Below are 60,948 nucleotides of genomic sequence, written 5' to 3' on the forward strand. Positions count from 1 at the left end.
GTTCTCTATATGTTTTGGCTATTAACCCATTATCAGATACACTGTTTCAATCTCCTTACTGGCGATTGGTCTATTCAAATTCTCTATTTAATCTTGATTCAGTTTTGGAAGGTTGTATGATTTAAGAATTTATTCATTTCTTCCAAGTTATCCAATTTTTTGGCAAATACCTTCTCCTAATTGTTAGGTTGTCTTTTCATTTTGTTGACGGTTTCGTTTGCTATGAAGAAGCTTTTTAGTTTGATGTGGTCTATTTGTTTATTTTTTTTCTATTGTTTGCCTTGCCTGATCAGACATGGTACTTGAAAATATGCTGCTAAGACTGATGTCAAAGAGCATACTGCCTGTCTTTTCTTCGAGAATTTTTATGGTTTCAGGTCTTACATTCAAGTCTTTAATCCATTTTGAGTTAATTTTTGTTTATGCTGTAAGATGGTCTACTTTCATCCTCTTGCATGTGGCTGTCCAGTTTTCCAAACATCACTTATTGAAGAGATTTTCTTTTCTCCATTATAGATTTCTGGCTCTCTTATTGAAAATTAGTTGTCCATAGGTGTGTGGGTTTATTTCTCGGCTCTCAATTCTGTTCCATTGATTTGTGTGTCTGTTTTTCTGCCAATAACATGCTGTTTTGATTACTATAGCTATGTAGCATATTTTGAAATCAGGGAATGTTATACCTCCAGCTTTGTTCTTTTTTCTCAGGATTTCTTTGGCTATTCAGGATCTTTCGTTGTTCCACATAAATTTTAGGATTCTTTGTTCTATTTTCATGAAGAATGTCATTAGGATTCTGATTGGGATTGCATTGAATCTGTAGATTGTTTTACACAATATGGGCATTTTAACTATGTTAATTCTTCCAATCCAAGAGCATGGAGTATCTTTCCATTTCTTCGTGTCTTCTTCAATATATTTCAGCAATGTTTTATAGTTTTCAGAGTACAAGTCTTTCACTTCTTTGGTTAAATTTATTCCTAGGTATTTTATTCTTTTTTTATTTTTTATTTTGCAATTGTTTATGGGATTGCATTCTTATTTTCTCTTTCTGCTACTTTGTTGTTAGCATATTGAAATGTAACTGAATTTTGTATGCTTATTTTGTCTCCTACGACTTTACCATATGCATTTACTATTTCTAAAAGTTTTTTGGTGGATTCTTTAGGGTTTTCTACATATAAAATCATGTCATCTGCAAATAGTGACAGTTTCACTTCTTCTTTTCCAATTTGAATCTCTTTTATTTCTTTTTCTTGCTTAATTGCTCTGGCTAGGACTTCCAACACTATGTTAAATAAGAGTGGCAAAAGTGGGATTCCCTGTCTGGTTCCTGTTCTTAGAGGAACAGCTTTCAGTTTTTCTCCATTGAGAGTGATATTAGCTGTGGGTTTGTCATATATGTCTTTTATTATTTTGAGGTACTTTAATTCTATACTCATTTTATGCAGAGCTTTTATCAAAAATGGATGCTGTATGTTGTCAAATGTTTTCTCTGCATCTATTGAATTGATCATGTGATTTTTATTCTTCATTTTGTTAATGTGGTGTATCATGTTGATTGATATGTGGATGTTGAACCATCCCTGCATCCCTGGAATAAATCCCACTTGATCATGGCGTATGGGATTTTAATGTATTATTGGATTCTATTTGCTAATATTTTGTTGAGGACTTTTGCATCAATGTTCAGCAGTGATATTGGCCTGTAATTTTCTTTTTTTGTGTTGTCCTTGTCTAGTTTTGATATCATGGTAATGTTGGCTTCATGGAATGAGTTAGGAAGCTCATCTTTAATTTTTTGAGGAGTTTGAGAAGGATAGGTATTAAGTCTTGTTTGACTGTTTGGTAGATTTCACCAGGGAAGCTGTCTGGTCCTGGACTTTTATTTTTCTGGGAGGTTTTTGATTACTGTTTCGATCTCCTTACTGGTGATTATTCAAATTCTCTATTTTTTCTTGATGCCATTTTGGAAGGTTGTATGATTCTAAGAGTTTATCCATTTCTTCTATATTATCCAGTTTGTTGGCCTATAGCTTTTCCTAGTATTCTCTTGTACTCTTTTGTATTTCTGAGCTGTCTATTGTAATTTCTCCTCTTTCATTTCTGATTTCATTTATTTGAGACTTCTCTGTTTTTCTTGGTGAGTCTAGCTAAATGTTTGCCAATTTTGTTTATCTTTTCAAAGAACCAGATCTTCGTGTCATTGATTTTTTTTCGACTTCTTTTTTAGTCTCTATTTTATTTATTTCTCCTCTGATTTTTATTATTTCCTTTCTCCTACTGATTTTGGGTTTTGTCTTTCCTTTCTTCTTTTTCTGGCTCCTTTAGGTGCACTGTTAGATTGTTTATTTGAGATTTTTCTTATTTGTTGAGGTAGACCTGTATTCCTGTAAACATCCTTCTTAGAACTGCTTTCACCATATCCCACAAAGTTTTGCTTGTCGTAGTTTCACTTTCATTTGTCTCCAGGTATTTTTTGATTTCTCCTTCCATTTCTTCATTGACCCAATCATTGTTAAGTAGTATTTGTTAAACTCCACATATTTGTGGCTTTTCCAATTTTCTTCCTATAGTTGATTTCTAGCTTCATACTGTTGTGGTCAGAAAAAAATGCTTGGTATTATTTCAATCTTCTTAAATTCATTGAGACTTGTTTTGTCACCTAATATGTAATCTATCCTGGAGAGTGTTCCATGTGCATTCGAAAATAACATGAATTCTGGAGTTTTGGGATGGAATGTTCTGTATATATGTACTAAATCCATCTGGTCTAACATGTCATTTATGGCCAATGTTTCCTATTGATGTTTTGTTTGGATGATCTATCCATTGGTGTAAGTGGAAAGTTAAAGTCTCCTACTATTATTTTCTTACTGTCTATTTCTCCTTTTATGTCTGTTAATAATTGCTTTGTATATTTAGGTGCTCCCATGTTGGATGGATAGATATTTACAAGTGTTATATCCTCTTGTTGGACTGTTCTCTTTATCATTACGTAGTACCCTTCTTTGTCTCTTGTTACAGTTTTTGTTTCAAAGTCTATTTTGTCTGATATAAGTATTGCTACCCCAGCTTTCTTTTCATTGCCATTTGCATGGAGTATCTTTTTCCACCCCTTCACTTTCAGTTTGTGAGTGCCTTTAGGTCCGAAGTGTGTCTCTTGCATACAGCATATGTATGGGTCTTGTTTTTTTTATCCAATTGGCCACCCTATGTCTTTTGATTGGAGCAATTAGTCCATTGACATTTAAAGTAGCTATTGATAAGTATGTACTCATTGCCATTTTGTTACTTTTTTTCTAGATGGTTTAGTAATTTGTCTCTGTTCCATTCTTCTTCTCTTGCTCTCTTCCCTTATGGTTGGATGGCTTTCTTTGATATTATGTTTGGATTCCTTTCTCTTACTTTTTTGTGTATTTATTATAGGTTTCTGGTTTGTGGTTACCATTAGGTTCATATATAATAACCTACTCTATAGCAATCTGTATTAAGTTGATGGTCTCTTAAGTTCGACCACTTGCTAAAAGTTCTACTCTTTTACTCCCCTCCCCCCACATTTTACGTTTTTTATATCATATTTAACCTCTTTTTTTGTGCATCTGTATCCAATATCCTCCTATCATGGAAATAGATAATTTTAGTACTTTTGTCTTTTGACTTTCATATTAGCTTCATAGGTGGTTGATCTGCTACCTTTACTGTATATTTGCCTTTACCAGCAATCTTATTGTTTTCTAAAAATAATTTCCTTCTTCCTGTTTGTGGTCTTTTCTTTTCCACTTAAATAAGTCCCTTTAGCATTTCTTGTAAGGCTGCCATCTTCCCAGCGGTCAAGTCTGGTCATTTCATGGTTCTGGCCATCAAGATTAGGAGAGTGAGAACTAAAATCCACACGGCAATTCTGAGCAGAGCACAACTGGGAGTCAAACTAAACTGGGACTTTGCAGAGCCCTGGGGCGATGAGGTGCTTGCATATATAGAGTAGCATTTGGCGCTCTGCATAGTAAACACCCCACTCATGAGTTCGTACCTTTCAACCGGCAAGTGTTTGTGGTGGGTCTGCAATTTTAAATGTTTGGACCTAAGGCCATTGTTACTTTCAACCTTTGTCCTGGAAGATTGCAGGAACCCAGAGGGCCATCAGGTCACTGATTCTCTGGCTGGACCTTGGGCTGACCACCAGGCCACGTCTCACTATGGAGTGAAGATCAAGAGATGAAGGTCCCAGAAGAAGAACAGCCACGGGGCCTGGCAGTCACCCCAGTGGCGGGGGAGGCGTCAGTGGCCCACGGAAGGGGGAGTCTTGTGGGGAGGAGCCCGCGTGGACAGGAGGGGAGCTGCGGAGAGCGGCCCTCACACAGAGGTGGTGAGAGGCCCCTGGCATCTGTACATGTGACACTGTGAACCGAGTTTATTAACATCGTCAGCCACCGTGCCTCCGCGTGTCCCCACCGTGGGCCCATCAGTGTTCCGGGAAGGATTCCGTCTACCTGGCAGTGTGTGTCAACAGGTGTGAGCCTGAAAATTACACTTTTCAAAAAAGGAAATGAGCGACAGAATCTGGGATCTGGGAATTGTTTATCCCGTTTTGTTTTTCCGCTTGGACACTCCCTCAAAAGCATTGCAATTTGAGGGTGACTGCGTTAGAGACACTATGAGTGATTAATTTTCATCCCAAAATCTCTAGAGGATTCCTCTACCTAACTGTAGTTTCAAGTCGAAGATCAGTGACATTTTGGGAGTTTTTAATCTCTTTCCGTTTTAAAGATAAACTTGATTTATTCAATTTCTAGAGTTTCCTCCTTCTACGACTGTCTTTCTGCATTCTGAGTATAAAATGATGGTGATACTATGTTGGAAGCATCAAAGTTGTTTTATTTATTTTTTTATTTTTAGCCTTTGTTGGAAATCTGAAATTTTAATAAAAAATTCAGTATTGTGATGCACAATTTCTTGTTTTTGAACATTTTTCTGTAAACAGGAATCAGGATTTAGGCGGTGGGGGTCAGCGGAGTAGGATTTCTGATCTATGTAAAGGAAAATGATGGATTACTTACATGACAAAGTTTTAAAGACTGTAATGCACCCCAATTTCCCCTTTACTGTTTGCTGAAAAAAATCAGTCTTTGACTCCCTTCCTTACCTACTCCTGGCCTGTGAGAAGCTTCCTCCATATTCAGGTCATCTTCTTCTCCTCCTTCCCCTCCTCCTCCTTTTCTTCTGCCTCTTCCTTTTCCTTTCCCTCCTCTTTCTCCTCCTCCTCCTCCTCCTCCTCCTTTTTCTCCTTCTTCAGCGAAGAAGCTGGAGGAAAGTGGGCTGGGCTGAGAAGACACACAAAGCAAGGACTGCAGAAGAATTTTGTCAGAGACCTTGGAGGAGAGGAAGTAAAGAGAAGTTATGTGCTATGAAAGCAGCAATGGAAAAGCAAAGGAGAGATTTGAATCGTTATGGTTTGGCCTATAGCCCTTTCAGAGTGTTTAAGTAATACAAATAAAGGAATTTAGCTTTTATTTTCAATTACAGGTTGGTTCCTGGAGAGTATTCTTCGAGCTCACATCATCCTAAAGCTCAGCTCAAGGGGTCTTGTCTCCCTTGGGTTGTCCTTGGCTGTGGTAAAGAGTAATGTCCACATGTTTCTCGTGAAACTAAATCTTGGAATCTCAACAACAAATCTCTCTTCCATAGGATTCATTGTGGAGGGCAAGAGACTTTGAAAAGTATGTGATGGACATAAAGTCAAATGAACAGAACCTATATGTACAATATAACAAATGGTTATAATACACACACCTGTGTAGCCTACACACAGATGAAGTAAGATAGTATTAGTTCTTTAATCTATTCCTCTCATGCGTTATAATTATGACCCTCTCAGGTCAAAATCTTCTGCCTCATCCCACACTCTCACTTAATTCTTCTTTTTTTTGCCCATCTATAATGTTCTTTCATTGAGGTTTCATTTTTAATGTCCCTTATTGGTGATTAATTTGAGCACCATTACATGTTTGCTAGCCACTTGGATTTTCTCATATAAGATTTTTCCCCCAAGACCTTGGTGATTTTTCTATAGGGCTGTCTTTTTCTTCTTCTTTTTTTTTTTTTTATAAGAATTCATTAAATGTCTTCAGTACCAGCTGATTACGCCAACTACAAATACGTTCACCCAAATTGTGACTCTTTTTTACTCCTTATTCTGTGTTTTGATGAACAGAGATTCTTGAGGAAGTCAAATTGATCAGTCTCTTCATTAAGAATTAGTGTTTTGGTCTTATTATTAAAATTTCTGGTTACTCTTGAGACCATGGAAATACCCTGCTATATGATACTGACTAAAATCACTTTAGGTTTCATCTCACATTTAGGTGCTAATCCACTTTGAAATGATTTTGGTTATGGTGAGGGTAGGGATCATATTTCATTCTGCCCTTCCCCTCCCCAGTATATGTGATCGAATTATACGCTACAATTGTTCAATGTTTACAATGTTTTTAATAACCTTTGTTTTTTGATTCCTCAATGTAGCTCGCTTTTTCTGATTTTTAAATTTTTGTGTATACCGAGTAAACTCAATTCTCTTAATAATTCTAGTAATTTACCCTTCATATATGTAAGTAATTATAGTGTTCATTTTTCATTTTCACTTCTTAAACTGTTTCTTTGTTTTTCTTGCCTTCGCTCACTAGCTAAGCTCTCCATCACAGTGTTGCAGAGAAGTGGTCACAGGAGGCCCATCTGCCTGATTCCTGATGGTTTCTGATTGGTAAGGTTGGAGGGGGAAGTCAGTGTTTTATCACCAACTATAACGTTTGCTGAAGGTTTTTTGTTTGTTTTTGTTTTGCAAGCTACCCTTTAGCAGATTAGGGCTGTTCTCTTCTATTCCTATTATGCTAAGAAGTTTTTTAAAATCATAAGTTGATGGTGAATTTTTTCAAACACCTTTCTGTTTTAATGATTATGATTTTCCTCCTTTAAGATGTTAATGTGTTAAGGGTTCATTAACAACCAGCCCTAATTTTCATAATTTGCATTTAAAGCTGCATATTGTCCTCTAAAGGATTTAGAGGTTTAGCTTGTCGAGGTAAATAATCAATAACCAACCTATAGATGAGAAAAATGGAGGGATATTTACTGAGCTGAGGATTAATCCAGAAGCTGTCTCTTCAACAGGGAAGAAAGCACTCCGGAGAAGCATGATTTACAACATGGCTATATACCATTTCAGAACAAAGAACATACATCAAGTGTGACGGGAATACAATTTTTTCCCCAAAGGCACAAGGAGATGTTTTGTCGAAGTTTCGCACATACAGAGAAGGTCAGCTTGTCCTTAGTTCTCTGGGAAGAAACGCTTATATTCAAAGAAGTATTGGTATCAGCATCAGAGAGACAGCGAGACATTACATCCCTGTCTTGAAAGAGCGCATTTTTTGCTTTGGGAAAATGTTTGAAGCAGAGGTACAGTGCATGTCTGTTGTGCCATAACCCAGGCTGCTCTGGGAAAAACAAATTTTAGCCTGAATCAGATTTAAGCCAGAATGGCTTCCCCATTTCCCTCAATATGTGAAAACTTATTATTATTCTCATTTTTTTCATCAAGCTGCATCTTGTGCAGTATATGGGGTATTTTAAGTTTTGTTTGATTCAGAATATTTTCTAATTTCCATTTTCATGTCTGCTTTGATACAAAGATTGATAGAAATATTTCTAAAATTCCAGTTACATGAGATTTCATTCTTATGTTTTATAATTGAATTCTAGATGCTAATTACTGATCAAGCTTAGAAAAAAACCTCTTAATTTATGTTGAAACAGATTGTATTCTCTTAGTGTGAAAACTACTTACTTTTGAAAATCTTTGTAATCGCTTGGGTGATAAGGATGAGTTTAGAATTCCTAGACTTCTTGGAGTGACACAACAGAGAAACGAAGTATGCTGAGACCCTCTGTTGGAGCTTGCCCACTAGCCTGCTGGAACCAGGTTGTGTTCTGCATCTCCAACATATCCATGCTTCATCCACTAGATCTCTCTGAAAAGCAGCCTCTTGATGGCACACCACCCACAAGCCAGAGGTCTGAGTACAAAAAAATGTTACCCCATCGACTCAGTTTGACAATGGAAGGAAAAAAGATCCACAAACCTTGCACATGGGCTAAAAGACACTGGGCAAGGGATTCTGAGATTCTTTGTACAATGGATAGGCCTATGGGGGAGGGAGGATGTGGGATTCTCCTCTTGACTCCACATAATCCTTGCCTAATGGAAGAAGTCATCTCCAGAAGAGGGCCAGAGTGGGGCACAATGCAGATCTCTTTTTCCCTGGCTCCACGCACAATATTGGGTAGACCAGCATGTGAACAATGGAAGCACTAACATTTCGCAAGCAACGTTGTTGTTGCTGACCATTTTATTAGGAAGTTGCGACCTAAGAACAGAAGAAAACAAAGAAAATAGAATAGAGAGAAAAAAATATCTCAGTTTCAGCTAATCTAGGATATCATGCCAATTGTCCAGAGTCTTTAAACTGAGATGGTAACAAGCTAAGGAAATTTGCTTTTGAGGGTTTGATTGTTGGCAAAGTTTTGTTAGCAGTATTTAACATTGATAGGTTGGCTACAGGGTGGATAAGAGGACAGTCTCTATCCTACAGAATTGCCAAGGACATATGTGTAATATACCTCTGCCATACAGAATATTCTCTGCAGTACTATTTTTAATAATAAAATAGCCCAATCAATTTATTACTCAAAGATTACATATTAAGTGTATATTAACGTAGTCAGACCAAAAAATGCAATCATTTAAAAAGAAAGAGACAATCTTGATGATTCAGATGATGTTACTGATAAAACTAATAGGAGATCACAATTATTGAGCATTTGTGGCACCCTTACATACATTTCCTTATTTGAAGTTCAGCACAACCATTGAAATGTGTAATCTGTGGTGGCGAGTGAGAGGTTCTGTGGCACAGAAGGAAGATTGCCACTCCAGGAATACCAGGATAGAAGACCAGGAGAAGGACGAGAAGGAGGACTAAGAAGAAGGAAAAGGGGGAGAGCCAGCCTGGTGAGGTGTCCAAAGCAGCTGGGTAACCCTGGCTGAGAGAGGGCGGTCTTGCTCCACAAGCCTCTCTGCAACCACAGACATTGGGGTGGCCTTCTTGGAAGACTCACCCTCTTTCCCTTTGTCTCAAATAAGATGCTGATCAACTTCCTAGATCATTTCTCCTCTCTCCAAGGCCCTCCTAGGGAAGGATGGGCTGATGGAAGCATCGCTCCAAAGTGGTCCAGTGCAGAGAGTCCGGGCTTCTGCTGGAGCATTTCTCGGGTGTCTCTTCTGGGTAAGAGTGGAACTTACAAGATATTCCTGCTGGTCCCTGAGGAGTAGTGGGAGAGATGCCAACTTGGCCAGCTGCATGGGCCTCGTGCAACACAGGCCCCTGAAAGAGGGGTGAGGATTCCAGCCCCCTAAGCCAGGCCCCTAGATGGGCTGAGGCAAGAGAACCAGCTAGGGAACCAGTTGCCTCCTGCCTCCACAGGTTCTCTCGCCTCCTGTTGCTCTAGAATGTGGATCCAACTCCCTCCCCCAGCACTGGAGAGACAGGTCAGTCATTTTTGTGGGGTAGGGTTCCTCACTGTCCCTGAGAACATACCCGAGATGGAAGAGAAGGAAGGAGAGGGGAAGTCAGGTGAGAGGCGAGAAGCAGCTGGCTAGTGCAGGGAGGGAGAGGGCACACTGGACCCGGGAGCTTCCATGAGAAGCCAGGTGTTGGGCCTCCTTTTTCCAGCAAGGGGTGCCTCCTTCCATCCTGTCCCCAAAGGGACTGTGGAGATGCCTTTTTGTCCCATGGGAAGGATTTCTTTCCTTTCTCTTGTTGGTGTCTGCCAGCCAGCCTGCAGGATCTTCCCTGCCCGACACCAATAGGCCCAGAGGGCAAAGAGCCCCACTCACTGGTGTGAATGCTGCGCAGATACGGAGGGCCAGGACTTTTTGCCAAGAACCAAACTTAACATCTAAAACACATCTCGTAGCTATTCGTGAGGCTTAATAGGACTACCAAGGAAGCCTTCTCCATATCCCGAGGAGAGTTGCAAAGGACACGCAAGTCTGTCATGAGCCAGGGCAAGTGAGGGAAGAGCATGAACACCATTCCCCACTAACACAAATTCTTTAGTTGAGTTTCCCTCGTGTGTGGTAAGCGCAGGGGTCAACGGAGAAGCCTCACCCAGAGTAACCCACCACTGGCAATCAACGTATCTCCCCTGCCAGGTAATTGGGAGCGCATGCCCTGCAGGCAAAGTGTATCTGGCTGTCCCTCCACCATTCCCACACCCGCCCGCCCGCCCGCGCCCTCGCTGTTCCTCCAAACGAATCTCCGCAGAGGAATTCAAGCGACGGCCCGCTGCCACCCCACCCCCCAGAACCCACGATCGGGGGCCACCTGACTGACCACCTTCAGCAGGGGCTCCAGACCGACTAACCAATCGACCAGCAGCCACTGCGCTGTGTCGTCTACATACTCTGCCTGCTGCCTCTGTCGCTCGGTCCACATCACCTCCCCAGGCTCTCGCTCTCCTCATGCCTTACAGTGGACACGTTTATCCCAACAGGCTTTCGGAGTGAGTGTCGAAGGGAAAAGGGAAAATGCGTTCAGTGCCTGGTAGAGTCCACACAGTTTAAACGCAATAGCCGTTATAGAAATTGTGGTACCGTTGTTTTGATATTCTGGCGCTGATTTTTACTCCTGCGTTCTGCTTATGGCAGCAGTAAGAGTTTGCCATTTGTGTTTACTTCACGTGCTGCCTTTGTTGGGTCAGTCAATATCAGCTCCCTACACGCTTAATCTACAAACAGGACAGCCCTCGAGGACCTGACCCCACCGTTCACCTTCCCCTCAACCTCCGCGGGCATCGTCTCGGGCACCTCTTTCGTCCAAAGGCCTCAGAAGCATTTTATCTGCGAACTGGGTTGAGGAGTACCATTTGCAGGGCCCGCACCAACAGGCAGCCTGTGCTTGGCCTCATCTGGGTCACAGAGAGCTCATCCAGGGCCGCGGCGCCTCGGCTGCAGCCCCACAGGGCTTTGAAGGTCTGCAGGGCTGTGTAAACCTGAGCAAGATGCTTAGCAGTCCTGTGAAGGCGCTTCTGCGCGTGGCTGACTTGGAGACAAGCAAGAGCGGTGTGCCCTGAGAAGCGGCCCGCCCTTGTTTTCCTTCCTCTGCGGGAGTTGAATACTCGGTGCAAGGAGCAGAGGGCACGAGGCTTCAGCAGAGGAAAGGGAGGTTCGTGTGTGCGGACAGAGGGTGCAAAAGGACTCCCTAACTGGGAATCGAGCCCGGGCCGCGGCGGTGAGAGCGCTGAATCCTAGCCACTAAACCACCAGGGAACTGGTGGCTGGTGTTTCTTTTCCTTGCTTGCGACCAGAGGGACGTTCGCTCTGTGCTCTGGGCCTCTGGGAGGGGGTCACGTGTCTTAAACCAGGAATCCTTTAGTAGGGCCCTTCTCTTCCTGCTTTCTCTGGAAAAGGGAGCCCGCAGGCGACGCACCGAGGGTCCCCGAGGCCTGCCAGGGCCACGCGTGCCGGAGCGAGTCGCCTTGTCCAGGCGGCACCTCTGAACTGCCCTGGAAACGCGCCTCTGCGAGGCGCCCACGTGAGGAGAGAAGGTCTTGGGGGCTGGGGAGTGGCCGGGGTAGGCGGGAGGAGGTGGGAGGGGAGGCGCCCAGGATGATAAGGGGCTCAGCACCGAGACCTCGGCATCTCGGCTCTCCAAAAGCACTCAGGTGGATGCAGGAATGGAGGCAGATGGCTGGAGGAGAAAAGCTTTCTAGCAAGTCTCCTTTCAAGGCGGCCCTGACCTGCATTCCGGATCTTCCCTCTACAGCCCCCTGCACCTGCCGTTTTGCCGCCTTAGTCGATGCCAACTCCATCCTTCCATATGCCCAGGCCAAAAGACTAGGCTATCTACGGAGATTTCCTCAGACCCCACATCCAGTTAGTCAGGAATTCGTGTTTTCTCGTCTGTCAGGTGTGTGGGACGTTGATTTCCGTGGGGTTTTCTCAACCTCGGCCGTGTTGATAGGATCGCATCATTTTTTGCAGGGGACAGCTCCGCCCGTGGATTGCAGGATGTTTAGTGACCTCCCTGGCCTTTGATGATTAGAAGGCAGGGGGAAAACCCTCCTTCTCTCCTTCCCCCAGGCGTGACAATCAAGTGTTTCCAGACAAGGCCTAGTGTCACACTAGGGGGCTGGGGGCCCAAATGCCCCAGATAGAGAACCAGCGATCTGCACAGTCTCTCCTGTTCCTGGTCTCTGAACTTGTGCAGGCGACTCTCCTGATCAGGGTGCAGGGGCCGATTCAACATGGCTTCCGTGGCACAGTTGGACCTTAGGAATTGAGACTTTCATCTCGAGATTATGGGGTTTTCTGCTGTTAGGCCTTTTCTTTGGTCTGTCCTGGAAATCAGCGTCTTTTGAGCCTGTGCAGGAGGGCGAGTCAGGCAGAGTGCTGGGTTCACTCTGTGAGGTTCCTTTTGCTCCTTCTGGAACTTCACACCTCTTTGGGTTCAGCCTACAGAGAAGCTTTGAGTCCACTTTGTTTGGCTGCCCCACCCCCCGCCCCCCAGCCGGCATGCCCCAGGAGCAGGTACCTGGTGCATGAACAAGAATGTGGTTTGATTATAGCACCCGACCTCCACCCCTGCAGGCAGCTTTTTGGGCTCTTCCTGGTAGCACCTGCTGCCCAGAGTTACGAAGTTATGTCTGGCAGACAACCAGGCCCTGAGGGACACTTAGGAGAAACCGGCTGCCTGCTTCAGTTCTGTAGAGGGAGCCAGACAGGGTCCTGAAAGGACAGAAAGGCGGTGGAACCTCTCTTATTGCAGGCAGAAGAGAGACCAAAGGGAAGAGAAGAAAAGTCCTATGAGGTTTGAGGGTCTACAGTTAGTATGAAGTTGACCTCCTCTAGAACTGCCATCTCCCCTGTCTGGTGAAGGTGAGTAGAGTCTGGTCTCCAGTTTGCCAAAGTGTAAGTGAATACAAGTGAGGCCATTTTGTTACGCTAAATGGCCCCAGTCCCTCCTCTCTGTGACTACTCGCTGGCTGCTCTGCAGTACTCTAAAAAATTCACATGTTCTCCTGATTTATGGCCTCTGCTTACATATGTACTCCCTGAAAGCTTGATAAATTAAAACTTTGTTCTATGAGTCTCTCTCCAGGAACAGGAGATCGTTCTGGACTTACAAATAAATAAAGCTAATAGAACACCCAACTTCATCAATGCTAAAAGAACTCCTCTAAGGCATATAACAGTAAAAATGGTAAAAGTTAATGATAAAGAAAAAATATTAGGAGCAGCAAGGCAGAAGAAAATAAACTCCAAAGGAGATTCTATCAGGCTTTCAGCAGACTTTTCGGCAAATCCACTAGAAGAGAATGGAATGATACATTCAAAACACTGAAAGACAAAAACTCTCATCCAAGAATAGTCTATCTGGTGAAACATTCCTTCAGATATGATGGAGAAATAAAAGCTTCCCAAGATAAACAAAAGCTGAAGGAGTTCATTGCCACTAGACCTCCCCAAAAAGAAATAATTAAAGATGCCCTCACGCTGGCAACAAAAAGGCAAAAGTTTACAAATCTCTCAGCCAGGGGATAAATAGGTAGACATGATCTGAAACCTGCAGCTCTCTACCAGAATAGGGAGACAAAGACTCAATTACAACTTAAAAAGAGAAAGGGAAAGAATGCATCAAAAGTGATGATAAATGATTCAACTTAGCCACAAACTCACAAAATTAAAAATAGAACAATATGTAACAGCAATTACTCAGAAGGGGAGAGGAAAGAGAAGGAACCTGCTTAGGTTAATGGAGATAAGAGGCTATCAGAAAATGGACTATCTCATCTCCAATATCTTTCATACAATCCTCATGGTAACCACTAAACAAAAAATTAAAGCAGAGCCACAATTCACAAAAAGAGAGAAAACAGAGAAATCCCTCTCAGAAAACCACAAAAATTAAATGGCAGTCAGAAATACAAAGGAAGAGAAACAATGGAAACATAGAACAACCAGAAAACAAGAGATAAAATGGCTGTATTAAGTCCTCATATATCAATAACCACTCTAAATGTAAATGGAATGAATTCTCCAATCAAAAGACGCAGAGTGGCTGGATGGGTTAAAAAACAAGACGCAACAATATGCTGCTGCCAGGAAATGCACCTCAGCTCCATAGACAAACATAGGTTTAGAGTGAGGGATGGAAGACAATACTCCAAGCTAATGGCCAAAAAAAGAAAGCAGGTGTTGCCATACTTTTATCAGACAAAGCAGACTTCAAGTTAAAAAAGACAATGAGAGACAAAGAGGGGCAGTATATAATGATAAAAGGGACATTCCACCAAGAGGCAATAACACTTGTTAATATATATGCACCTAACACAGGGGCACCAAAGTACACAAAGCAATTATTAACAGACCTAAAGGGAGAAATTAATAGCAACACAATAATAGTAGGGGATCTCGACACTACACTTACATCATTGGATAGATCATCCAGACAAAAAGTCAACAAGGAAATAGTAGACTTAAATGAAACACTTGACCAGATGGACTTAATAGATATACGTAGAGCATTCCATCCAAAAACAGGAGAATATACATTCTTCTCAAGGGCACATGCATCATTCTCAAAGATAGAGCATATGTTGGGAAACAAGGCAAGCCTCAATAAATTTAAGAAGATTGAAATCACCCCAAACATCTTTTCTGAACACAATGCTATGAAGCTAGAAATTAACCAAAAGAACAAAACTTGGAAAGTCAGAAATATGTGCAGACTAAACAACACGCTATTTAACAACCATTTGATCACTGAAGAAATCAAAGGGGAAATTTAAAAATACCTGGAGACAAACAAAAATGAAAACACAAAATACCAGCTCTTATGGGATGCAGCAAGAGCAGTCATAGGGAAATTCATAGTAATATAGGCCCACATCAACAAGCAAAAAAAAAAAAAAAAAATCTCAAACAAGTAATCTTAAAATGCACCTAACTAAGAAAAAAAAGAGAGAAGGCTTAAATAAATAAAATTAGAAATGGAAGAGGAGAAATTGCAACAGATACTGCAGAAGTACAAAAGATTGTAAGAGAATACTATGAAAAACTATATGCTCACAAATTTGATAACCTAGAAGAAATGGATGAATTCCTAGCCTCATACAACCTCCCAAAACTGGATCAAGAAGAAATAGAGAATCTGAATAGAACAATCACCAGTACAGAGATTGAAACAGTAATCAAAAACCTCCCAAAAAACAAAAGTCCAGGACCAGATGGCTTCTCTGGAGAATTCTACAAAACATTCAAAGAAGATTTAGTACATATCCTTCTCAAACTATTCCGAAAAATTGAAGAACATGGAACGCTTCCTAACACATTCTATGAGGCCAACATTACCCTGATATCAAAACTAGACAAGGACAACACAAAGAAGGAAAACTGCAGGCCAGTATCAGTAATGAACTTAGACGTGAAAATCCTCAACAAAATATCGGCAAAGTGAATACAGCAACACATTAAAAGGAGAGTATATCATGATCAAGTGGGAATTATTCCAGGGACGCAGGGATGGTTCCATATCCCCAAATCAATCGATGTGATACACCACATTAACACAATGAGGAATAAAAAAATCACATGATCATCTCAATAGATGCAGAGAAAGCATTTGACAAGATCCAACATCCAGTTATGATAAAAACTCTCAATAAAATGGGTATAGAAGAAAAGTACCTCAACATAATAAAGGCCATATATGACAAACCCACAGCCAACACCATACTTAATGGTGAAAAACTGAAAGCCATACTTCTGAGAACAGGAACAAGACAAGGGTGCCCACTCTCACCATTCCTATTCAATATAGTACTGGAGGTATTTGCCAGAGCAATTAGGCAAGAAAAAAAATAAAAGGAATTCAAATTGGGAAGAAAGAAGTGAAACTTTCGCTATTTGCAGATGACATGGTTCTCTATATAAAAAAAAAAAACCCTAAAGAATCCACCAGAAAACTATAGAAAAAATCAACAACTACAGCAAAGTTGCAGAGTACAAAATCAATTTAAAAAAATCAGTTGCATTCCTATACGCTAACAATGAACTAGCAGAAAGAGAAATCAAGAACACAATTCCTTTCACAATCACAACAAAAAGAATAAAACACCTAGGAATAAACTTAACCAAAGAGGTGAAAGACCTGTAGACTAAAAACTATGAGACGTTATTGAAAGAAATTGGAGAAGACATAAAGAAATGGAAAGATATTCCATGTTCATGGGTCAGAAGAGTAAACACAGTTAAATTGTCCATACTACCTAAAGCAATCTACAGATTCAATGCAATCTCAATCAAAATCCCAATGACATTCTTCATGGAAATAGAACAAAGAACCCAAATATTTATATGGAACAACAAAAGACCCTGAATAGCTAAAGCAATCCTGAGAAAAAGAACAAAGCTTGAGGCATCACAATCTCTGACTTCAAAAGACACTACAAAGCTATAGTAATCAAAACAGCATGGTACTGGCACAAAAAAAGACAAACAGATCAATAAATCAGAATTGAAACCCCAGAAATAAAAGCACACATCTGGGGGCCGGCCTGATGGCCCAGAATTTAAGTTCACATGTTCCACTTCAGCAGCCCAGCGTTCGCCAGTTTGGATCCTGGGTGCAGACCTATGCACTGCTTATCAAGCCATGCTGTGGCAGGCGTCCCACATATAAAGTAGAGGAAGATGGGCACAGATATTAGCTCAGGGCCAATCTTCCTAATAAACAAATAAATAAAAACCACACATCTATAGACAGTCTTTGGCAAAGGAGCCAGGAACATACAATGGAGAAAGAAAAGTCTCTTCAATAAACTGCATTGGGAAAACTGCATTGGGAAAGCTACATGCAAAAGAATAAAAGTAGACCATTATCTTGCACCATATGTAAAAAATTAACTCTTAATGGATTAAAGATTTGAATGTAAGACCCGAAACCATAAAACTCCTAGAAGAAAATATAGGCAGTACACTCTTTGACATTATCTTAGCCACATCTTTTTGATACCATGTCTACTTAGGCAAGGGAAACAAAAGAAAAAGTAAACAAATGGGACTCCATCAGACTAAAAATCTTCTGCAAAACAAAGGAAACCATGAACAAAATGGAAAGACAACCTACCAACTGGGAGAAAATATTTGCAAATCATTTATCAGATAAGGGGTTGATCTCCAAAATATAGAAAGAATTCATACAACTCAACAACAACAACAAAAAACAATCCAATCAAAAAATGGACCTGAACAGACATTTTTCCAAAAAAGATATACAGATGGCCAACAGACACATGAAATGATGCTCTACATCACATATTATTAGGGAAATGCAAATCAAAACTACAATGAGATATCACCTTACACCAGTCAGAATGGCTGTAATCAACAAGACAAAAAACAACAAATGTTGGAGAGGTTGTGGAGAAAAGGGAACCCTCATACACTGCCGGTAGGAATGTAAACTGGTTCAGCCAACAGGGAAAACAATTATGGAGATTTCTCAAAAAATTAAAAATGGAAATACCATACGATCCAGCTATCCCACTACTGGGTATTTATCCAAAGAACATAAAGTCAATGATCAAAAGAGATTTATGCACCCCTATGTTCATTGCAGCATTATTCACAATAGCCAAGATGTGGAAGCAACCCAGGTACCCATCAAGGGATGAATGGATAAAGAAGACGTGGTATATATGTACAATGGAATACTACTCAGCCATAAAAAAGACAAAATCATCCCATTTGCAGCAACATGGATGGAACTTGAGGGTACGATGTTTCTTGAAATGAACGAGAGAGAAAAAGACAAATACTGCATGATTTCACTCATATGTGGAAGATAACAAATACATGGATAAAGAGAATAGATTAGTGGTTACCAGAGGGGAAGGGGGTTTGGGGGGGTGAGTGAAAGGGATAAAGGGGCACATATGTATGGTGACGGGTAAAAATTAGACTACTGGGGGTGAGCACGATGAAGTGTATTCAGGAATTGATAAATAATAATGTACACGCGAAATTACACAATGTTAGAAACCATTATAATCCCAATAAAATTACTTGGAAAAAAAATATTGATTGAAACCTTAACATGACCGTGTGATGGAGAATCTATGTTTTTTTTTTTTTTTTTTTGAGTAAGATTAGCCCTGAGCTAACATCTGCTGCCAATCCTTCTCTTTTTGCTGAGGAAGACTGGCCCTGAGCTAACATCTGTGCCCATCTTCCTCTACTTTATATGTGGGACACCTACCACAGCATAGCTTGCCAAGCGGTGCCGTGTCCACACCCGGGATCCCAACCTGAGAATCCTGAGCTGCCAAAGCAGAACGTGCGCACTTAACCACTGGGCCACCAGACTGGCCCCTAGAGAATCTATGTCACACCAAAAGAAACTACAACTATTTCAAATACTTAGTATGGGCATGCAATATAATTAATTAATAGTAACTCATCTCTCAAAAAGTGTATCTACCAATAAAGAGTTAGTTATTTACTGGGAAAAAAATCGGTTTTCTGGTTCCTGCCTATTTTTCCCCTCTCTGTATTTCTGCCTCTTCCTCCTCTTCTTTCATATGCAGAAAAAGTCAGCTCTCCCTCAGCCTCCAATTTTCAACATAGCACCTAAAGATCAGTGTAGCAAGTTAGGGACCCTCCTTGGGACTCTATGACAAAAAGAGTATGAAGTGGAGTTCTCTGGTTGGGCCAATCTGGCAGATGAAAATGTTGAGATGGTGCCAAAAGTGCAGAAACAGCAGAACTGAAACCACTGGATCACTGAAATAGTCATAAGTAAAAGTTTATTGTGCCCAATTTAGGAATTGGGAGCGCTCAAACCAAATGTGGAATGAGGCTCAGAGTCATATTGTTATAAAGCAGCTCACAGAGTGAGGAGGCAGTGGCTGTTTATTCCTCACAGGGATTGGTTATAACACTCGAGTTTTACTGGTGATAGGGACCTGGTTAAAATCGCTTACCTCATGCCACTTTTGGGGAACAGTTTAAGTCTCATTGTGATTTTCAGAGCTGCTGACAAGCAGTGGCTCTAGTTAAGTCCACTTGTTTTGCAAAGTAATCTAAAGTAACACTTGCTTGTATAACGAAACTGGTTTGTCTGCTCAGGGAATTTTCAAGTCTGATCTCCATTTGTCTTTGACTTTGACAATTTCCCCTTTTGGTCATGTTCTCAGCCTGCTCCACCAGTGTAGTGTTACTCTCAGTTACCACTATAGATGTAGTCAGACAGAAGAATCATATATTCATTGTTTCCCCTGGTTGAGTCATCAGGATTGAGGGTCCTGTAGTCACGTTACCATAATTTATGTGGTTGTTGTTGAGTTCTTCCAGCTGTCCCATCCTGATGGATACCATTTGGCTTGTGAGTGGCCGCTGACAGGCATTTAAAATCTTTGAGCTTATACAACACAGAGAGGTTAATAGATGGCCCTAAGGAGAACCATAGACAAGGACTGAAAAAGTCCTCGGAGCACAGAGTCCCAGGAGCCAAGGTTTAACCAGCTAAACAGGTCTACAGAAGAGGTGTCACTTATCTGATGAAAAATTTTACCTGGTCTTTAAGATCTTTTAGATTTTGAGTAACACAGAAACAGTATTTTTCATCAGTTGTGCCACTGAGCCTCCTGCTGAGCAGTCGCGCATCAAGGACGCTCCTCTTTCGGAGTACCACTGAAGATAAACCATTTACTTCAGTTTACTTCGGCTCAGCCAAGGAACGGAGAACGTCCCCATCCCCATGTTAGAGCACTGTAGGATTTCCTTCCCTTCTGACCGCCTCGCTCCTGGTATACGGTGGAAAAAGCTGCTCTCTGGCCCCCAGGTAAGGGGCGCAGCCCGGTGCAGGATTCAATACATAGTAAAAGCAAAACGCCAGGCATGACAGACAACAGTGCCGTGACTCGGATTCGAACCGAGGTTGCTGCGGCCACAACGCAGAGTACTAACCACTATACGATCACGGCGCGCCACAGTCCCAGGGACAGCTTCTGCCCTTGCTGTATGCATTTTCATGTAATATCATTCCAATTATGTCGCTGCTTTGTCCTTGCACAACTGCGGGTACTCCTATTCTTCTCTCCTCTATGCATGCTCTTCGTTTTACCCCCCCCCCTTCCTTCCTTTCAATTCTGATATATGATTTAAAAAAAAAAAATCAAACGAAAAAATTTTCACCTCCCCAAATCTGACCCACGCCTCTGCACAGGCCTCCTGGGAAGTCTCATTGTCCTCGTCCACGCTTCCGCCTCTTCATCTTTACCCCTTTCCACCATCCCTCACCCCCTTTTGCCGGGTCCCTCCCGCCACCGGCCGCAGCCGAGCCGAGGGGAGTGAGTGGAGCGCCGGCGGCGCAGATGGTCGGGTGAAGGCGGAGCAAACGGGAGGAGCCGTCCGTCACCGGAGTGCACGGGGCGTTCAGCTTCCCTTGGGCCCCACTCGGCCCAGGCCCGGGGGGTCGCGGCCCCAGGCGTCTCCGTGGTGCTGGCAGCTGAGGCGGGTGTGGAGCAAGGCGGGGCGAGGCCGCTTGGCTGCCCTTCTGCCTCCGGAATCACGCAACGCTCGGGTCTCAAAGGCGACGCACACGCTGCGCCGACTCCGCCTGTCGGGTTTTCCGAGGCTCTGGAGCCGGCACTGCTGTCCTGCAAGGGCGGGTGGCTCGGCCTAGCGTTGAATCAGCGCCTGCTCTGTTGGGGGGACTGTCGTAGGACTTCTGCGTGTCTCTGTGGCGCAATCGGTTAGCGCGTTCGGCTGTTAACCGAAAGGTTGGTGGTTCGAGCCCACCCAGGGACGAGTGTCTCGCCTTTTTAGGCTGTAGACGTGTTTGCAGTTGTTCCTACTCTGCACGTCCTCTCAGGTAAAGGCGGAGAGAGGCCTCCTCCGCTGGTACCCTCCTGTTCTCTGTGTCTTGTGCCCAAAGGGGGCACCTAAGTCAACATCAAAGGTCATCACAGGTCCTCGCGGAAGAGCTCGGGAGGAAAACAGGTCTCTGGGAGTACGGAAATCCCTGAGAGAGTACACACATCGTCGTGACTCGAAGTTCTTTTTCACAATGTAGTTTCTTCCATCATTGGTTTGGACTAGTATTTAACCCTTTCCATACACTTTTTAAATTCACCTCTTCCAGCCTGGGCGACGCTTTGGGCTCTGAGGCCTGACCACAAGGGAACTGGTCTGTCTTCCCTTCTGGTGTAGCTTTAGCACTGTGTGCGGCAGAGCCAAGGACATGCTCTTTCCGGACCTCGGTTTCCTTCTGAGTAAGGGGCGCCCTTGGCTCTCAGCAGGTGAGGAGCGGAGCCGGTCTGCGCCCTGATCGCTGAACTGGCTCAAGCGGCTCTCCTGACAACGGCACGTGTACAGGCTCCTTTTCGTGCCCAGACCAGCTTGACCGGGGGAGCACGAGGCTCCGTCTCCGTGCCTTTGCCTGGAGACCCGGCTTCTTCGGTTGGTTTTCTTTTGTTCCGTCACGCAAATCAACCAGATCCGCAAGTGTGCTGGGAGGGGGAAAGCCAAGTGTGCTTCACAGGAAAGACGTTCTTGGTTTTGAGAGACATGCTACCTGTCAGCCTGTAGAGAAGATTTCGGCGACAGATGAGAAGGTTAGGGGCTCTCTGGATCTCAAGGTAGGCTGAAGTCAGCCTAGTCCTGCGCCCGCCTTGGACTCACTGACTGTGTCCTGGTCTCCAATGTGACTCAGAGCAGACAACCGAGGCCGGTTTCCTAGCGCTGAGTAATTGAAGTTGTGCCACGTTTCTTGTGAATGGAAAATGCAGCTGCGGCTGCACCTCCACGCCCCCTCCCCTCCTTTTGTTTTTCAAAGGAGAAGGTAACGTGCAGGAAAAAGCAGCATGTTTTCGCTCGGTTTCGGGCCGGAGACCGTCCGTGTGAGAGGCAAACATGATGACCACTACACTACAGAAACAAAGCACGTGGTAACAAGGATATACGTAAGGAAACCTTAGGTCCTGCCACAACCGGTCGAGACACACCCTTTTTTAACTGAAAAATGTCCCAGGAAGCACCAGAGTCCTCGGGCAAGGAGACTGCTGCTCCGGAGAGGCCGTGGCTCAGGGTTTCGTGCCAGCCCCGAAGCGGGGACCCTGGGACCACACAGTTTGACTTCGGGGTCCCGGATCACACACAGGGTTTCCACTTTCAGGACTAGGCGCCCCTGTGCAGGAGTCGCCCCGGCTGATCCCAGCTCCCGGAAGCTGCAGGAGCCGGCGGGTGGGTGCGTCTGAGCCTCATGCGCCCCCCGCCGCCCAACAGTGTGGACGTCGCCCCTGCAGGGCTGTGGACCTGCGCCTCGGTGCCCTTTTCATGCCCTTTTCAGCGGTCTCTCGGCTGTCGGCAAATGACCGGTGCTTCGAAATCTCCGAGAAACCCTAGGACCAGCTCTCTCCTCTGCTCTAATGCGCCGGACCTGCGCGTTCTTTCCTCGCAAGCCCTTTCGCCTTAGCGCTTCTCTGCTGTCCTCTCAGCAAAAGCAGATCTCTTTGATATCCTGTGGGCAAAAGAGGTCCCTCTGGTTCCTGCCTGGGCTGATTTAAAGCCATTGAGAGAGGCCTGTGGCCGTGATGGCCATGACCACCTAACAGAGTGCGGTAAAATCTAGGCCATGGGACAGAGCGACGGCAAGTACGCCCAGGAAACCGCTTTTAGTGGCACAGAGCTGAAGAGCGGCACAGCTGTGACTGGGGAGGGAGGAATCGCCTGACCCTCCTCATTTCATTGGCGTCTATTCCTACCTGACGTCTGTGATTCTGAGACTTGGGTGGGCTGCCTTGGAGTATCTCTCCATGGCTCTGCTGCCAGACCTGAATAGTCTGGTGCTGACACGTGGTGTGACCAAAGCCAACTTCATAGCTGCCATTAAGTATTTGGAAGAAGGTGAAGAGGAGAAACCTCAAAAAATAGATTTTTAAAGTTTTCTCTGTCCTCCCCCATCTTAGTGTGTATGACATTGGCTTAATTTAGCACAAGCACTTTCTTAATATTTGGCAGTTTCTCACGAAGTTAAAAAGTATACCTACCTTGTTACCTACTAATGTAGGTGCTTCTATTTACTTCCCGAGAAAAATGAATGCATACATCCGAAAAGCCTTCTACAAAACTGTTCATAGCAATGTCATTTATGCTAGGCAAAAACTGGACAAAATCCAAATGTTCATGGGCAGAAGTGATATGCAAACCATTGTATATTCATATAAGGGATTAATACTCCACAGGAAAAACAACCAAACTACAGATGAGGCAATAACATTCATAATCCCCCCAAACAGTACGTTCAGCAAAAGATGCCTATCAAAAAAAATGCTTTTCAACTCCTAAAACACATCTTTTTTAGTGTACCTTTCTCGTACTCCTGTGGAAGTCGACTTCCATGAAGGGTCGGATCAGAAGAGTGGCTCCCTCTGAGGAAATTTGAAGGGAAACTTCCTGGGTTGATGGAAATGTTCTATACATTCGTCAGGCTGATAATTACAAGGTTTTATACATTTATTATGTTATGCTGTATGCTTTTCAAATTTTTAACATCAAAAATAAAGTTTAATTTTTAAAACTACAGAATTCTCTAAAAGAATACTTTAGTTCTTGATTTTACTCTGATATACATATATATATTTACTTTTATGTATTCTGTAAAATCTGTGAAGACTCTAATATAAATTAGAATTTTTACATCTCCTAGACAGTGCTAGAACTTTGGAACATCTTAATTCCTTTTACTCTCCTGATTTTTGAGTTATTGGCATTAATTTTACTGCAACATCTATTTTAAATCACATAGACATTATTATTATTATTTGAATAGTAATATTTATTTCACTTAACCACGTATTTAACTTATCCATTTCTCTTCATTCCTTCCTTCATTTTCCACATTTCCCTGGGGATCATTTAACTTCTGCCTAAAGAGTGACCTTTTGCATTTCCTTTGGTTAGGGTCTGCTGCTTATGTGGTCAGGTCTTCACTTCACTTTCCCTTGAAAGATATTCTGTCAGGGATTAGCAGTGCATAGTGGGTTGGAAATTACAGCCTTAGCCCTTCAATAGTGTCTTTTTTTTTTTTTCTGCTGAGAATTCAGCTCCCAGTCTTTGGTCAGTGTAGTAGGAATTTCTCCCCTCTGGGTGCTGCTATGAATTTTTCATCTGTCTTTGATGTTCAGCCATTTGGGGTGTAGTTGTCTTGTCCTTATCTTAGTTGGAGTTCACAGATCTTCTTGCACAGATGGTTTGATAGATCATACTGTTTTTTCCTTACCTGTCAGTAATATCTTTCAATATTGTTTCTATCTCATTTTCTGACTGCTCCAACCTCTGAGACTTTAATTGCATTCATGTTAGGTCTTTATGACATAACTCATACCTTTTTTACACTGTTTTCTTAATTTTTATCCCTTTTAGATCTCTATGATTCAACTCTGTGGAGAGTTTCTTGCTAGATACCTATTTTCAGGTTAATAATCAATCTGCAAGTCAGTCCAAACTGCTATCACACTAATCCATTGACTTTTTAAAATGCTAACTATTACATATATTATGTCTATAATTTTCATTGACTTTAAAAATAGATTCTCTTTCTCTGGTGAAAGAATTTTTATCGTGTCATCTATTTTCTGAGCAGCTAAAAATGTCATTTCATGTTTCTGTCTGATAACTTCAACACCTCAATCACTTGTGAGCCAGTTTCCATGGTTTGCTTTTTCTCTCTAGCTTCTGTTCCTTTAGAGTCCTAGAATAGTGATTGAATGATGAACCTGTTGTGTGAAAAATGATGGATAGTTTGAATGATGTCAGCTTTCTCTGAAGATTATTCACCCTCTCCTCCAGCAGACAGCAGAAGGGCAGATCACCTCAGTCCAATCCATCCTTGATTAAGCCAACTTGCAGCTTATTTGCACTCATGGGAAGCATCAGCCTACAGCTAGTTTGCTCACACTGCTATGCTGTATCCAGCCAGGGCTCCTACCTGAGTCTTTAGGGGATTTCCTTGGCCCCTCCTTTTTGATGAGTCCTGAACTTCAATTTTTATCCCCTGAGCACCATGATACTGCTGAAAATTCCACTCTTTTTCAGCCACACTCTGCTTGCCTTTGTAGCCTCTTACATGCACGTTGCTTAATTTGCAAATGTTTTCAGGGAAAATCTTGTACCAAGCATCCAGCTCACTTACCAACCCACTCCAGGATCTTGACTCCTCAAGTCTGAATACTTGGACAATTCCAAGTCGTTTTGATATCAACCCTGATATCCGTTTCCCTATATTAAACCAAGTATATATGGGGTTAAACCAAAACACTCATTCCCTGCCTACTCCCTGGCTTCCTGGCTCCAGAATCCACTGTCCTCCATGGAAACAGACACTGCCAAGGACAAGCACCTGGATTCGTTATCTCCTCCTCGAAAAGAGATACAGGCTGGTGGGAAAGCTGCTCACCAGCAGGGCCCTATGCTCCCCCTCCCCTACCTAAAACCCTAAATAAAAACCCTTCCTTTTAGCTTTTCAGGGAGCTTGGGATTTCAGCATTAGCTGCCCTCCCTCCTTGCTCAGTGCTGTGCAATAATAAAGTTCCTACTTTTTTCCACTACCCCTGGTGTCAGATATTGGCTTGCTGAGCAATGAGTGTGTGAACTCACTTCAGGTTCGATATCAGTTTCTTCTTCTTTTCTCTCCGGATCCATGAGATGACTTAAAGTGCTGCTGTTTTCTCTGACTCTTAACAGGTGCCCTCTCCCCAGCTTCTCAGTCTCTTGTTCCTTGCCAACAAGTGACAAATGCCCTAAGGGGAATAGGTAGAGAAATAGTTTCATTCCAATGAGCTCCTCTCTCTCTGGAGTTGATCCTGTGGTCCTAGCTGCATTAGTATTTCTCCAAAGACTTCAAACAGAATTTGTTTAATCCTTTATTTAGTTGTTTTCAAGATGAATGCTGGCTTACTACAAAAACTCCATCATAACTGAAAGAAGAAATCTTCTACAATTCCCAGATCAGTTATATTTTCTTCCTTTAGTTTCTTAAAAATAAAATGAAACCAAAAAACGAATTCAAAAGATGCAATCTCTGGTACATAGCTGGATGTTTCTTATAATATTTGCAGTAATGTGACTGGATATTAAAAGCTCTTGCTAGAAGCATGTGCAAAATATAGTCTATTGTGAGCTAAAGGATCAGCATATCTGTCTAAGGTCCATGAATCTGATGAAGCTGGGTCCAGTCCCCTGCTGCGGTGTCTCCATTGTCAGTCAAATTACCATCAAAATCACCATGTGGGGCTAGCCCGAGGCAGAGTGGTTAAATTCGTGCATTCTGGTTCGGCAGCCCAGGGATTCCCTAGTTCAGATGCTGGGCACGGACATGGAACAGCTCATCAGGCCTTGCTGAGGTGGCCTCCCACATAGCACAAGAGGCATTCACAAGTAGAATGTACAACTATGTACTCGGGGCTTTTGGGAGAAGAAAAAGAGAGGGAAAAAAAGAAAGAGAGAAGATTGGCAACAGATGTTAGCTCAGGTGCCAATCTTAAAAAAAACAAATCATCAAGTAACTAGTTTTCAAGATGCTGGTCGCTAACATAGTCCTAATTTATTCTGGGGCATGTTGAAAGTCGGCAGTGGTACCATGAGAACTAGGAAAAAAACACAAAATAATAACAATGATAACAGATTTCTCAGAGCTTTACCCTAAGACCAGCATGGTTCCTCAGTGCTTGACTGTGTAATAATTGATTTAGTCCACATAATGACCCTCAGATTCTGAGTATAGGTTGTTAAGATCCCTTGTTGCAGAGAAGAACACAGAGGCACTGTCAGGTTGAACTAAATTTCCAAGGGTCCCAGCCCTGTGATGGTGAGAGGCAGCACTCAAACCCAGGCAGTGTGCCTCAGAGCCCTTGCTCTTGGCCATTATGCCTGCCGTCGCTCTGTCCCATGGCCTAGATTTTACCGCACTCTGTTAGGTGGTCATGGCCATCACGGCCACAGGCCTCTCTCAATGGCTTTAAATCAGCCCAGGCAGGAACCAGAGGGACCTCTTTTGCCCACAGGATATCAAAGAGATCTGCTTTTGCTGAGAGGACAGCAGAGAAGCGCTAAGGCGAAAGGGCTTGCGAGGAAAGAACGCGCAGGTCCGGCGCATTAGAGCAGAGGAGAGAGCTGGTCCTAGGGTTTCTCGGAGATTTCGAAGCACCGGTCATTTGCCGACAGCCGAGAGACCGCTGAAAAGGGCATGAAAAGGGCACCGAGGCGCAGGTCCACAGCCCTGCAGGGGCGACGTCCACACTGTTGGGCGGCGGGGGGCGCATGAGGCTCAGACGCACCCACCCGCCGGCTCCTGCAGCTTCCGGGAGCTGGGATCAGCCGGGGCGACTCCTGCACAGGGGCGCCTAGTCCTGAAAGTGGAAACCCTGTGTGTGATCCGGGACCCCGAAGTCAAACTGTGTGGTCCCAGGGTCCCCGCTTCGGGGCTGGCACGAAACCCTGAGCCACGGCCTCTCCGGAGCAGCAGTCTCCTTGCCCGAGGACTCTGGTGCTTCCTGGGACATTTTTCAGTTAAAAAAGGGTGTGTCTCGACCGGTTGTGGCAGGACCTAAGGTTTCCTTACGTATATCCTTGTTACCACGTGCTTTGTTTCTGTAGTGTAGTGGTCATCATGTTTGCCTCTCACACGGACGGTCTCCGGCCCGAAACCGAGCGAAAACATGCTGCTTTTTCCTGCACGTTACCTTCTCCTTTGAAAAACAAAAGGAGGGGAGGGGGCGTGGAGGTGCAGCCGCAGCTGCATTTTCCATTCACAAGAAACGTGGCACAACTTCAATTACTCAGCGCTAGGAAACCGGCCTCGGTTGTCTGCTCTGAGTCACATTGGAGACCAGGACACAGTCAGTGAGTCCAAGGCGGGCGCAGGACTAGGCTGACTTCAGCCTACCTTGAGATCCAGAGAGCCCCTAACCTTCTCATCTGTCGCCGAAATCTTCTCTACAGGCTGACAGGTAGCATGTCTCTCAAAACCAAGAACGTCTTTCCTGTGAAGCACACTTGGCTTTCCCCCTCCCAGCACACTTGCGGATCTGGTTGATTTGCGTGACGGAACAAAAGAAAACCAACCGAAGAAGCCGGGTCTCCAGGCAAAGGCACGGAGACGGAGCCTCGTGCTCCCCCGGTCAAGCTGGTCTGGGCACGAAAAGGAGCCTGTACACGTGCCGTTGTCAGGAGAGCCGCTTGAGCCAGTTCAGCGATCAGGGCGCAGACCGGCTCCGCTCCTCACCTGCTGAGAGCCAAGGGCGCCCCTTACTCAGAAGGAAACCGAGGTCCGGAAAGAGCATGTCCTTGGCTCTGCCGCACACAGTGCTAAAGCTACACCAGAAGGGAAGACAGACCAGTTCCCTTGTGGTCAGGCCTCAGAGCCCAAAGCGTCGCCCAGGCTGGAAGAGGTGAATTTAAAAAGTGTATGGAAAGGGTTAAATACTAGTCCAAACCAATGATGGAAGAAACTACATTGTGAAAAAGAACTTCGAGTCACGACGATGTGTGTACTCTCTCAGGGATTTCCGTACTCCCAGAGACCTGTTTTCCTCCCGAGCTCTTCCGCGAGGACCTGTGATGACCTTTGATGTTGACTTAGGTGCCCCCTTTGGGCACAAGACACAGAGAACAGGAGGGTACCAGCGGAGGAGGCCTCTCTCCGCCTTTACCTGAGAGGACGTGCAGAGTAGGAACAACTGCAAACACGTCTACAGCCTAAAAAGGCGAGACACTCGTCCCTGGGTGGGCTCGAACCACCAACCTTTCGGTTAACAGCCGAACGCGCTAACCGATTGCGCCACAGAGACACGCAGAAGTCCTACGACAGTCCCCCCAACAGAGCAGGCGCTGATTCAACGCTAGGCCGAGCCACCCGCCCTTGCAGGACAGCAGTGCCGGCTCCAGAGCCTCGGAAAACCCGACAGGCGGAGTCGGCGCAGCGTGTGCGTCGCCTTTGAGACCCGAGCGTTGCGTGATTCCGGAGGCAGAAGGGCAGCCAAGCGGCCTCGCCCCGCCTTGCTCCACACCCGCCTCAGCTGCCAGCACCACGGAGACGCCTGGGGCCGCGACCCCCCGGGCCTGGGCCGAGTGGGGCCCAAGGGAAGCTGAACGCCCCGTGCACTCCGGTGACGGACGGCTCCTCCCGTTTGCTCCGCCTTCACCCGACCATCTGCGCCGCCGGCGCTCCACTCACTCCCCTCGGCTCGGCTGCGGCCGGTGGCGGGAGGGACCCGGCAAAAGGGGGTGAGGGATGGTGGAAAGGGGTAAAGATGAAGAGGCGGAAGCGTGGACGAGGACAATGAGACTTCCCAGGAGGCCTGTGCAGAGGCGTGGGTCAGATTTGGGGAGGTGAAAATTTTTTCGTTTGATTTTTTTTTTTTAAATCATATATCAGAATTGAAAGGAAGGAAGGGGGGGGGGTAAAACGAAGAGCATGCATAGAGGAGAGAAGAATAGGAGTACCCGCAGTTGTGCAAGGACAAAGCAGCGACATAATTGGAATGATATTACATGAAAATGCATACAGCAAGGGCAGAAGCTGTCCCTGGGACTGTGGCGCGCCGTGATCGTATAGTGGTTAGTACTCTGCGTTGTGGCCGCAGCAACCTCGGTTCGAATCCGAGTCACGGCACTGTTGTCTGTCATGCCTGGCGTTTTGCTTTTACTATGTATTGAATCCTGCACCGGGCTGCGCCCCTTACCTGGGGGCCAGAGAGCAGCTTTTTCCACCGTATACCAGGAGCGAGGCGGTCAGAAGGGAAGGAAATCCTACAGTGCTCTAACATGGGGATGGGGACGTTCTCCGTTCCTTGGCTGAGCCGAAGTAAACTGAAGTAAATGGTTTATCTTCAGTGGTACTCCGAAAGAGGAGCGTCCTTGATGCGCGACTGCTCAGCAGGAGGCTCAGTGGCACAACTGATGAAAAATACTGTTTCTGTGTTACTCAAAATCTAAAAGATCTTAAAGACCAGGTAAAATTTTTCATCAGATAAGTGACACCTCTTCTGTAGACCTGTTTAGCTGGTTAAACCTTGGCTCCTGGGACTCTGTGCTCCGAGGACTTTTTCAGTCCTTGTCTATGGTTCTCCTTAGGGCCATCTATTAACCTCTCTGTGTTGTATAAGCTCAAAGATTTTAAATGCCTGTCAGCGGCCACTCACAAGCCAAATGGTATCCATCAGGATGGGACAGCTGGAAGAACTCAACAACAACCACATAAATTATGGTAACGTGACTACAGGACCCTCAATCCTGATGACTCAACCAGGGGAAACAATGAATATATGATTCTTCTGTCTGACTACATCTATAGTGGTAACTGAGAGTAACACTACACTGGTGGAGCAGGCTGAGAACATGACCAAAAGGGGAAATTGTCAAAGTCAAAGACAAATGGAGATCAGACTTGAAAATTCCCTGAGCAGACAAACCAGTTTCGTTATACAAGCAAGTGTTACTTTAGATTACTTTGCAAAACAAGTGGACTTAACTAGAGCCACTGCTTGTCAGCAGCTCTGAAAATCACAATGAGACTTAAACTGTTCCCCAAAAGTGGCATGAGGTAAGCGATTTTAACCAGGTCCCTATCACCAGTAAAACTCGAGTGTTATAACCAATCCCTGTGAGGAATAAACAGCCACTGCCTCCTCACTCTGTGAGCTGCTTTATAACAATATGACTCTGAGCCTCATTCCACATTTGGTTTGAGCGCTCCCAATTCCTAAATTGGGCACAATAAACTTTTACTTATGACTATTTCAGTGATCCAGTGGTTTCAGTTCTGCTGTTTCTGCACTTTTGGCACCATCTCAACATTTTCATCTGCCAGATTGGCCCAACCAGAGAACTCCACTTCATACTCTTTTTGTCATAGAGTCCCAAGGAGGGTCCCTAACTTGCTACACTGATCTTTAGGTGCTATGTTGAAAATTGGAGGCTGAGGGAGAGCTGACTTTTTCTGCATATGAAAGAAGAGGAGGAAGAGGCAGAAATACAGAGAGGGGAAAAATAGGCAGGAACCAGAAAACCGATTTTTTTCCCAGTAAATAACTAACTCTTTATTGGTAGATACACTTTTTGAGAGATGAGTTACTATTAATTAATTATATTGCATGCCCATACTAAGTATTTGAAATAGTTGTAGTTTCTTTTGGTGTGACATAGATTCTCTAGGGGCCAGTCTGGTGGCCCAGTGGTTAAGTGCGCACGTTCTGCTTTGGCAGCTCAGGATTCTCAGGTTGGGATCCCGGGTGTGGACACGGCACCGCTTGGCAAGCTATGCTGTGGTAGGTGTCCCACATATAAAGTAGAGGAAGATGGGCACAGATGTTAGCTCAGGGCCAGTCTTCCTCAGCAAAAAGAGAAGGATTGGCAGCAGATGTTAGCTCAGGGCTAATCTTACTCAAAAAAAAAAAAAAAAAAACATAGATTCTCCATCACACGGTCATGTTAAGGTTTCAATCAATATTTTTTTTCCAAGTAATTTTATTGGGATTATAATGGTTTCTAACATTGTGTAATTTCGCGTGTACATTATTATTTATCAATTCCTGAATACACTTCATCGTGCTCACCCCCAGTAGTCTAATTTTTACCCGTCACCATACATATGTGCCCCTTTATCCCTTTCACTCACCCCCCCAAACCCCCTTCCCCTCTGGTAACCACTAATCTATTCTCTTTATCCATGTATTTGTTATCTTCCACATATGAGTGAAATCATGCAGTATTTGTCTTTTTCTCTCTCGTTCATTTCAAGAAACATCGTACCCTCAAGTTCCATCCATGTTGCTGCAAATGGGATGATTTTGTCTTTTTTATGGCTGAGTAGTATTCCATTGTACATATATACCACGTCTTCTTTATCCATTCATCCCTTGATGGGTACCTGGGTTGCTTCCACATCTTGGCTATTGTGAATAATGCTGCAATGAACATAGGGGTGCATAAATCTCTTTTGATCATTGACTTTATGTTCTTTGGATAAATACCCAGTAGTGGGATAGCTGGATCGTATGGTATTTCCATTTTTAATTTTTTGAGAAATCTCCATAATTGTTTTCCCTGTTGGCTGAACCAGTTTACATTCCTACCGGCAGTGTATGAGGGTTCCCTTTTCTCCACAACCTCTCCAACATTTGTTGTTTTTTGTCTTGTTGATTACAGCCATTCTGACTGGTGTAAGGTGATATCTCATTGTAGTTTTGATTTGCATTTCCCTAATAATATGTGATGTAGAGCATCATTTCATGTGTCTGTTGGCCATCTGTATATCTTTTTTGGAAAAATGTCTGTTCAGGTCCATTTTTTGATTGGATTGTTTTTTGTTGTTGTTGTTGAGTTGTATGAATTCTTTCTATATTTTGGAGATCAACCCCTTATCTGATAAATGATTTGCAAATATTTTCTCCCAGTTGGTAGGTTGTCTTTCCATTTTGTTCATGGTTTCCTTTGTTTTGCAGAAGATTTTTAGTCTGATGGAGTCCCATTTGTTTACTTTTTCTTTTGTTTCCCTTGCCTAAGTAGACATGGTATCAAAAAGATGTGGCTAAGATAATGTCAAAGAGTGTACTGCCTATATTTTCTTCTAGGAGTTTTATGGTTTCGGGTCTTACATTCAAATCTTTAATCCATTAAGAGTTAATTTTTTACATATGGTGCAAGATAATGGTCTACTTTTATTCTTTTGCATGTAGCTTTCCCAATGCAGTTTTCCCAATGCAGTTTATTGAAGAGACTTTTCTTTCTCCATTGTATGTTCCTGGCTCCTTTGCCAAAGACTGTCTATAGATGTGTGGTTTTTATTTATTTGTTTATTAGGAAGATTGGCCCTGAGCTAATATCTGTGCCCATCTTCCTCTACTTTATATGTGGGACGCCTGCCACAGCATGGCTTGATAAGCAGTGCATAGGTCTGCACCCAGGATCCAAACTGGCGAACGCTGGGCTGCTGAAGTGGAACATGTGAACTTAAATTCTGGGCCATCAGGCCGGCCCCCAGATGTGTGCTTTTATTTCTGGGGTTTCAATTCTGATTTATTGATCTGTTTGTCTTTTTTTGTGCCAGTACCATGCTGTTTTGATTACTATAGCTTTGTAGTGTCTTTTGAAGTCAGAGATTGTGATGCCTCAAGCTTTGTTCTTTTTCTCAGGATTGCTTTAGCTATTCAGGGTCTTTTGTTGTTCCATATAAATATTTGGGTTCTTTGTTCTATTTCCATGAAGAATGTCATTGGGATTTTGATTGAGATTGCATTGAATCTGTAGATTGCTTTAGGTAGTATGGACAATTTAACTGTGTTTACTCTTCTGACCCATGAACATGGAATATCTTTCCATTTCTTTATGTCTTCTCCAATTTCTTTCAATAACGTCTCATAGTTTTTAGTCTACAGGTCTTTCACCTCTTTGGTTAAGTTTATTCCTAGGTGTTTTATTCTTTTTGTTGTGATTGTGAAAGGAATTGTGTTCTTGATTTCTCTTTCTGCTAGTTCATTGTTAGCGTATAGGAATGCAACTGATTTTTTTAAATTGATTTTGTACTCTGCAACTTTGCTGTAGTTGTTGATTTTTTCTATAGTTTTCTGGTGGATTCTTTAGGGTTTTTTTTTTTTATATAGAGAACCATGTCATCTGCAAATAGCGAAAGTTTCACTTCTTTCTTCCCAATTTGAATTCCTTTTATTTTTTTTCTTGCCTAATTGCTCTGGCAAATACCTCCAGTACTATATTGAATAGGAATGGTGAGAGTGGGCACCCTTGTCTTGTTCCTGTTCTCAGAAGTATGGCTTTCAGTTTTTCACCATTAAGTATGGTGTTGGCTGTGGGTTTGTCATATATGGCCTTTATTATGTTGAGGTACTTTTCTTCTATACCCATTTTATTGAGAGTTTTTATCATAACTGGATGTTGGATCTTGTCAAATGCTTTCTCTGCATCTATTGAGATGATCATGTGATTTTTTTATTCCTCATTGTGTTAATGTGGTGTATCACATCGATTGATTTGGGGATATGGAACCATCCCTGCGTCCCTGGAATAATTCCCACTTGATCATGATATACTCTCCTTTTAATGTGTTGCTGTATTCACTTTGCCGATATTTTGTTGAGGATTTTCACGTCTAAGTTCATTACTGATACTGGCCTGCAGTTTTCCTTCTTTGTGTTGTCCTTGTCTAGTTTTGATATCAGGGTAATGTTGGCCTCATAGAATGTGTTAGGAAGCGTTCCATGTTCTTCAATTTTTCGGAATAGTTTGAGAAGGATATGTACTAAATCTTCTTTGAATGTTTTGTAGAATTCTCCAGAGAAGCCATCTGGTCCTGGACTTTTGTTTTTTGGGAGGTTTTTGATTACTGTTTCAATCTCTGTACTGGTGATTGTTCTATTCAGATTCTCTATTTCTTCTTGATCCAGTTTTGGGAGGTTGTATGAGGCTAGGAATTCATCCATTTCTTCTAGGTTATCAAATTTGTGAGCATATAGTTTTTCATAGTATTCTCTTACAATCTTTTGTACTTCTGCAGTATCTGTTGCAATTTCTCCTCTTCCATTTCTAATTTTATTTATTTAAGCCTTCTCTCTTTTTTTTCTTAGTTAGGTGCATTTTAAGATTACTTGTTTGAGATTTTTTTTTTTTTTTTTTGCTTGTTGATGTGGGCCTATATTACTATGAATTTCCCTATGACTGCTCTTGCTGCATCCCATAAGAGCTGGTATTTTGTGTTTTCATTTTTGTTTGTCTCCAGGTATTTTTAAATTTCCCCTTTGATTTCTTCAGTGATCAAATGGTTGTTAAATAGCGTGTTGTTTAGTCTGCACATATTTCTGACTTTCCAAGTTTTGTTCTTTTGGTTAATTTCTAGCTTCATAGCATTGTGTTCAGAAAAGATGTTTGGGGTGATTTCAATCTTCTTAAATTTATTGAGGCTTGCCTTGTTTCCCAACATATGCTCTATCTTTGAGAATGATGCATGTGCCCTTGAGAAGAATGTATATTCTCCTGTTTTTGGATGGAATGCTCTACGTATATCTATTAAGTCCATCTGGTCAAGTGTTTCATTTAAGTCTACTATTTCCTTGTTGACTTTTTGTCTGGATGATCTATCCAATGATGTAAGTGTAGTGTCGAGATCCCCTACTATTATTGTGTTGCTATTAATTTCTCCCTTTAGGTCTGTTAATAATTGCTTTGTGTACTTTGGTGCCCCTGTGTTAGGTGCATATATATTAACAAGTGTTATTGCCTCTTGGTGGAATGTCCCTTTTATCATTATATACTGCCCCTCTTTGTCTCTCATTGTCTTTTTTAACTTGAAGTCTGCTTTGTCTGATAAAAGTATGGCAACACCTGCTTTCTTTTTTTGGCCATTAGCTTGGAGTATTGTCTTCCATCCCTCACTCTAAACCTATGTTTGTCTATGGAGCTGAGGTGCATTTCCTGGCAGCAGCATATTGTTGCGTCTTGTTTTTTAACCCATCCAGCCACTCTGCGTCTTTTGATTGGAGAATTCATTCCATTTACATTTAGAGTGGTTATTGATATATGAGGACTTAATACAGCCATTTTATCTCTTGTTTTCTGGTTGTTCTATGTTTCCATTGTTTCTCTTCCTTTGTATTTCTGACTGCCATTTAATTTTTGTGGTTTTCTGAGAGGGATTTCTCTGTTTTCTCTCTTTTTGTGAATTGTGGCTCTGCTTTAATTTTTTGTTTAGTGGTTACCATGAGGATTGTATGAAAGATATTGGAGATGAGATAGTCCATTTTCTGATAGCCTCTTATCTCCATTAACCTAAGCAGGTTCCTTCTCTTTCCTCTCCCCTTCTGAGTAATTGCTGTTACATATTGTTCTATTTTTAATTTTGTGAGTTTGTGGCTAAGTTGAATCATTTATCATCACTTTTGATGCATTCTTTCCCTTTCTCTTTTTAAGTTGTAATTGAGTCTTTGTCTCCCTATTCTGGTAGAGAGCTGCAGGTTTCAGATCATGTCTACCTATTTATCCCCTGGCTGAGAGATTTGTAAACTTTTGCCTTTTTGTTGCCAGCGTGAGGGCATCTTTAATTATTTCTTTTTGGGGAGGTCTAGTGGCAATGAACTCCTTCAGCTTTTGTTTATCTTGGGAAGCTTTTATTTCTCCATCATATCTGAAGGAATGTTTCACCAGATAGACTATTCTTGGATGAGAGTTTTTGTCTTTCAGTGTTTTGAATGTATCATTCCATTCTCTTCTAGTGGATTTGCCGAAAAGTCTGCTGAAAGCCTGATAGAATCTCCTTTGGAGTTTATTTTCTTCTGCCTTGCTGCTCCTAATATTTTTTCTTTATCATTAACTTTTACCATTTTTACTGTTATATGCCTTAGAGGAGTTCTTTTAGCATTGATGAAGTTGGGTGTTCTATTAGCTTTATTTATTTGTAAGTCCAGAACGATCTCCTGTTCCTGGAGAGAGACTCATAGAACAAAGTTTTAATTTATCAAGCTTTCAGGGAGTACATATGTAAGCAGAGGCCATAAATCAGGAGAACATGTGAATTTTTTAGAGTACTGCAGAGCAGCCAGCGAGTAGTCACAGAGAGGAGGGACTGGGGCCATTTAGCGTAACAAAATGGCCTCACTTGTATTCACTTACACTTTGGCAAACTGGAGACCAGACTCTACTCACCTTCACCAGACAGGGGAGATGGCAGTTCTAGAGGAGGTCAACTTCATACTAACTGTAGACCCTCAAACCTCATAGGACTTTTCTTCTCTTCCCTTTGGTCTCTCTTCTGCCTGCAATAAGAGAGGTTCCACCGCCTTTCTGTCCTTTCAGGACCCTGTCTGGCTCCCTCTACAGAACTGAAGCAGGCAGCCGGTTTCTCCTAAGTGTCCCTCAGGGCCTGGTTGTCTGCCAGACATAACTTCGTAACTCTGGGCAGCAGGTGCTACCAGGAAGAGCCCAAAAAGCTGCCTGCAGGGGTGGAGGTCGGGTGCTATAATCAAACCACATTCTTGTTCATGCACCAGGTACCTGCTCCTGGGGCATGCCGGCTGGGGGGCGGGGGGTGGGGCAGCCAAACAAAGTGGACTCAAAGCTTCTCTGTAGGCTGAACCCAAAGAGGTGTGAAGTTCCAGAAGGAGCAAAAGGAACCTCACAGAGTGAACCCAGCACTCTGCCTGACTCGCCCTCCTGCACAGGCTCAAAAGACGCTGATTTCCAGGACAGACCAAAGAAAAGGCCTAACAGCAGAAAACCCCATAATCTCGAGATGAAAGTCTCAATTCCTAAGGTCCAACTGTGCCACGGAAGCCATGTTGAATCGGCCCCTGCACCCTGATCAGGAGAGTCGCCTGCACAAGTTCAGAGACCAGGAACAGGAGAGACTGTGCAGATCGCTGGTTCTCTATCTGGGGCATTTGGGCCCCCAGCCCCCTAGTGTGACACTAGGCCTTGTCTGGAAACACTTGATTGTCACGCCTGGGGGAAGGAGAGAAGGAGGGTTTTCCCCCTGCCTTCTAATCATCAAAGGCCAGGGAGGTCACTAAACATCCTGCAATCCACGGGCGGAGCTGTCCCCTGCAAAAAATGATGCGATCCTATCAACACGGCCGAGGTTGAGAAAACCCCACGGAAATCAACGTCCCACACACCTGACAGACGAGAAAACACGAATTCCTGACTAACTGGATGTGGGGTCTGAGGAAATCTCCGTAGATAGCCTAGTCTTTTGGCCTGGGCATATGGAAGGATGGAGTTGGCATCGACTAAGGCGGCAAAACGGCAGGTGCAGGGGGCTGTAGAGGGAAGATCCGGAATGCAGGTCAGGGCCGCCTTGAAAGGAGACTTGCTAGAAAGCTTTTCTCCTCCAGCCATCTGCCTCCATTCCTGCATCCACCTGAGTGCTTTTGGAGAGCCGAGATGCCGAGGTCTCGGTGCTGAGCCCCTTATCATCCTGGGCGCCTCCCCTCCCACCTCCTCCCGCCTACCCCGGCCACTCCCCAGCCCCCAAGACCTTCTCTCCTCACGTGGGCGCCTCGCAGAGGCGCGTTTCCAGGGCAGTTCAGAGGTGCCGCCTGGACAAGGCGACTCGCTCCGGCACGCGTGGCCCTGGCAGGCCTCGGGGACCCTCGGTGCGTCGCCTGCGGGCTCCCTTTTCCAGAGAAAGCAGGAAGAGAAGGGCCCTACTAAAGGATTCCTGGTTTAAGACACGTGACCCCCTCCCAGAGGCCCAGAGCACAGAGCGAACGTCCCTCTGGTCGCAAGCAAGGAAAAGAAACACCAGCCACCAGTTCCCTGGTGGTTTAGTGGCTAGGATTCAGCGCTCTCACCGCCGCGGCCCGGGCTCGATTCCCAGTTAGGGAGTCCTTTTGCACCCTCTGTCCGCACACACGAACCTCCCTTTCCTCTGCTGAAGCCTCGTGCCCTCTGCTCCTTGCACCGAGTATTCAACTCCCGCAGAGGAAGGAAAACAAGGGCGGGCCGCTTCTCAGGGCACACCGCTCTTGCTTGTCTCCAAGTCAGCCACGCGCAGAAGCGCCTTCACAGGACTGCTAAGCATCTTGCTCAGGTTTACACAGCCCTGCAGACCTTCAAAGCCCTGTGGGGCTGCAGCCGAGGCGCCGCGGCCCTGGATGAGCTCTCTGTGACCCAGATGAGGCCAAGCACAGGCTGCCTGTTGGTGCGGGCCCTGCAAATGGTACTCCTCAACCCAGTTCGCAGATAAAATGCTTCTGAGGCCTTTGGACGAAAGAGGTGCCCGAGACGATGCCCGCGGAGGTTGAGGGGAAGGTGAACGGTGGGGTCAGGTCCTCGAGGGCTGTCCTGTTTGTAGATTAAGCGTGTAGGGAGCTGATATTGACTGACCCAACAAAGGCAGCACGTGAAGTAAACACAAATGGCAAACTCTTACTGCTGCCATAAGCAGAACGCAGGAGTAAAAATCAGCGCCAGAATATCAAAACAACGGTACCACAATTTCTATAACGGCTATTGCGTTTAAACTGTGTGGACTCTACCAGGCACTGAACGCATTTTCCCTTTTCCCTTCGACACTCACTCCGAAAGCCTGTTGGGATAAACGTGTCCACTGTAAGGCATGAGGAGAGCGAGAGCCTGGGGAGGTGATGTGGACCGAGCGACAGAGGCAGCAGGCAGAGTATGTAGACGACACAGCGCAGTGGCTGCTGGTCGATTGGTTAGTCGGTCTGGAGCCCCTGCTGAAGGTGGTCAGTCAGGTGGCCCCCGATCGTGGGTTCTGGGGGGTGGGGTGGCAGCGGGCCGTCGCTTGAATTCCTCTGCGGAGATTCGTTTGGAGGAACAGCGAGGGCGCGGGCGGGCGGGCGGGTGTGGGAATGGTGGAGGGACAGCCAGATACACTTTGCCTGCAGGGCATGCGCTCCCAATTACCTGGCAGGGGAGATACGTTGATTGCCAGTGGTGGGTTACTCTGGGTGAGGCTTCTCCGTTGACCCCTGCGCTTACCACACACGAGGGAAACTCAACTAAAGAATTTGTGTTAGTGGGGAATGGTGTTCATGCTCTTCCCTCACTTGCCCTGGCTCATGACAGACTTGCGTGTCCTTTGCAACTCTCCTCGGGATATGGAGAAGGCTTCCTTGGTAGTCCTATTAAGCCTCACGAATAGCTACGAGATGTGTTTTAGATGTTAAGTTTGGTTCTTGGCAAAAAGTCCTGGCCCTCCGTATCTGCGCAGCATTCACACCAGTGAGTGGGGCTCTTTGCCCTCTGGGCCTATTGGTGTCAGGCAGGGAAGATCCTGCAGGCTGGCTGGCAGACACCAACAAGAGAAAGGAAAGAAATCCTTCCCATGGGACAAAAAGGCATCTCCACAGTCCCTTTGGGGACAGGATGGAAGGAGGCACCCCTTGCTGGAAAAAGGAGGCCCAACACCTGGCTTCTCATGGAAGCTCCCGGGTCCAGTGTGCCCTCTCCCTCCCTGCACTAGCCAGCTGCTTCTCGCCTCTCACCTGACTTCCCCTCTCCTTCCTTCTCTTCCATCTCGGGTATGTTCTCAGGGACAGTGAGGAACCCTACCCCACAAAAATGACTGACCTGTCTCTCCAGTGCTGGGGGAGGGAGTTGGATCCACATTCTAGAGCAACAGGAGGCGAGAGAACCTGTGGAGGCAGGAGGCAACTGGTTCCCTAGCTGGTTCTCTTGCCTCAGCCCATCTAGGGGCCTGGCTTAGGGGGCTGGAATCCTCACCCCTCTTTCAGGGGCCTGTGTTGCACGAGGCCCATGCAGCTGGCCAAGTTGGCATCTCTCCCACTACTCCTCAGGGACCAGCAGGAATATCTTGTAAGTTCCACTCTTACCCAGAAGAGACACCCGAGAAATGCTCCAGCAGAAGCCCGGACTCTCTGCACTGGACCACTTTGGAGCGATGCTTCCATCAGCCCATCCTTCCCTAGGAGGGCCTTGGAGAGAGGAGAAATGATCTAGGAAGTTGATCAGCATCTTATTTGAGACAAAGGGAAAGAGGGTGAGTCTTCCAAGAAGGCCACCCCAATGTCTGTGGTTGCAGAGAGGCTTGTGGAGCAAGACCGCCCTCTCTCAGCCAGGGTTACCCAGCTGCTTTGGACACCTCACCAGGCTGGCTCTCCCCCTTTTCCTTCTTCTTAGTCCTCCTTCTCGTCCTTCTCCTGGTCTTCTATCCTGGTATTCCTGGAGTGGCAATCTTCCTTCTGTGCCACAGAACCTCTCACTCGCCACCACAGATTACACATTTCAATGGTTGTGCTGAACTTCAAATAAGGAAATGTATGTAAGGGTGCCACAAATGCTCAATAATTGTGATCTCCTATTAGTTTTATCAGTAACATCATCTGAATCATCAAGATTGTCTCTTTCTTTTTAAATGATTGCATTTTTTGGTCTGACTACGTTAATATACACTTAATATGTAATCTTTGAGTAATAAATTGATTGGGCTATTTTATTATTAAAAATAGTACTGCAGAGAATATTCTGTATGGCAGAGGTATATTACACATATGTCCTTGGCAATTCTGTAGGATAGAGACTGTCCTCTTATCCACCCTGTAGCCAACCTATCAATGTTAAATACTGCTAACAAAACTTTGCCAACAATCAAACCCTCAAAAGCAAATTTCCTTAGCTTGTTACCATCTCAGTTTAAAGACTCTGGACAATTGGCATGATATCCTAGATTAGCTGAAACTGAGATATTTTTTTCTCTCTATTCTATTTTCTTTGTTTTCTTCTGTTCTTAGGTCGCAACTTCCTAATAAAATGGTCAGCAACAACAACGTTGCTTGCGAAATGTTAGTGCTTCCATTGTTCACATGCTGGTCTACCCAATATTGTGCGTGGAGCCAGGGAAAAAGAGATCTGCATTGTGCCCCACTCTGGCCCTCTTCTGGAGATGACTTCTTCCATTAGGCAAGGATTATGTGGAGTCAAGAGGAGAATCCCACATCCTCCCTCCCCCATAGGCCTATCCATTGTACAAAGAATCTCAGAATCCCTTGCCCAGTGTCTTTTAGCCCATGTGCAAGGTTTGTGGATCTTTTTTCCTTCCATTGTCAAACTGAGTCGATGGGGTAACATTTTTTTGTACTCAGACCTCTGGCTTGTGGGTGGTGTGCCATCAAGAGGCTGCTTTTCAGAGAGATCTAGTGGATGAAGCATGGATATGTTGGAGATGCAGAACACAACCTGGTTCCAGCAGGCTAGTGGGCAAGCTCCAACAGAGGGTCTCAGCATACTTCGTTTCTCTGTTGTGTCACTCCAAGAAGTCTAGGAATTCTAAACTCATCCTTATCACCCAAGCGATTACAAAGATTTTCAAAAGTAAGTAGTTTTCACACTAAGAGAATACAATCTGTTTCAACATAAATTAAGAGGTTTTTTTCTAAGCTTGATCAGTAATTAGCATCTAGAATTCAATTATAAAACATAAGAATGAAATCTCATGTAACTGGAATTTTAGAAATATTTCTATCAATCTTTGTATCAAAGCAGACATGAAAATGGAAATTAGAAAATATTCTGAATCAAACAAAACTTAAAATACCCCATATACTGCACAAGATGCAGCTTGATGAAAAAAATGAGAATAATAATAAGTTTTCACATATTGAGGGAAATGGGGAAGCCATTCTGGCTTAAATCTGATTCAGGCTAAAATTTGTTTTTCCCAGAGCAGCCTGGGTTATGGCACAACAGACATGCACTGTACCTCTGCTTCAAACATTTTCCCAAAGCAAAAAATGCGCTCTTTCAAGACAGGGATGTAATGTCTCGCTGTCTCTCTGATGCTGATACCAATACTTCTTTGAATATAAGCGTTTCTTCCCAGAGAACTAAGGACAAGCTGACCTTCTCTGTATGTGCGAAACTTCGACAAAACATCTCCTTGTGCCTTTGGGGAAAAAATTGTATTCCCGTCACACTTGATGTATGTTCTTTGTTCTGAAATGGTATATAGCCATGTTGTAAATCATGCTTCTCCGGAGTGCTTTCTTCCCTGTTGAAGAGACAGCTTCTGGATTAATCCTCAGCTCAGTAAATATCCCTCCATTTTTCTCATCTATAGGTTGGTTATTGATTATTTACCTCGACAAGCTAAACCTCTAAATCCTTTAGAGGACAATATGCAGCTTTAAATGCAAATTATGAAAATTAGGGCTGGTTGTTAATGAACCCTTAACACATTAACATCTTAAAGGAGGAAAATCATAATCATTAAAACAGAAAGGTGTTTGAAAAAATTCACCATCAACTTATGATTTTAAAAAACTTCTTAGCATAATAGGAATAGAAGAGAACAGCCCTAATCTGCTAAAGGGTAGCTTGCAAAACAAAAACAAACAAAAAACCTTCAGCAAACGTTATAGTTGGTGATAAAACACTGACTTCCCCCTCCAACCTTACCAATCAGAAACCATCAGGAATCAGGCAGATGGGCCTCCTGTGACCACTTCTCTGCAACACTGTGATGGAGAGCTTAGCTAGTGAGCGAAGGCAAGAAAAACAAAGAAACAGTTTAAGAAGTGAAAATGAAAAATGAACACTATAATTACTTACATATATGAAGGGTAAATTACTAGAATTATTAAGAGAATTGAGTTTACTCGGTATACACAAAAATTTAAAAATCAGAAAAAGCGAGCTACATTGAGGAATCAAAAAACAAAGGTTATTAAAAACATTGTAAACATTGAACAATTGTAGCGTATAATTCGATCACATATACTGGGGAGGGGAAGGGCAGAATGAAATATGATCCCTACCCTCACCATAACCAAAATCATTTCAAAGTGGATTAGCACCTAAATGTGAGATGAAACCTAAAGTGATTTTAGTCAGTATCATATAGCAGGGTATTTCCATGGTCTCAAGAGTAACCAGAAATTTTAATAATAAGACCAAAACACTAATTCTTAATGAAGAGACTGATCAATTTGACTTCCTCAAGAATCTCTGTTCATCAAAACACAGAATAAGGAGTAAAAAAGAGTCACAATTTGGGTGAACGTATTTGTAGTTGGCGTAATCAGCTGGTACTGAAGACATTTAATGAATTCTTATAAAAAAAAAAAAAAGAAGAAGAAAAAGACAGCCCTATAGAAAAATCACCAAGGTCTTGGGGGAAAAATCTTATATGAGAAAATCCAAGTGGCTAGCAAACATGTAATGGTGCTCAAATTAATCACCAATAAGGGACATTAAAAATGAAACCTCAATGAAAGAACATTATAGATGGGCAAAAAAAAGAAGAATTAAGTGAGAGTGTGGGATGAGGCAGAAGATTTTGACCTGAGAGGGTCATAATTATAACGCATGAGAGGAATAGATTAAAGAACTAATACTATCTTACTTCATCTGTGTGTAGGCTACACAGGTGTGTGTATTATAACCATTTGTTATATTGTACATATAGGTTCTGTTCATTTGACTTTATGTCCATCACATACTTTTCAAAGTCTCTTGCCCTCCACAATGAATCCTATGGAAGAGAGATTTGTTGTTGAGATTCCAAGATTTAGTTTCACGAGAAACATGTGGACATTACTCTTTACCACAGCCAAGGACAACCCAAGGGAGACAAGACCCCTTGAGCTGAGCTTTAGGATGATGTGAGCTCGAAGAATACTCTCCAGGAACCAACCTGTAATTGAAAATAAAAGCTAAATTCCTTTATTTGTATTACTTAAACACTCTGAAAGGGCTATAGGCCAAACCATAACGATTCAAATCTCTCCTTTGCTTTTCCATTGCTGCTTTCATAGCACATAACTTCTCTTTACTTCCTCTCCTCCAAGGTCTCTGACAAAATTCTTCTGCAGTCCTTGCTTTGTGTGTCTTCTCAGCCCAGCCCACTTTCCTCCAGCTTCTTCGCTGAAGAAGGAGAAAAAGGAGGAGGAGGAGGAGGAGGAGGAGAAAGAGGAGGGAAAGGAAAAGGAAGAGGCAGAAGAAAAGGAGGAGGAGGGGAAGGAGGAGAAGAAGATGACCTGAATATGGAGGAAGCTTCTCACAGGCCAGGAGTAGGTAAGGAAGGGAGTCAAAGACTGATTTTTTTCAGCAAACAGTAAAGGGGAAATTGGGGTGCATTACAGTCTTTAAAACTTTGTCATGTAAGTAATCCATCATTTTCCTTTACATAGATCAGAAATCCTACTCCGCTGACCCCCACCGCCTAAATCCTGATTCCTGTTTACAGAAAAATGTTCAAAAACAAGAAATTGTGCATCACAATACTGAATTTTTTATTAAAATTTCAGATTTCCAACAAAGGCTAAAAATAAAAAAATAAATAAAACAACTTTGATGCTTCCAACATAGTATCACCATCATTTTATACTCAGAATGCAGAAAGACAGTCGTAGAAGGAGGAAACTCTAGAAATTGAATAAATCAAGTTTATCTTTAAAACGGAAAGAGATTAAAAACTCCCAAAATGTCACTGATCTTCGACTTGAAACTACAGTTAGGTAGAGGAATCCTCTAGAGATTTTGGGATGAAAATTAATCACTCATAGTGTCTCTAACGCAGTCACCCTCAAATTGCAATGCTTTTGAGGGAGTGTCCAAGCGGAAAAACAAAACGGGATAAACAATTCCCAGATCCCAGATTCTGTCGCTCATTTCCTTTTTTGAAAAGTGTAATTTTCAGGCTCACACCTGTTGACACACACTGCCAGGTAGACGGAATCCTTCCCGGAACACCGATGGGCCCACGGTGGGGACACGCGGAGGCACGGTGGCTGACGATGTTAATAAACTCGGTTCACAGTGTCACATGTACAGATGCCAGGGGCCTCTCACCACCTCTGTGTGAGGGCCGCTCTCCGCAGCTCCCCTCCTGTCCACGCGGGCTCCTCCCCACAAGACTCCCCCTTCCGTGGGCCACTGACGCCTCCCCCGCCACTGGGGTGACTGCCAGGCCCCGTGGCTGTTCTTCTTCTGGGACCTTCATCTCTTGATCTTCACTCCATAGTGAGACGTGGCCTGGTGGTCAGCCCAAGGTCCAGCCAGAGAATCAGTGACCTGATGGCCCTCTGGGTTCCTGCAATCTTCCAGGACAAAGGTTGAAAGTAACAATGGCCTTAGGTCCAAACATTTAAAATTGCAGACCCACCACAAACACTTGCCGGTTGAAAGGTACGAACTCATGAGTGGGGTGTTTACTATGCAGAGCGCCAAATGCTACTCTATATATGCAAGCACCTCATCGCCCCAGGGCTCTGCAAAGTCCCAGTTTAGTTTGACTCCCAGTTGTGCTCTGCTCAGAATTGCCGTGTGGATTTTAGTTCTCACTCTCCTAATCTTGATGGCCAGAACCATGAAATGACCAGACTTGACCGCTGGGAAGATGGCAGCCTTACAAGAAATGCTAAAGGGACTTATTTAAGTGGAAAAGAAAAGACCACAAACAGGAAGAAGGAAATTATTTTTAGAAAACAATAAGATTGCTGGTAAAGGCAAATATACAGTAAAGGTAGCAGATCAACCACCTATGAAGCTAATATGAAAGTCAAAAGACAAAAGTACTAAAATTATCTATTTCCATGATAGGAGGATATTGGATACAGATGCACAAAAAAAGAGGTTAAATATGATATAAAAAACGTAAAATGTGGGGGGAGGGGAGTAAAAGAGTAGAACTTTTAGCAAGTGGTCGAACTTAAGAGACCATCAACTTAATACAGATTGCTATAGAGTAGGTTATTATATATGAACCTAATGGTAACCACAAACCAGAAACCTATAATAAATACACAAAAAAGTAAGAGAAAGGAATCCAAACATAATATCAAAGAAAGCCATCCAACCATAAGGGAAGAGAGCAAGAGAAGAAGAATGGAACAGAGACAAATTACTAAACCATCTAGAAAAAAAGTAACAAAATGGCAATGAGTACATACTTATCAATAGCTACTTTAAATGTCAATGGACTAATTGCTCCAATCAAAAGACATAGGGTGGCCAATTGGATAAAAAAAACAAGACCCATACATATGCTGTATGCAAGAGACACACTTCGGACCTAAAGGCACTCACAAACTGAAAGTGAAGGGGTGGAAAAAGATACTCCATGCAAATGGCAATGAAAAGAAAGCTGGGGTAGCAATACTTATATCAGACAAAATAGACTTTGAAACAAAAACTGTAACAAGAGACAAAGAAGGGTACTACGTAATGATAAAGAGAACAGTCCAACAAGAGGATATAACACTTGTAAATATCTATCCATCCAACATGGGAGCACCTAAATATACAAAGCAATTATTAACAGACATAAAAGGAGAAATAGACAGTAAGAAAATAATAGTAGGAGACTTTAACTTTCCACTTACACCAATGGATAGATCATCCAAACAAAACATCAATAGGAAACATTGGCCATAAATGACATGTTAGACCAGATGGATTTAGTACATATATACAGAACATTCCATCCCAAAACTCCAGAATTCATGTTATTTTCGAATGCACATGGAACACTCTCCAGGATAGATTACATATTAGGTGACAAAACAAGTCTCAATGAATTTAAGAAGATTGAAATAATACCAAGCATTTTTTTCTGACCACAACAGTATGAAGCTAGAAATCAACTATAGGAAGAAAATTGGAAAAGCCACAAATATGTGGAGTTTAACAAATACTACTTAACAATGATTGGGTCAATGAAGAAATGGAAGGAGAAATCAAAAAATACCTGGAGACAAATGAAAGTGAAACTACGACAAGCAAAACTTTGTGGGATATGGTGAAAGCAGTTCTAAGAAGGATGTTTACAGGAATACAGGTCTACCTCAACAAATAAGAAAAATCTCAAATAAACAATCTAACAGTGCACCTAAAGGAGCCAGAAAAAGAAGAAAGGAAAGACAAAACCCAAAATCAGTAGGAGAAAGGAAATAATAAAAATCAGAGGAGAAATAAATAAAATAGAGACTAAAAAAGAAGTCGAAAAAAAATCAATGACACGAAGATCTGGTTCTTTGAAAAGATAAACAAAATTGGCAAACATTTAGCTAGACTCACCAAGAAAAACAGAGAAGTCTCAAATAAATGAAATCAGAAATGAAAGAGGAGAAATTACAATAGACAGCTCAGAAATACAAAAGAGTACAAGAGAATACTAGGAAAAGCTATAGGCCAACAAACTGGATAATATAGAAGAAATGGATAAACTCTTAGAATCATACAACCTTCCAAAATGGCATCAAGAAAAAATAGAGAATTTGAATAATCACCAGTAAGGAGATCGAAACAGTAATCAAAAACCTCCCAGAAAAATAAAAGTCCAGGACCAGACAGCTTCCCTGGTGAAATCTACCAAACAGTCAAACAAGACTTAATACCTATCCTTCTCAAACTCCTCAAAAAATTAAAGATGAGCTTCCTAACTCATTCCATGAAGCCAACATTACCATGATATCAAAACTAGACAAGGACAACACAAAAAAAGAAAATTACAGGCCAATATCACTGCTGAACATTGATGCAAAAGTCCTCAACAAAATATTAGCAAATAGAATCCAATAATACATTAAAATCCCATACGCCATGATCAAGTGGGATTTATTCCAGGGATGCAGGGATGGTTCAACATCCACATATCAATCAACATGATACACCACATTAACAAAATGAAGAATAAAAATCACATGATCAATTCAATAGATGCAGAGAAAACATTTGACAACATACAGCATCCATTTTTGATAAAAGCTCTGCATAAAATGAGTATAGAATTAAAGTACCTCAAAATAATAAAAGACATATATGACAAACCCACAGCTAATATCACTCTCAATGGAGAAAAACTGAAAGCTGTTCCTCTAAGAACAGGAACCAGACAGGGAATCCCACTTTTGCCACTCTTATTTAACATAGTGTTGGAAGTCCTAGCCAGAGCAATTAAGCAAGAAAAAGAAATAAAAGAGATTCAAATTGGAAAAGAAGAAGTGAAACTGTCACTATTTGCAGATGACATGATTTTATATGTAGAAAACCCTAAAGAATCCACCAAAAAACTTTTAGAAATAGTAAATGCATATGGTAAAGTCGTAGGAGACAAAATAAGCATACAAAATTCAGTTACATTTCAATATGCTAACAACAAAGTAGCAGAAAGAGAAAATAAGAATGCAATCCCATAAACAATTGCAAAATAAAAAATAAAAAAAGAATAAAATACCTAGGAATAAATTTAACCAAAGAAGTGAAAGACTTGTACTCTGAAAACTATAAAACATTGCTGAAATATATTGAAGAAGACACGAAGAAATGGAAAGATACTCCATGCTCTTGGATTGGAAGAATTAACATAGTTAAAATGCCCATATTGTGTAAAACAATCTACAGATTCAATGCAATCCCAATCAGAATCCTAATGACATTCTTCATGAAAATAGAACAAAGAATCCTAAAATTTATGTGGAACAACGAAAGATCCTGAATAGCCAAAGAAATCCTGAGAAAAAAGAACAAAGCTGGAGGTATAACATTCCCTGATTTCAAAATATGCTACATAGCTATAGTAATCAAAACAGCATGTTATTGGCAGAAAAACAGACACACAAATCAATGGAACAGAATTGAGAGCCGAGAAATAAACCCACACACCTATGGACAACTAATTTTCAATAAGAGAGCCAGAAATCTATAATGGAGAAAAGAAAATCTCTTCAATAAGTGATGTTTGGAAAACTGGACAGCCACATGCAAGAGGATGAAAGTAGACCATCTTACAGCATAAACAAAAATTAACTCAAAATGGATTAAAGACTTGAATGTAAGACCTGAAACCATAAAAATTCTCGAAGAAAAGACAGGCAGTATGCTCTTTGACATCAGTCTTAGCAGCATATTTTCAAGTACCATGTCTGATCAGGCAAGGCAAACAATAGAAAAAAAATAAACAAATAGACCACATCAAACTAAAAAGCTTCTTCATAGCAAACGAAACCGTCAACAAAATGAAAAGACAACCTAACAATTAGGAGAAGGTATTTGCCAAAAAATTGGATAACTTGGAAGAAATGAATAAATTCTTAAATCATACAACCTTCCAAAACTGAATCAAGATTAAATAGAGAATTTGAATAGACCAATCGCCAGTAAGGAGATTGAAACAGTGTATCTGATAATGGGTTAATAGCCAAAACATATAGAGAACTCATACATCTCATCAACAAATAAACAAAGAAACCAATTAAAAAATGAGTAAAAGATCTGAACAAACATTTTTCCAAAAAAGATATACAGATGACCAATAGACACATGAAAACATGTTCAACATCACTAATTATTAGAGAAATGCAAATCAAAACTACAATGAGAGGGCTCAGCCCAGTGGCATAGTGGTTAGGTTCATGAGCTCAGCTTTGGTGGCCTGGGGTTCATGGGTTCAGATTCTGTGTGTGGACCTACACACTGCTCATCATGTCATGCTGTGGCAGCATCCCAAATATAAAGGAGAGAAAGATTGGCAACAGATGTTAGCTCAGGGCCAATCTTCCTCAGCAAAAACAAAAAAAAAACAACAAAAAACACACTCCCTGATTTCAAAATATACTACAAAGCTATAGTAATCAAAACCACATGGTACTGATACAAAAACAGACACACAGATCAATGGAACAAAACTGAGAGAGCAGAAAAAAACCCATACATCTATGGACAGCTAATTTTCAACACGGGAGCCAAGAACATACAAGGGGGGAAGGAAAGTCTCTTCAATAAATGGTGTTGGGAAAACTGAACAGCCACGTGCAAAAGAATGAAAGTAGACCATCATCTTTCAGCATACACAAAAATTAAAGCAAAATGGGTTAGAGATTTGAATGTAAGACACGAAACCATAAAAATTATAGAAGAAAATATAGGCAGTATGTTCTTCAACATTGGTTTTAGCAGCATATTTTCAAGTACCATGTCTTACTAGGCAAGGGAAACAATAGAAAAAATAAACAAATGGGACCACATCAAAATAAAAAAGCTTCTGCACAGCAAAGGAAACCATCAACAAAATGAAAAGAAACTTAACAATTGGGAGAGGATATGTGCAAGTCATATATCTGATAAGGGGTTAATTATTCAAAATATAGAAAGAACTCATACATCTCAACAACAACAAAACTAAGAACCCAATTACAAAATAGGCCAAATTTCTGAAGAGACATTTTTCCAAAGAAGATACACAGATGGCCAGGAGGCACATGAAAAGATGTTCAACATCAATAATTATTAGGGAAATGCAAATCAAAACTTCTATGAGATACCACCTCACACTCGTCAGAACAACTATAATTAACAAGAGAAGGAAGAACAAGTGTTGGAGAGGATGTGGAGAAAAGGGCACTCTGATACACTGGTGGTGGGAGTGCAAACTGGTGCAGCCACTATGGGCAACAGTATGGAGATTCTTCAAAAAGTTAAGAATAGAATGACCATACGATCCAGCTATTCCACTGCTGGGTATTTACCCAAGAACATGAAAACATGAATGCGTAAAGATATATGCACCTCTAGGTTCATTGCAGCATTATTCACAATAGCCAAGACTTGGAATCCTCCTAGGTGCCCATCAAGGGGCGAATGGATAAAGAACATGTGGTACATGTACACAATGGAATACTGCTCAGCCATAAAATAAGATGAAATCTTGCCATTTGTGACAACATGGATGGACCTTGAGGGTATTATGCTAAGTGAAATAAATCAGAGGGAGAAAGTCAAATACTGTGTGGTCTCACTCATAAATAGAAGATAAGACAATAAGAAGCAAACACATAGAGACAGAGATTGGATTGGTGGTTACCAGAGGGGAAGGGAGGAGGGAAGACGACAAAAGGGGTATTTAGGCACATATATATGGTGATGGATGGTAAGTAGTCTTTGGGTGGTGAACAAGATGTAATCTACACAGAAATTGAAATATAATGATGCATACTTGAAATTTATATAAGGTTATAAACCAATGTTAACTCAATAAAAGATAAAAAAAAAAGCACTTGGGGCCAGTCCCAGTGGCCGAGTGGTTAGGTTTGGTGCTTTCTGCTTCAGCATCCCTGCGTCAGTGGTGTGGTCCTACACTACTCTGTTAGTGGCCGTGCTGTGCTGGTGGCCCACATACAAAACAATAGAGGAAGACCGGCATGGATGTTAGCTCAGGGCAAATCTTCCTCAGAAAAAAAAGAAGCCTACTCAGAACTAATTCGTGAAATAGAGAAGAAGAGGAGAAAGAGCAAACAAAACTGTTTAGTTTCCCCTAGAAACAGACTCCAGGCTCCAGGGATGATGCAATCACATCTCCTAACCAGAAGTGTTTATGCGCCTTGATTCTTTTGTTTTTAATTTTAATTTTTTTTGAGGTGTAGTTCACATACAACATTTATTAATTTCAGGTGTATGACATAATGATTTGATATTTGTATATATTTCAAAATGATCACCAGACATAGTTACAGGATTTCATTTCTTGTCATGAGAACTTTTAAGATCCACTCTTTTAGCAACTTTCAAATATGCAATACAGTGTTGTTAACCACAGTCACCATGTTGTACATTACATCTTTGTGACATTTATTTTGTAGCTAGGAGTTTGTACCTTTTGATTCCTTTCACCACTTCACCCACCTGCACACCTCTGACAACTGCCAATCTGTTCTCTGTATCTAAGAGCGTGGATTTGGGTTTTGGTTCTGTTTCTTTTTCTTTTTTTTTTTTCACAGTTTGCATATAAGTGAGATCAACATTTGTCTTTCCTTGTCTGACTTATTTTACTTAACAGAATGCCCTCAAAGTCCATCCATGTTGTTGAAAATGGCAAGATTTCATTCCTTTTTCTGGCTGAATAATATTCCTCTGTGTGTGTGTGTGTGTGTGTGTGTGTGTGTATCACATTTCCTTTATCCATCATCTGTTGATGGACACTTAGGTGGTTTCCCTATCTTGGCTATCGTAAATAAAGCCTCAGTGAATACGGGGTTGCATGTATCTTTTCGACTTAGTGTTTTCATCTTCTTCAGATAAATACCCAGAAATGGAATTCCTGGAACTTATGATAGCTCCAGTTTTAATTTTTTGAGGAAGCTCCCTACTGTTTTCCATAGTGGCTGCACCAATTCACATTCCCACCAACAGTGCACAAGGCTTCCCTTCCCTCCACATCCTCACCAACAGTTGATATTTCTTGTCTTTTTCAGGATAGCCATTCTAACAGGTGTGAAGTGATAGCTCCTTGTGATTTTGATTTGCATTTCCCTGATCCTTAGTGATGTTAATTGTCTTTTCACACACCAGTTGGCCATCCGTCCATCTTCCTTGGAAAAAAATGTCTCTTCAGATCCTCTGCCCATTTTTTAATTAAATTGTTTGTCTTTGTGTCAGTGAATTGTATGAGCTCTTTATATATTTTGGATATTAGCCCCTTATCAGAGACATGATTTGCAAATATTTTCTCCCATTCAGTAGGTTGCCTTTTCATTTTATTGATAGTTTACTTTGCTGTGCAGAAGCTTTTTAGTTTGATGTAGTCCCATCTGTTTATTTTTACTTTTGTTGCCTTTGCTTTAGGTGTCGAATCTAAAAAAATCATCTGTAAGACTGGTGTCAAGGTCTTGATTCTTCTTAATGGTCTGAACAAGGGAGTTCCTGAGAGGGGCTCACAGGAGAAGGTGACAGTGCCTTTGTGTTCAAAGTGCAGAGGGAACAGCTGAGCACTCCTGCCTTCTTGACTTACAGCAAGTGGGATCGTCCCAGGACTGACAAGGGAGAGGGAGGTTGTGCCATCAAAATAAACCCAAATCATGTTTTCCAAGTGCATTAATGAACATAACACTTTCACATTTAGTTATATCCATGTGCCTGTAGCATTGGCTACCTAATACTTTTGTTGCATTGATTTACACTTTTATGTAGAAAATTCATTTTTGAAATTGTGTATCACTACCACAACAGAAACACCAGTATGAATTGCCAAAGCAAGATGCAACTATAAAATTAGACAAAAGGGAAAAAAGCAGTATTGTTATAGCTAATAACAGAGTTGGTAAGCAGAGCTCATGAGATTCCACAAGCATTCCCTGAAGGCTGGGTAGTGGCCGCCTTTAGAGCAGCCTAGAGCAATGCTGGGGCTGGAGTGATCGATATAAGAAAACCCCTGTTATGCCCAGTTTACCACTGCCCCGCAAAAGCAAGGGCATGAAGTGATTCTTTACCTGCCGTGGGTTCGGGGACCACCCAGAGATCAGTATAGACCCAGGAGCTGCTGGCACTGGGGATCAAATAAATGGACTAAAATGAACCTCATGCTGAGCAAGAAGTCAGGAACTTGAAATCAAACATCTCATGTGTAACTGACTGGTTAGATGAATGAGCTAGACCTGCATTATCTCAGACGGTGTCCACTAGACACATGAGGCAATTGAGTGCTTGAAATGTGGCTAGTGCTGAGAAACTGAGTTTTTTGTTTATTTATTTTTTACTTAATTTTAACTAATTTGAACTGAAGTTCAACTAGTGGCTGCAGTATAGGACAGCAGAGGTTAGAGAATAACCATTATACCATAAAATCATCTGCTTTCTTTCCTTGTCGCAATAAACAAATTTAATACGAGCTCGCACATAATAACAATTCTGAATGGCTTTCTCCACGTGCTTAGATACAGCTGAATGTCAGTTCAGTCCTGGGGACCATCTCCCCTGCTGCCTTTGCCTCCTCATTAGATCCCCACACCTCCACCAAGGGATTGGAAGCCTCAGCCAGTGCTGATCTCACAGATGGGGTCTTGGCTGTCTTGGCTGGTCACAGAGCTCTTCCCAAGTGATGGCTTCACGCCTTCCCTCCCAAGTTTGACTGATATCGCTGTAGCACTGTGTTGGCCCAAACGTTGTGCACTGAGTTTCTGTGTTTTTGAAGGCATGGGGCAAGTCAGTGAATCCAGGCTCTCGTTGTTGGGAGACCACAAAGAGCTACGCAATCTTTGGGTGGATTAGATGAAGTGGGAGTAATACGGTCATGTCAGCAATTGTGCGACAGTGGTACAATTTTTGTCCCATCCCCAGGACTCTGCCTTTAATGGGTGGCATTTTACTGAATTTTGCAAATCTCATTTCTCTACTGCACAGACAAGACTGCAGTATAAGAATGGAAGTCACAGAAACAATGGCCTCATAGGACAAGTCAGGAAAGTAAGGGAAAACTTGTCTTTACTATGGGACAAGTAAGGAAAAAGTTTTGAGGTAGGACTTGAACGGTGATGGAGAGGTCTTGACCCTCAATGGGAGCCAAACGGCCGAGCCCAGGGAAGCTCTGGCACCTCAGGGTCTTCCATCTGGATGCCATTACTTTTCATTCCCAAGTCCCTCCTGAGGGCGGAAGGGCATCCTGGAGCAAAACAAAAGCACAGCAGGTTTCCCAGATCCGCCAGGAGCAGAGGGTGAGACACAGGACCAGAACGGAGAAGCAAAGAGGTTTAGACACAGAGAATTACAACGGGTTTGTTACCTATACACCAATGGGCAGCTGGCTTTATTTAAAGAGTAAGAAGGACATGTCTTCCAATGGTTCAAGGGCTAAACTTTCCTTGAAAGTGTGTTCACCTGGAATATATTTCAAAGCTGGCTATGATGTGTGTGCAGATATTAATACGAAAACTATATTTGAATAGTAGCAGTAAATAAGAGACTTTGAATGAGTTTTCTCACACATTTACTCATAATAATGGGAAACAGTTATTAGAATGCTGTCCTCAAACAAAGACAAAAGCAGAATTTATAAGAGAGTCAGAAAAGAGAGGAGAAAGAAAACACCACAGACAGCTTGGGAATGGGGAATTGTATTTTTCTTTTCCTTGGTAAATGGATGAGCTGAAAGCCATCAAATCGCTAGTCTGACAGCTTGTTCTGTGAAGCTGACAAGCTCATCAGGTAAACGATTTTGGCTACTTACAGATGCTCCAAAAATTCTTGAAGCTGTAGCTATGGAATGAATGGGGCGACTTTCTTTGTGTAATACCTGCCGATGTCCTTCCTTTGGCACCTCTGAGTGAGTTAGGCCTAAATGTACTGTTTTCCTCATCAGAATTTCCCAATTTCATCTCTCCCCCTTTGGGGGTCATAATTGTTCTTAAGAGAGCAGATTTGACCACAAACGCTTCAGTCTCTCTTTGGCACAGTATTAACAGTTGGATATCAGCTTAAAATAACGGTTGTGAGCAACATACAAGGAATCAGATAGCAGATAGCAGAGGAAAGTCAAAAACCTGAGGACAGCAAAAATACCACAAGAGATATTTTGAACTTACTTTGCATCCTAGACTAGGCCAAACCAGAAGAACAAGTGTCAACATCACTCTGGCAATAACCAAGTTGCTTTCAACTTTCTTTACTGAGGCATAATAAATATAAAGGACCAAAAGGGCACAGTTCGAACACCTTTATCCACGTAAACCAACCGGTTTACTACTGAATACTACTACTACTACTGAATAACTACTGACGTAGTGCCCAGACTGAGGTGTAGACCATTTCCAGACCCCAGAAAGCTTCCTCATGGCTCTTCCCGTGCAAGATCCAGCAATCGCACTCCTTGCTATTTATCCAAAGGAGTTAAAAAGTTATGCCCCTGCAAAAGCTTGCCCACCAATGTTTATAGCAGCTTTATTCGTAATTGTCAAAACCGGGAAGCAATCGAATGTTTTCAATAGTCGCGTAGATAAATAAACTGTGGTCCATCCAGGCAGTGAAATATTATTGAGCACTAAAACGAAATGAGATATCAAGCTGTGAAAAGACATGGAGGAATCTCAAATGCATATTACTAAGTGACAGAAGCCAATCTGAAAAAGCTCCATGCTGTATGATTCCAACTCTATGACATTTTGGAAAAGGCAAAATTATGGAGAGAGTAAAAGGATCAGTGGTTGCCTGAGGGGGGGGGAGGGGTTGAAGGGGCAGAGCAGGAAGGATTTTTAGAGCAGTGAAAATACTCTGTAGGATACTATAATGCTGGATACATGCCATTATACGTTTTACCAAATCCATGGAATGTGCAACACCAAGACTGAACTGTAATGCAAATTAAGGACTTTGGGAGATTATGATGTGTCAATGCAGATTCATCAGCCATAACAAATGTGCCACTCTGGCAGGAGATGTTAATAAACAGGGAGGCTATGCATGCGAGGAATCTCTGGACCTTCCCCTCCAATTTTGCTGTGAGCCTGAAATGCTCTAAAACAATAAAGTCTTAATAAAAAAATATTAAAAAAACGAAAGCACACTTGAGAAGCTCAATCTTCCCAAAGTAAGCATTTTGAAAAATGCATGCAAGCATGTCTTAATTAAACACTCACACACAGACACACACACACAGAGAAATATTGAAGCACCAAATGTTCAACTTACTCATCCAAGCCTATAAAGGGCAGAATGAAGATTTTTGTCATAGAACCCAGGTTCTTAGGCCTGTTTCAGGAATCCTTCTAATACACGTATGAAGCTGACATCCCAGCAGATATTGTGTGAGAATCAGTTTGGGGAGGTGGGATGGCTCTCGACAGGTACGAGACGTGAGGTGTATAGGGCCCAGGAGACAGGAGGGTAAATTTTATGCGAGGAAATCTGCAGGTGACCAACAGCAGGAAACACGTGGGACTTCGTTAAAAAGCACGCCATCCGTCCCTGGGTGGGCTTGAACCACCAAACTTTCGATTAACAGCCGAACGCGCTAACCGATTGCGCCACAGGGCCGCCGGACGCCGCCTTTCCCGGCCTCCTTAGGAAGTGAGCACCTACTAAGCTCTAGGTTCTGCCGCCCTCCGGGCAGGAAAACTGCAGGCTCCAAAGCCTCGCAAAAGCAGGGGGATTATCGCACGAATTGTGTTGTTGGTCTCCTTTTGAACCTGCGCGTTGGGCGATTCCGAGGAGAGAAGGGCAGCCGAATGGCCTCGCCTCTGACCCGCTTCAGAAGCCAGCACCCGCCGCAGTCGCCCCGGGCCGCGACCCTTCCGGGCCCGAGCCTAGCGGGGCCCAAGCAAAGCCGAAAGCCCCGGTGGCTCCCGGAACCCGTCTTCCCGTCGTTCCGCCGTCACCCGACCGCCCTTCATCACCAGCTCCCCCCGGGCCCCGGGCGGATGCGCGGGCTGGAACGATTGGGAAGTACAAACAGCGGTGAGAGAATGAGCGTGTGCCCATCCTTCCGGGAGGCCTTCGGGGCCGGTGAGGTGCTGCCGCTTCCTTCTTCGGATTCCTGCGTAAAGCACGGGAGCTCCACGAGGGCACGGGTCGTGGTGATGGTCGCCCGTGGGCCCCTCGACGAGAACAGGGTCTGGCACTCACCAGGGCGCTCTATTAGGTCTTGTTGAATTCATACACTGTCTTTAGTTTTTAGTCCCACGAAGAACCCTGGGAATGGAAATAATGAAACGTTTTTCAAGGCGAAATTTCGTCCTAAACTGTCTTTAACCAGTTAATTGACCGCGCAGCATTCCAGGGGCCGCAACGCGAAAGGCCGACAGTGCGCGCTTGAGCTCCGGGCGCCCGGCTCCGCGGCGCTGGTGAGCTCCGCGCGGTCGGTGGGGACCCCGGGGCGGGAACAGGGATGGGGCCAAAAGGGAAGCGCGAAGAGGAGGGAAAGAAGCAGCCAGCGGAGGCGACCACAGGGTCAGCAAGACCTAGGAGCCCTGGGCAGAGGTAAGGGCCAGACTCTGGGGAGATGAGGAGAGAGTTTTTGTTACAGTAGCAAAATGAGGGGGAAGGGAGGGGAAAACAGAGAACAGGAAGGAACGATAAACGCGAAGACCTGTAGCTCTCGAAAAACAAAGCAGCAAAATATTACGAATGCTTTCAGGTCGAAACGACTTCAGGAAAGCACAACAGCTGCCTGCAGGCCGATGGCTCTCAGTGATCCCATAGCGTTTGTAGCGTTTGGCACCCTGCGTTGTGCCTGCAGCAACTTTGGTTCCAATCCGAGTCACGGGGGTATCCGGTCACCTTATGCCGCCGAGAGTTAAAAAATGTCTGCATCACCCTCGCTCTTCACTTGCGGGCAGAGAGCAGTTACCTGTCAGGCTCCGCAGCTCTCTGCGCTGAGAAAAACAGAAAGGAAACCCCACGGCGCGCCCACCATGAGTGTTCATGAGAAACGCTGAACTTGCTCCAAGTCTGAACAGGCACGGGACCTATCCCAAAAGGTGCCACCTTGTACTGGCGTCTTTCCACTTCCACACCCATTTTTCTGGTTGAGGTATTTCAAACATCAGTGGGGCCTTTTTAGACCAAATAACATGAAATGACAGTTCGCACTCCAACTGGATACTTTAAATAAAATATAATAAATATCATATAATCGAAAGGATAACATCCCCCTCCCGCCAGTTTTCACCTCAGGGTAAATGATGGAAGTGTTCTTCACATAAAGTGCACAAGCCTTAAGCACACAGCCCGGTGAATTTCCATAAGGGTAAACATTACCTAGGTCAAATTACAGAAAATTCCCATCCGTCCAAAAATTTAAAGCTCCTTTCCAGTCAATCTTCACACCACCCCCACTTGGGCAAATCACTGTTCTCATTTCTGTCTCCATAGATTAGTTTTGCCTGTTCTTGAACTTCCCGTAAATGAATATGCTTTTTTGCCTGGCTGCTGCTGCTTCTTTTTTTCTTTCAGGCAACATAATGCTTTTGAGACGCATCCATTTTGTGGTATGTATCAGTAGACGATTTTGGTATTTCTGATGAGTGTTATTCCAACGTGTGAATACACTACAGTTGAAGGACAAATTGGGATATTTTGGTTGTGATCCAATACTATTTTCTTTATTTTGTTGCCTAAATTGTTCCAGTTTCGGCCACTGTGAGCTCATTGAGTTGGCTTGTGTGTCCCGTCGGCATACCCCCATCATCACGGAGGGTTTCTTTTGTTGGTTGAGTTTGGTTTTCTTCTTTATGACTTTCTGGCACTGCAAAAGCTCCAGGCTCAGGCTCATCTTGTGTATTTCCTGCCCCAGTCTTAGATGCAGCCACTTTTCCAAAGAGCCCTGATTCCTTTTATTGGTGGCTTGATTTTTTTTTTTTAAGATTGGCACCTGAACTAACATCTGTTGCCAATCTTTTCTTTTTCGTCTCCTTCTCCTCCCCAAAGCCTCCCCCCACCCCCCGTACATAGTTGTATATTCTAGCTGCAGGTCCTGCCAGTAGTGGGTGGCTTGACTTTTTATCATTGGTGTCTAAAAGTTTTATATTCAGAATTTGAGTCGTGTTAGATAAATGTATTGCAAATAACTTCTCCCAGTCTGATTTGCCTTTTCACTTTCTTATCATGATTTTTTTATGAGCATAAGGTTTTTTTTTTATTTTTATGAAATCCAATTTATCTATAGAGTCTTTTGATTTATCGTTAAGGCTTTGGTGTTCTATGAGAAATCTCTCCGACCCCAGGATCATGAATATATTATCCTGCATTTAATTCTAGGAGCTTTGGATATTTAATTTCCACTTTTAAATCTATGGCTCATCTCAGATTCCTCTCCTGAACACAGCAGGCTTGAGGATGCTAAACACTAGAGAATCATGGTGTACTCACCAACAGTATGACTTCCCCAAGAGGTCATGATATTTCCTGCTCTGCTGTAGTGCTTTCCTCCCTTGTCCCTGTCTCCTCCCCTCAACCCCTGGGCCAGAGAACTGTTGGAAGCATTGGTACATGGAATCCAATGGCTTTCCTTCCTAACTGCCATCCAGGCATCAGGAAGCTTCAACTCTGACACTACCACTACCTCTCACACCTACCAAACTGGTGACTACAAACTAGAACATGACTGCCAACCAAAAGTGTCTCTAAACACTCATGGCTCCATAACCTTATTTGCCCCCAGCAACAGCAGTGGGGAGGTGTCCTCTGCTCACTTCTGCCAACTCTCTTGTGTGCATCTCATTTCTATCCAGAGCCCAACCTGCAAGGGAATCTGAGAAGTATAACTTTTACTTTTCCAAGCCCTTCAACTAGGAGGAGGATGGAATGGATTTTGAGTGAGCCAACCCACACTTAGAGGTATTTTTAATATCCCCAGAAGAGTACTGCACAGTTTTCAAAGACATACCTTTTTGTAAATATGCAGGGAGAAGATGGGATAAAAGAACATATACTAAACGCCTTACAGTGTGTGTTTCTGGAAGTAGAAAAGGGAAAGGAGTGGGATAAACAGAGAAAATAATGAAAGACAGTAAGAGCCTGGCTCAGAGCAGCCACCATAGAGTGTCCTGCAGTCAGGAGCATGATCATCTTCATCCTTTGCA

At 43.0% G+C, this 60,948-nt stretch overlaps 5 non-coding genes across 5 annotated transcripts; 2 read left to right on the forward strand and 3 right to left on the reverse strand.

Moving 5' to 3' along the window:
• Positions 1-20,031: 20,031 nt before the first annotated feature.
• TRNAH-GUG (transfer RNA histidin (anticodon GUG)) lies at positions 20,032-20,103 on the reverse strand. Its single transcript has one exon. It is a non-coding gene; the product is annotated as a tRNA-His (tRNA).
• A 752-nt stretch (positions 20,104-20,855) lies between these two features.
• On the forward strand, positions 20,856-20,929 carry TRNAN-GUU (transfer RNA asparagine (anticodon GUU)). Its single transcript has one exon. It is a non-coding gene; the product is annotated as a tRNA-Asn (tRNA).
• Positions 20,930-28,894: 7,965 nt separating this feature from the next.
• On the reverse strand, positions 28,895-28,968 carry TRNAN-GUU (transfer RNA asparagine (anticodon GUU)). The gene has a single exon. It is a non-coding gene; the product is annotated as a tRNA-Asn (tRNA).
• Positions 28,969-29,720: 752 nt separating this feature from the next.
• Positions 29,721-29,792, forward strand: TRNAH-GUG (transfer RNA histidin (anticodon GUG)). Its single transcript has one exon. It is a non-coding gene; the product is annotated as a tRNA-His (tRNA).
• Positions 29,793-57,329: 27,537 nt separating this feature from the next.
• Positions 57,330-57,403, reverse strand: TRNAN-GUU (transfer RNA asparagine (anticodon GUU)). The gene has a single exon. It is a non-coding gene; the product is annotated as a tRNA-Asn (tRNA).
• Between the last annotated feature and the right edge of the window lie 3,545 nt (positions 57,404-60,948).

Source organism: Equus caballus, chromosome 5 (assembly GCF_041296265.1).
Source record: "Equus caballus isolate H_3958 breed thoroughbred chromosome 5, TB-T2T, whole genome shotgun sequence".
NCBI lineage: Eukaryota > Metazoa > Chordata > Mammalia > Perissodactyla > Equidae > Equus > Equus caballus.